Raw genomic sequence first — 68,191 nt, forward strand, 5'->3', positions numbered from 1 at the left:
CAATTCCATCTTGCACCTCTTTTTTCTTTCATTTTTCTTTGCGTCATGTGCTGTTTGGGGAGTATTTTTTTGAAGGGCCATCCTGCGTGACACTGCAGTGACACTCCTAGATGGGCCAGGTGTTTGTGTCGGCCACTAGGGTCGCTTATCTTACTCACACAGCTACCTCATTGCGCCTCTTTTTTTCTTTGCGTCATGTGCTGTTTGGGTAATGTTTTTTGGAAGGGCCATCCTGCGTGACACTGCAGTGCCACTCCTAGATGGGCCAGGTGTTTGTGTCGGCCACTAGGGTCGCTTATCTTACTCACACAGCTACCTCATTGCGCCTCTTTTTTTCTTTGCGTCATGTGCTGTTTGGGGAGTGTTTTTTGGAAGGGCCATCCTGCGTGACACTGCAGTGACACTCCTAGATGGGCCAGGTGTTTGTGTCGGCCGCTAGGGTCGCTTAGCTTACTCACACAGCTACCTCATTGCGCCTCTTTTTTTCTTTGCGTCATGTGCTGTTTGGGGAGTGTTTTTTGGAAGGGCCATCCTGTGTGACACTGCAGTGCCACTCCTAGATGGGCCAGGTGTTTGTGTCGGCCACTAGGGTCGCTTAGCTTAGTCATCCAGCGACCTCGGTGCAAATTTTAGGACTAAAAATAATATTGTGAGGTGTGAGGCGTTCAGAATAGACTGAAAATGAGTGGAAATTATGGTTTTTGAGGTTAATAATACTTTGGGATCAAAATGACCCCCAAATTCTATGATTTAAGCTGTTTTTTAGTGTTTTTTGAAAAAAACACCCGAATCCAAAACACACCCGAATCCGACAAAAAAAATTCAGTGAGGTTTTGCCAAAACGCGGTCGAACCCAAAACACGGCCGCGGAACCGAACCCAAAACACAAAACCCGAAAAATGTCAAGTGCACATCTCTAAAGAGGGGTCAGTAATGCAGTGATGGTTATAGAAAGGTCAGTGATGTAGTGTAGGGTATAGAGGGGTCAGTTATGTAGTGTGGGGTAAAGAGGGGTCAGTAAAGATACTAAGCTGAAGTACTTAGAACACTTCTTGAATTAAGACACAACCTGCAAGACAAAAGTATGCAATATGGGTGAAAAGGCAAATGTCAGAGGTCTGATACAAGTGACCAGCTCCACACCTTGCACCACATAGCGTTATGTTAAACTGGGATATGTTCTTTTTTGGTGTGTGTGTGTGTGTGTGTGTGTGTGTGTGTGTGTGTGTATGTGTGTGTGTGTGTGTGTGTGTGGGGGGGGGGGGTGCCAAAGGAAATTTTTGCCATTGGCTCCTTTGGTCTAGAACCAGCCCTGATCACAAAATATTTTTGTCTGAGCAGACTGGACACTGATCAGCGTTGGCTCATTCTCAGCCCCCCGCCCAGCCTCTGCTGCCAACAGACTGCTATTAGCTAGTTAACCTTCTGCCTTCCCTATCTATGACACAGACTGCTGCTAATGCTACCAGAATGTTCCCAGTGGCTTCACACCAACAGTGAATCCCAGCCGATGATGTAGGGCAGCGTGTGGGGGAGGGGGTCAGTTGCTGTGGCTCCAACATGGTAACCGCCAATGGACTGCAATGCTTTATCGAAAGGGGGGACGCCAGTCCCTTACTTTGCCAGGGGCGCTTGGACCCCTAGCTACACCTCTGTTGACCCTAACCGATACCCCTAAACTAACCATAATTCCTGCAGTAAAAATCCATGTTTCTATGTATATAGGGGGTCATTCCGAGTTGATCGCTTGCTGCCGTTGTTCGCTGCGTAGCAATCAGTTGAAAAAAAATGGCTAATCTGTGCATGCGCATGCTCCGTAATGTGCATGCGCATCGTACGGGTACAAAGTCCATTGTGGTTTTGCACTAGTTCTAGCGATTATTCCAATCACAGAACAGGCCACAAGGAGATTGACAGAAAGAGGGCGTTTCTGGGTGTCAACTGACCGTTTTCAGGGAGTGCTTGGAAAAATGCAGGCGTGGCAGAAGAAATGCAGACGTGGCTGGGCATTCGCTGGATGGGTGTGTGACATCAAAAGCCGTCCCTCGGTTGTTAGAATCAACGCACACGAAGTGTAACTACAGTGCTGGTCTTATTTTGAAACGATTTTGCAGGCGCTCTGCTACTCAAGTATTCGCACTTCTCCAAAGTGAATATACACTCTCCAGTGGGCAGCGACAATGCGTTTGCATGGCTGCTAAAAACTGCTAGCGAGCAATCAACTCAGAATGACCCCCATAGTGTATTGCAAGAAAATATCTGTAAATCCAATGGTACCGTAAGTGCGGTATATACTCGCACTTCTTTGCGGGGTGAGAACATCTCCCCTAAGTGAAGTCAGCCCTATGAATAGAGTTTGTGTGATCCCTGTGCAGCAGTCACAGAAAGGGTTCATCTCTGCAGTTTGTCACTCAAATTACATTGCTGCATTTTTTCTAGAAGTGGATCTGAGAGCTGTTACCCGCAGACCAGCTACAATAATTATCCTGGGTACTCACTAGACCAGTGGTTCTCAAACTGCACCCTGGGGTGCCTCAGGACACTTGCAGGGGTGCCTTGGATTGGTGGTCCAGGACCAATTCAAAATATTTATAGTTAGTGTTATAGGCAAAACCAGTGCTGTTGGCTGGCAATCATAACATATGTGCACAAGCAGAAGCAAATCCTGTCCCCTACCAAAGGGCCAGTGCTAGGGTGTTTGGCGCCTCCCTGCAAACTATTAATTTGGGCCCTCTCTCCAATACTTAATAAAGGGACAGTGCGCTCCTTAAAAAAAGAAGGTGTGGTATCACAAGGAAGGGGCATGGCCACACAATAGCACCCCAAATCAAAATACGCCACACAGTAGCACTATCTTATTGTCATTACACCGCATGTAATAATAATAATAATAATACCCACAGTCGCAGTGCCCTTTATACACATAACCACCATATCAGTGCAGCTTACACACATAATGCCAACAGTAGCAGTGCCCCTTCTACACATGCCCACGGTGGCAATCCTTTACATGGCAAATATCAACCCGGTTTTGCCATGTAAAGGATTGCCACTTTAAAAACAAACAATCAAAAAAAAAAAAAAACAACAGGAAAAAACACAAAATCTCTCACTTTCTGATTCTCACACCCTATTACATTCCTCCCTATATATTTAAATGTTTCTATTACTGTATGTTCCCTCTTCCCTTCTCCAAACTATACACATCAACATTTTTTAGTATTTCCAGGTAAGTTTTGTGATGTAGGCCATGCACAATTTTAGTTGCCCTAATGTATTTACAGCCTTCTGGAGATATGGCTTCTGGAACTGAACACAGGATTCTAAATGTGGCTGTACCAAGGACCTATACAGTGGCATTACAGGTTGAGTATCCCTTATCCAAAATGCTTGGGACCAGAGGAATTTTGGATATCAAATTTTTCTGTATTTTGGAATAATTGCATACCATAACGAGATATTATGGTGATGGGACCTAAATCTAAGCACAGAAGGCATTTATGTTTCATATACACCTTATACACACAGCCTGAAGGTCATTTTAGCCAATATTTTTTATAACTTTGTGCATTAAACAAAGTGTGTGTACATTCACAGAATTCATTTATGTTTCATATACACCTTATACACACAGTCTGAAGTTCATTTAATACAATATTTTTAATAACTTTGAGTATTAAACAAAGTTTGTGTACACTGAGCCATCAAAACACAAAGGTTTCACTATCTCAGTCTCACTCAAAAAAGTCCGTATTTCGGAATATTCCGTATTTCTGAATATTTGGATATGGGATACTCAACCTGTATTACTTTTTTCTGCTACTGGTTCTTTAACCTATGCAAACAAGCATCTGACTTGCCTTTCCTATTGCTTTGTTACATTGCTCACCTGAAATAGTAATACTTAGATAGCTTTCCTCTTGCCATTATAATGCCCTTAATATTATAGTTAGCCTTTGCATTTTTGAGACGTGTATGATTTTGCATTTTTTGGCATTAAATGTTGCCATGTTCTTGACCATTCCTCTAGTCCAGGGGCGGAACTGCCAGAGACAACGGAGTCAGTTGCCGCCGGGCTCCAGCCCTAAAGGGGCTTCCTCCATTGCCCCCCGGCTGTTACGTGCCCTTCCTACTAAATAGACAAAGGCGCTACCAGCAGGGTCTCGCAGTTTGTACATTCCATGCCGTAACACCCTTCTTTCCACCTTCACAATGAAGCTATTGGTACTTTGCAAAAAAAAAATTATTAGCATTGCAACTCAGCAGATCAATGCAGTGTGCAGCCACACACTCCATATATCTGCTCAGCCACAAAGCTGATTATTTCTTCACAAAGTACAAGGTGAGCTCCAAATAGAATTCTCTAGCTTAGATTATACCTTTCTATGCAAGGGTAAATAGCTCAATTGTTTGACTGCAATGCCACAGGAAATGGTTTGGATCCAAGACAGTGTGACTGAATAATAAAGAAACCTTAAGATGAGTTCATGAATGTTGTATAAGTATTAGTGAGAGAATGGGTCAGGAGCATGCTAGGCTGCAAAAAATAAGGTAGGCTGCAAGTGAAAGTAATGATCTCCTATATATTTTCCCAGATCTGTCACTCTGTGTGGCTAACTCTGGGGGAAGTCACAGCAATGGGCGGAGACGGCATCTGCAGGACGATACACCAGTGCCAGCAGCAGACCGTAACAAAGTGACAGATCAGGGAGAATATATAGGAGGTAGGGAGGTGGCCATGGTACATGGCTGGCCAAGGGACACTAGCTCATGTACCCCTTTACCACTGAGGCTGGCCACCAAGGATGGACCTGTCACCAGTGCACATGCAATAACCTCTTCTGCTGCCCTCTTTGCAACTCAGATTGCCCAGTGCTCCCCTTCGCTAACAGTCCACAAAGTTTCCCCATCTCACGATCTGCCTCCTCACCCCCACTTTCATCTCTACAGCACACGCGCATATCATACAAGATCCCATCATGCGTACGTAGGTCTGAAATGCAAGAGGGAGGTTGGGGGGAGATTGGCATGCGCCAGCAACACCACACAGCTCACTGTGACCACAGTGGAGAGGCGCTGCAACAGGACAATACACCAACCTCGGAGCAAGGAACTGCGTCGGTCAGGAGGAGAACTATTTCAATAGCATAAAAAGGTTAATGCGTCCCACCCTATGGACACCAGACTCATCAAGTCACTGTTGCCAGAGTCTCATACAATGACTCTGAACCTCTAAGCACACTATTTGACTGTCCACACCCTGCTGTGCCTAATACCCATCTCCTCCACCACCCTCAACACTGACCCACACATCATTCACCCACAAAGATACAATAAAGGTAGTTTGGATAAATTAGCTAAATGAAATGGATTTAACCAATTTATCTAAATGACCATTTTTGGATGTTTTCCAGTGTTTGTGAGCAAATGGTCAATTGTCATTTGCTGCCACATATTAGCATAATTTTGTTTCAACTAGAAAAAATTTAATTGGACAGATAATCTAAGTGTGGATCCAGTTTAAAGGTCCGTATTCACGGCCCGATTTTGGGGAGAGATGTGTGCTGAGCGAACTGCTCAGCACACATCTCTGCCCCCGCTCAGCACAGCGTGATGTGTGCTGAGCGTACGGGAGGTGGGGGGGGGGGCGCTCATTTCACCCCCTGTGTAGGGCATTCTGTGTGTATCCAGTTTTCCAGGTGTGAGCATCATACAACTACTGACTTGCGAGTAACTATACAGCAGCTCCATACCTTGTGACTTGAAGAAACACCAGTTAACCCCGGGAATGCTGCAGTCAAAGCAACAATTCCTCTTCTTACATTCCGCTGCACTTATTGTGGGGTAGCCGCAATCCCTTCTGCTGTACGGTTCCACATTACATTGTTTCTTGTCACTTCCTGTTGATGCAGTAAGGAAACATCCAGGAATTACAGCAGCTTAGTTTTTTTTTTTTTTAACTGGGGCAATTTAGCTAGATCACAGGGCAATTTAGCTCCTTTGGTCCTTTTTTAGGACAAGTTAATCAGACAGTTGAGCAAACTGAAAAACAGCTAACAGGAAATTTCCACTTAAATGGTATTTTCTAATCTTATCTGACCATGACTAAGAATAAAGGATACACAAGATAAACTCTTAGAGCCATGGACCTTATCCATGTTTAAGCTCCATCAAATCTGTAATCAATAGCACTACATGCTCCCACTTTACCACTGTACTATATACTCTACCTGTGTTTTTAAGGTAAAAACACCATTTAACCCCAGTGACACTTGAATTAAAGCAGCAGCCTCTGGAATAGCATTCCTTAGCATTAATCCCAGGAAATCTGCAATCTTCACGCTCTTTAATAGCCATGCTACATTGCTGTTTACTTGGATGGAGCAGAGAGCACAACATCAGGACATAGGAAATATTACAATGCATGATAAGAAAGGTGTGAGCTCTACAGCAAGGCCTCTAACCCTTTGCCAGTGCCAAATACATAGGGCTTAACTCAGATCTGATCACAGCAGCAAATTTATTAGCTAAAACCATGTACACTGCAGGGGGGGGGGGGTGTATAATATGTGCAGAGAGAGTTAGATTTTGGTGCGGTGTGTTCAAACTGAAATCTAAATTGCAGTGTAAAAACAAAACAGCCAGTATTTACTAGAGATGAGCGGGTTCGGTTTCTCTGAAACCGAACCCGCACGAACTTCATGTTTTTTTCACGGGTCCGAGCAGACTCGGATCCTCCCGCCTTGCTCGGTTAACCCGAGCGCGCCCGAACGTCATCATGACGCTGTCGGATTCTCGCGAGACTCGGATTCTATATAAGGAGCCGCGCGTCGCCGCCATTTTCACACGTGCATTGAGATTGATAGGGAGAGGACGTGGCTGGCGTCCTCTCCATTAGAAATTAGATTAGAAGAGAGAGAGAGATTGTGCAGAGTCAGACAGAGTTTACCACAGTGACCAGTGCAGTTGTTGTTAGTTAACTTTTATTTATTTTAATATAATATATCCGTTCTCTGCTATATCCGTTCTCTGCCTGAAAAAAAACGATACACAGCAGCAGCCAGTCACACAGTGTGACTCAGTCTGTGTGCACTCAGCTCAGCCCAGTGTGCTGCACATCAATGTATAAAAGGCAAAGCTTATAATAATTGTGGGGGAGACTGGGGAGCACTGCAGGTTGTTATAGCAGGAGCCCCCAGGAGTACATAATATTATATTAATTTAAAATTAAACAGTGCACACTTTTGCTGCAGGAGTGCCACTGCCAGTGTGACTAGTGGTGACCAGTGCCTGACCACCAGTATAGTAGTATATTGTTGTATGTATTGTATACTATCTCTTTATCAACCAGTCTATATTAGCAGCAGACACAGTACAGTGCGGTAGTTCACGGCTGTGGCTACCTCTGTGTCGGCAGTCGGAACTCGGCAGGCAGTCCGTCCATCCATAATTGTATTACAATATATACCACCTAACCGTGGTATTTTTTTTTCTTTCTTTATACCGTCGTCATAGTGTCATACTAGTTGTTACGAGTATACTACTATCTCTTTATCAACCAGTGTACAGTGCGGTAGTTCACGGCTGTGGCTACCTCTGTGTCGGCAGTCGGCAGGCAGTCCGTCCATCCATAATTGTATTATTATTATAATATATACCACCTAACCGTGGTTTTTTTTTCATTCTTTATACCGTCATAGTGTCATACTAGTTGTTACGAGTATACTACTATCTCTTTATCAACCAGTGTACAGTGCGGTAGTTCACGGCTGTGGCTACCTCTGTGTCGGCAGTCGGCAGGCAGTCCGTCCATCCATAATTGTATTATTATTATAATATATACCACCTAACCGTGGTTTTTTTTTCATTCTTTATACCGTCGTCATAGTGTCATACTAGTTGTTACGAGTATACTACTATCTCTTTATCAACCAGTGTACAGTGCGGTAGTTCACGGCTGTGGCTACCTCTGTGTCGGCAGTCGGCAGGCAGTCCGTCCATCCATAATTGTATTATTATTATAATATATACCACCTAACCGTGGTTTTTTTTTCATTCTTTATACCGTCGTCATAGTGTCATACTAGTTGTTACGAGTATACTACTATCTCTTTATCAACCAGTGTACAGTGCGGTAGTTCACGGCTGTGGCTACCTCTGTGTCGGCAGTCGGCAGGCAGTCCGTCCATCCATAATTGTATTATTATTATAATATATACCACCTAACCGTGGTTTTTTTTCCATTCTTTATACCGTCGTCATAGTGTCATACTAGTTGTTACGAGTATACTACTATCTCTTTATCAACCAGTGTACAGTGCGGTAGTTCACGGCTGTGGCTACCTCTGTGTCGGCAGTCGGCAGGCAGTCCGTCCATCCATAATTGTATTATTATTATAATATATACCACCTAACCGTGGTTTTTTTTTTCATTCTTTATACCGTCGTCATAGTGTCATACTAGTTGTTACGAGTATACTACTATCTCTTTATCAACCAGTGTACAGTGCGGTAGTTCACGGCTGTGGCTACCTCTGTGTCGGCAGTCGGCAGGCAGTCCGTCCATCCATAATTGTATTATTATTATAATATATACCACCTAACCGTGGTTTTTTTTTCATTCTTTATACCGTCGTCATAGTGTCATACTAGTTGTTACGAGTATACTACTATCTCTTTATCAACCAGTGTACAGTGCGGTAGTTCACGGCTGTGGCTACCTCTGTGTCGGCAGTCGGCAGGCAGTCCGTCCATCCATAATTGTATTATTATTATAATATATACCACCTAACCGTGGTTTTTTTTTCATTCTTTATACCGTCGTCATAGTGTCATACTAGTTGTTACGAGTATACTACTATCTCTTTATCAACCAGTGTACAGTGCGGTAGTTCACGGCTGTGGCTACCTCTGTGTCGGCAGTCGGCAGGCAGTCCGTCCATCCATAATTGTATTATTATTATAATATATACCACCTAACCGTGGTTTTTTTATACCACCTAACCGTGGCAGTCCGTCCATAATTGTATACTAGTATCCAATCCATCCATCTCCATTGTTTACCTGAGGTGCCTTTTAGTTCTGCCTATAAAATATGGAGAACAAAAAAGTTGAGGTTCCAAAATTAGGGAAAGATCAAGATCCACTTCCACCTCGTGCTGAAGCTGCTGCCACTAGTCATGGCCGAGACGATGAAATGCCAGCAACGTCGTCTGCCAAGGCCGATGCCCAATGTCATAGTACAGAGCATGTCAAATCCAAAACACCAAATATCAGAAAAAAAAGGACTCCAAAACCTAAAATAAAATTGTCGGAGGAGAAGCGTAAACTTGCCAATATGCCATTTACCACACGGAGTGGCAAGGAACGGCTGAGGCCCTGGCCTATGTTCATGGCTAGTGGTTCAGCTTCACATGAGGATGGAAGCACTCAGCCTCTCGCTAGAAAACTGAAAAGACTCAAGCTGGCAAAAGCACCGCAAAGAACTGTGCGTTCTTTGAAATCCCAAATCCACAAGGAGAGTCCAATTGTGTCGTTTGCGATGCCTGACCTTCCCAACACTGGACGTGAAGAGCATGCGCCTTCCACTATTTGCATGCCCCCTGCAAGTGCTGGAAGGAGCACCCGCAGTCCAGTTCCTGATAGTCAGATTGAAGATGTCAGTGTTGAAGTACACCAGGATGAGGAGGATATGGGTGTTGCTGGCGCTGGGGAGGAAATTGACCAGGAGGATTCTGATGGTGAGGTGGTTTGTTTAAGTCAGGCACCCGGGGAGACACCTGTTGTCCGTGGGAGGAATATGGCCGTTGACATGCCAGGTGAAAATACCAAAAAAATCAGCTCTTCGGTGTGGAGGTATTTCACCAGAAATGCGGACAACAGGTGTCAAGCCGTGTGTTCCCTTTGTCAAGCTGTAATAAGTAGGGGTAAGGACGTTAACCACCTCGGAACATCCTCCCTTATACGTCACCTGCAGCGCATTCATAATAAGTCAGTGACAAGTTCAAAAACTTTGGGTGACAGCGGAAGCAGTCCACTGACCAGTAAATCCCTTCCTCTTGTAACCAAGCTCACGCAAACCACCCCACCAACTCCCTCAGTGTCAATTTCCTCCTTCCCCAGGAATGCCAATAGTCCTGCAGGCCATGTCACTGGCAAGTCTGACGAGTCCTCTCCTGCCTGGGATTCCTCCGATGCATCCTTGCGTGTAACGCCTACTGCTGCTGGTGCTGCTGTTGTTGCCGCTGGGAGTCGATGGTCATCCCAGAGGGGAAGTCGTAAGCCCACTTGTACTACTTCCAGTAAGCAATTGACTGTTCAACAGTCCTTTGCGAGGAAGATGAAATATCACAGCAGTCATCCTACTGCAAAGCGGATAACTGAGGCCTTGGCATCCTGGGTGGTGAGAAACGTGGTTCCGGTATCCATCATTACTGCAGAGCCAACTAGAGACTTGTTGGAGGTACTGTGTCCCCGGTACCAAATACCATCTAGGTTCCATTTCTCTAGGCAGGCGATACCGAAAATGTACACAGACCTCAGAAAAAGAGTCACCAGTGTCCTAAAAAATGCAGCTGTACCCAATGTCCACTTAACCACGGACATGTGGACAAGTGGAGCAGGGCAGGGTCAGGACTATATGACTGTGACAGCCCACTGGGTAGATGTATGGACTCCCGCCGCAAGAACAGCAGCGGCGGCACCAGTAGCAGCATCTCGCAAACGCCAACTCTTTCCTAGGCAGGCTACGCTTTGTATCACCGCTTTCCAGAATACGCACACAGCTGAAAACCTCTTACGGCAACTGAGGAAGATCATCGCGGAATGGCTTACCCCAATTGGACTCTCCTGTGGATTTGTGGCATCGGACAACGCCAGCAATATTGTGTGTGCATTAAATCTGGGCCAATTCCAGCACGTCCCATGTTTTGCACATACCTTGAATTTGGTGGTGCAGAATTTTTTAAAAAACGACAGGGGCGTGCAAGAGATGCTGTCGGTGGCCAGAAGAATTGCGGGACACTTTCGGCGTACAGGCACCACGTACAGAAAACTGGAGCACCACCAAAAACTACTGAACCTGCCCTGCCATCATCTGAAGCAAGAAGTGGTAACGAGGTGGAATTCAACCCTCTATATGCTTCAGAGGTTGGAGGAGCAGCAAAAGGCCATTCAAGCCTATACAATTGAGCACGATATAGTAGGTGGAATGCACCTGTCTCAAGTGCAGTGGAGAATGATTTCAACGTTGTGCAAGGTTCTGATGCCCTTTGAACTTGCCACACGTGAAGTCAGTTCAGACACTGCCAGCCTGAGTCAGGTCATTCCCCTCATCAGGCTTTTGCAGAAGAAGCTGGAGGCATTGAAGAAGGAGCTAACACGGAGCGATTCCGCTAGGCATGTGGGACTTGTGGATGCAGCCCTTAATTCGCTTAACAAGGATTCACGGGTGGTCAATCTGTTGAAATCAGAGCACTACATTTTGGCCACCGTGCTCGATCCTAGATTTAAAGCCTACCTTGGATCTCTCTTTCCGGCAGACACAGGTCTGCTGGGGTTGAAAGACCTGCTGGTGACAAAATTGTCAAGTCAAGCGGAACGCGACCTGTCAACATCTCCTCCTTCACATTCTCCCGCAACTGGGGGTGCGAGGAAAAGGCTCAGAATTCCGAGCCCACCCGCTGGCGGTGATGCAGGGCAGTCTGGAGCGACTGCTGATGCTGACATCTGGTCCGGACTGAAGGACCTGACAACTATTACGGACATGTCGTCTACTGTCACTGCATATGATTCTCTCAACATTGATAGAATGGTGGAGGATTATATGAGTGACCGCATCCAAGTAGGCACGTCACACAGTCCGTACTTATACTGGCAGGAAAAAGAGGCAATTTGGAGGCCCTTGCACAAACTGGCTTTATTCTACCTAAGTTGCCCTCCCACAAGTGTGTACTCCGAAAGAGTGTTTAGTGCCGCCGCTCACCTTGTCAGCAATCGGCGTACGAGGTTACATCCAGAAAATGTGGAGAAGATGATGTTCATTAAAATGAATTATAATCAATTCCTCCGCGGAGACATTGACCAGCAGCAATTGCCTCCACAAAGTACACAGGGAGCTGAGATGGTGGATTCCAGTGGGGACGAATTGATAATCTGTGAGGAGGGGGATGTACACGGTGATATATCGGAGGGTGAAGATGAGGTGGACATCTTGCCTCTGTAGAGCCAGTTTGTGCAAGGAGAGATTAATTGCTTCTTTTTTGGGGGGGGTCCAAACCAACCCGTCATATCAGTCACAGTCGTGTGGCAGACCCTGTCACTGAAATGATGGGTTGGTTAAAGTGTGCATGTCCTGTTTTGTTTATACAACATAAGGGTGGGTGGGAGGGCCCAAGGATAATTCCATCTTGCACCTCTTTTTTCTTTTCTTTTTCTTTGCATCATGTGCTGATTGGGGAGGGTTTTTTGGAAGGGACATCCTGCGTGACACTGCAGTGCCACTCCTAGATGGGCCCGGTGTTTGTGTCGGCCACTAGGGTCGCTAATCTTACTCACACAGCTACCTCATTGCGCCTCTTTTTTTCTTTGCGTCATGTGCTGTTTGGGGAGGGTTTTTTGGAAGGGACATCCTGCGTGACACTGCAGTGCCACTCCTAGATGGGCCCGGTGTTTGTGTCGGCCACTAGGGTCGCTTATCTTTCTCACACAGTCAGCTACCTCATTGCGCCTCTTTTTTTCTTTGCGTCATGTGCTGTTTGGGGAGGGTTTTTTGGAAGGGACATCCTGCGTGACACTGCAGTGCCACTCCTAGATGGGCCCGGTGTTTGTGTCGGCCACTAGGGTCGCTTATCTTTCTCACACAGTCAGCTACCTCATTGCGCCTCTTTTTTTCTTTGCGTCATGTGCTGTTTGGGGAGGGTTTTTTGGAAGGGACATCCTGCGTGACACTGCAGTGCCACTCCTAGATGGGCCCGGTGTTTGTGTCGGCCACTAGGGTCGCTAATCTTACTCACACAGCTACCTCATTGCGCCTCTTTTTTTCTTTGCGTCATGTGCTGTTTGGGGAGGGTTTTTTGGAAGGGACATCCTGCGTGACACTGCAGTGCCACTCCTAGATGGGCCCGGTGTTTGTGTCGGCCACTAGGGTCGCTTATCTTACTCACACAGCGACCTCGGTGCAAATTTTAGGACTAAAAATAATATTGTGAGGTGTGATGTGTTCAGAATAGGCTGAAAATGAGTGTAAATTATGTTTTTTGAGGTTAATAATACTTTGGGATCAAAATTACCCCCAAATTCTATGATTTAAGCTGTTTTTTAGGGTTTTTTGAAAAAAACACCCGAATCCAAAACACACCCGAATCCGACAAAAAAAATTCGGTGAGGTTTTGCCAAAACGCGGTCGAACCCAAAACACGGCCGCGGAACCGAACCCAAAACCAAAACACAAAACCCGAAAAATTTCCGGCGCTCATCTCTAGTATTTACCCTGCACACAAACAATATAACCCACCTAAATCTCTCTGCAAATGTTATATCTGCCCCCCCCCCAACCCTGCAATGCACATGGTTTTGCCCACTAGCTAACAAATTTGCTGCATCTGGGAATTACAGCAGCTTAATATTTCTTTTTACAGAAGGTTCAGCAAATTAAATTATTTAGTGAAATACTGTAATCATAACAGTTACAGGGATATTGTAGGTAGATTTATTGTCAGTGGATAAATGTAAAAATTAAACCCTTAGGCATAGTTCCAAAATGCTGTCATTGCAATCCAGATTTTAAGGATATCATGCTTGAGCACAGGTGACTTAATTAGAACTTCGGTCAATGTGAATTAACCATTGGACTCAACCATGGTTATCCTTAAAACCCAGGGGTCTATTTAAGATCGATCTTAATCGATGTTGGGCTTCCAGGTTGAAAAAAAAACACACATTTACTAACATTTTAAAATTTATATAAAAAATCATCTGTTCGTAAATGCAGTGCACATGGTTTTGCCCAACTGCTAACAAAAATCCTGCTGCGATCAACTCAGAATTACCCCCCATGGCCCTCATTCCGAGTTGTTCGCTCGCAAGCTGCTTTTAGCAGCATTGCACACGCTAAGCTGCCGCCTACTGGGAGTGAATCTTAGCATCTTAAAATTGCGAACGAAAGATTTGCAATATTGCGATAAGACATCTCTGTGCAGTTTCTGAGTAGCTCGAGACTTACTCTGCCAGTGCGATCAGTTCAGTGCTTGTCGTTCCTGGTTTGACGTCACAAACACACCCAGCGTTCGCCCAGACACTCCTCCGTTTCTCGAGCCACTCCCGCGTTTTTCCCAGAAACGGTAGCATTTTTTCCCACATGCCCCTAAAACGGCCTGTTTCCGCCCAGAAACACCCACTTCCTGTCAATCACATTACGATCACCAGAACGATGAAAAAACCGTGAGTAATATTCCTAACTGCATAGCAAATTTACTTGGCGCAGTCGCAGTGTGAACATTGCGCATGCGCATTAAGCGGAAAATCGCTGCGATGCGAAGAAAATTACCGAGCGAACAACTCGGAATGACCACCTATGTGCACTGCAGGGAAGGCAGATTTAACATGTGCAGAGAGAGTTAGATTTGGGTGTGGTGTGTTCAATCTGCAATCTAATTTGCAGTGTAAAAATAAAGCAGTTAGTATTTACCCTGCACAGAAACAAAATAACTCACCCAAATCTAACTCTTTCTGCACATGTTATATCTGCCTCCCCTGCAGTACACATGGTTTTGCCCAACTGCTAACAAAATTCCTGCTGCGATCAACTTGGAATTACCCCCATCGATTGATGTTTTCACACTGCTCGTGTATATAAGACATAGGGCCTAATTCAGTTTGGATCGTAATACGCGTTCCAACCGCAAAAACTATGAAGAGGATGGGGGCATATACGCAGGGTCCATCCTGTGCGTGTGCCTACATTTTCTCCGGGTGCCCCGCAGAAAATGCGAATGCCTCTGCCTGTCAATCAGTAGAGGGCGTACCTTCGCAGGTATATCGCGATCATGAGCCATGTCTCCCATTTTTGTAATTATAGGTGCTCTGTGAGCTGCTGGCCATGCCCCAGCCCCTCTGTCTCCCGTGAATAGAGATTGAGGCTTATTCAGACCAGATCGCTTCAATTTATTTTCACCCAGCGGGCAATCTGGTTTGCACTGCACATGCGTATGCGCCACAATGCGTAAGTGCGACGGTCCGGAGATCACAAGAAGATTGACAAGAAGAGGGTGTTTGTGTGGGTGGCAACTGAATGTTTCTAGGGAGTGTCCGGAAAAACACTGGAGGGACCCGGCGTTTTGTGGGAGGATTTGTGACGTCACCTCAATGGCTGAGTAAGTGCTGAGCTGTGCAGCTCTTGTGCACATGTGATCACACACCTGCACAGCAAATTTTCCCTTCCGCTGTAGGCGACAACTACCTGATTACAGGGAGGCAAAAAACACACCCTAGCGATCAGGTCTGAATTACCCACAATGTGCATATTTGCAGAGCAACAAGCTACAGGGAGCCTTCCACCCCCCCCCCCCCTTTCCCATGGGAAGGGGGGGGGGGTTGTTTGGGTTAGCTGGACATTCCCCAAAAAAGTGACTGTCCTGCAAAAATTGGGATAGTTGGGAGGTATGTTCAAATACATTTATTGTTTTGCATGCAGGGTAAATACTGGCTTCTTTGACATTTAGCCACAAATGCTGCACAGCTGAATTACAGTATTACACTGCAATTAACAGTTATGCTAGGACATTCCCCCTCCCAAATCTACCTCTCTCTGCATGTTACATCTGTCCCACAGTGGCGTGCGGTGAGGTCAGTGGCTAGTGAGGCACTACAGCCATAATGTCCGCCGAATCCTGCCCATGACCCTTAGCCAATGCCCGCTACTGCCTCTGAGCCGATACCCGCTGCCACCGCCAATGGCTTACAAACTCGCCCACAATCAACTGACCCAGCCCTCCACCACTAATTTCTATCTCAGTCCGATGCCGCCAATGCCCGCTGCCTGCCTGCTCATTGTTCTCGTTATATATTATAAATTTTTAAAGAAAAAAAAAATGAGTGTTTGGGACTGGGAAGGGTGAGGGAGGAGGACATGAATGCAATTTTGTTGTCCAGGGCTTCCATTAACTTAAAGGAGAAGGGTCTGAATGGGTTAAAAAAATGCGTGAGGTCCCCCCTCCTTAGTATAACCAGCCTCGGGCTCTTTGAGCCGGTCCTGGTTATTTAAATACTGGGGGAAAAATTGGACAGGGGTTCCCCGTATTTAGACAACCAGCACCGGGCTCTTAGACCGGTCCAGGTTCCAAAAACACGTGGGACAATAGATGTAGGGGTCCCCCATATTTTTAAAACCAGCACCGGGCTCCACTAGCCAGAGAGATAATGCCACAGCCGGGGGACACTTTTATGTAGGTCCCTGCAGCCCTGGCATTACCCCTCCAACTAGTCACCCCTGGCCGGGGTTCCCTGGAGGAGTGGGGACCCCTTAAATCAAGAGGTTCCTCCCCTCGAGGCACCCAAGGGCCAGGGGTGAAGCCCGAGGCTGTCCCCAGCACCCCTGGGTGGTGGGTGCCGGGCTGATAGCCATGTGTGTAAAAAAAGAATATTGTTTTTTCGTTGTGGAACTACAAGGCCCAGCAAGCCTCCCCCGCTTGCTGGTACTTGGAGAACCTCAAGTACCAGCAGGCGGGGAAATAACGGGCTTGCTGGTACCTGTAGTTCTACAACAACAAAAAATACCCAAATAAAAACACAAACACACACAGCGTGACAGTAAAATTATTGAGACAGGCTGTAGCATGTGGGTGCATGTAACCCTATAAAAGTGATGGATTGGGTGACTATTACAATACCCACTGTTGCTGTCTGAAAAATGATGGATTTATAGATTGCTCTGCCGAGACATGTTTTTTTCTAAAATGCACCACAGGTATGGATGGATAGTATACTTGACGACACAGAGGTAGGTAGAGCAGTGGCCTACTGTACCGTACTGCTATATATTATATTATTTATTATTATTATTATCCTTTATTTATATGGCGCCACAAGGGTTCCGCAGTGCCCAATTACAGAGTACATAAACAAATAATCAAACAGGAAAACAGCAACTTACAGTTGACGACAATATAGGACAAGTACAGGGTAAATAAACATAGCTACATCAGCAGATGACACTGGAATAAGTATCAGGTGGCAGAAGACTGCTGGATTTGGTGCAGCTGAAGATTATTAAAGTAAGAAAAGAGTAAGCACATGAGGGAAGAGGGCCCTGCTCGTGAGAGCTTACATTCTAAAAGGGAGGGGTAGACAGACAGGGGTGAGACAGATGGGGTACATAGAGAGCATGGAACAGAGGTTTAGGATGAGATTTGGCTGGGTTTGGTGAAGAAGTGGGTCTTGAGAGCCCGTTTGAAGTTTTGTAGAGAGGTGGAGAGTCTGAGGGGGAGAGGTAGGGAATTCCAGAAAAGTGGTGCAGCACGTGAAAAATCTTGGAGGTAGGAGTGGGAGGAAGTAATCCGTAGGCAGGAGAGTCGGTGTGCATTAGCAGAGCGAAGAGGACGGGTGGGAGTGTAAAGCGAGATAAGATCAGAGATGTAGATGGGAGAGGAGTGGGTGAGGGCTTTGTAAGCAAGTGTGAGAAGCTTGAAATGGATTCTGAAAGGGAAGGGGAGCCAGTGAAGGACTAGTAAGAGAGGAGAGGTGGACGTAGTGCGTTTGGTGAGGAAAATGAGCCGGGCAGCAGCATTGAGGATAGATTGGAGTGGAGAGAGGTATTTGTCAGGAATGCCAGTCAGGAAGAGATTACAGCAGTCCAGTCTGGAGATGACCAGTGAGTGGATAAGAGTCTTAGTAGCATCCTGGGTCAGAAAGGGTCTGATCCTGGAAATATTTTTTAGATGAAAACGGCAGGTTTGTGAGAGGTGCTGAATGTGTGGTTTGAAGGAGAGGGAGGAGTCAAGGATTACTCCAAGACAGCGCGCTTGGGGGGTAGAGGAGATAGTAGTGCCATCAATAGATAATGAGATTGTAGGAGGTGAGATTATGCGGGAGGGAGGGAAGATGATCAGCTCGGTCTTAGACATGTTAAGTTTAAGAAAGCGCTGGGACATCCAGGAAGAGATAGCAGAGAGACAGTTGGAGATACGAGTGAGGAGAGTAGGGGAGAGGTCTGGAGAGGAAAGATAAATTTGAGTGTCATCAGCATAGAGATGATATTGGAAACCAAAAGAACTTATGAGCTTACCTAGTGAGGACGTATAGAGAGAGAAGAGAAGAGGACCAAGGACAGAACCTTGGGGTACCCCTACAGTTAGTGGAAGTGAGGGGGAGGTGGAGTCATGAGAGGAGACAGAGAATGAACGGTCAGAAAGGTAGGACGACAACCAAGAGAGGGCAGTGTTACGCAAAACAATGGAGTGAAGGATTTGCAGTAGGAGAGGATGGTCCACAGTGTCAAAAGCAGCAGAGAGATCAAGTAGAATAAGTAGAGAGTAGTGTCCCTTAGATTTAGCAGCATGGAGGTCATTGCATACTTTTGTAAGGGCAGTTTCAGTGGAGTGGAGAGGACGGAAGCCAGACTGGAATGGGTCAAGCAGTGAGTGTGAGGAAAGAAAGGAAGTAAGGCGGTTGTAGACAATACGCTCAAGGAGTTTGGAGGCAAAAGGGAGGAGAGAGATGGGTCGGTAGTTGGAGATAGTGTTTGGATCAAGGGTAGGTTTTTTAAGAATAGGAGAGATGAGAGCGTGCTTGAAGGCAGAGGGGACAGTGCCTGATGAGAGGGAGAGATTGAGAAGGTGGGAAAGATGGGAACAAGCAGAAGAAGAGAGGTGGCAAAGGAGGCGGGAGGGGATAGGGTCAAGTGGGGAGGTGGTGAGGGGACAGGAACGAATGAGGGCCATGACTTCCTCTCCAGATGCATGGGAGAAAGATGACAGAGTTGGTGCGAGGGATGGGGAGGGTTGGTAAGGGATGGGAGAAGGCTGGTTACTGATAGTCTGGTGTGATGTGATGTCCTGACGTATGGAGTCAATTTTGGATGTGAAGTAAGTGGCAAAGTCAAGAGCAGAGAGTGAGGAAGGGAGACGAGGTGGAGGTGGGCAGAGGAGTGAGTTGAGAGTGGCAAAGAGGCGCCGGGGGTTGGAAGACTGGGAGGAGATGAGGTTCTTGAAGTATGACTGTTTAGCAAGAGAAAGGGCAGCACTGAAGGATGAGAGCATAAGTTTGAAATGGAGGAAGTCTGCCTTAGAGCGTGATTTCCTCCAGTGTCGCTCAGCAGTACATGAGCATTTTTGCAGATATCTGGTGCATTTGGTGTGCCAGGGTTGAGGTGTTAATTTGCAAGGGTGAATAGTGGTTGGTGGAGCAACAGAGTCAAGAGCAGAAGTAAGGGAAGCATTGTATGTGGAAGTGGCTTGTTCAGGGCATGAGAGAGAGAGAATAGGAGAGAGAAGTGAGTCAAACAGGGAGGAAAGGAATGTGGTGTCAATAGCTTCAATGTTACGCTTAGTGATGGTAGCCTTAGGAGGTAGAGATGGGGAAGTCGAGAGAGATAGGTTGAAGGAGAGCAGGTGGTGGTCAGAGAGGGGAAATGGGGAGTTGGAAAAATCAGAAATATCACAGCGGTGAGTGAAGACCAGATCCAGTGAGCTCCCATTCACATGGGAGGGTGAGGAGGTCCACTGGGAGAGACCAAGTGAAGAGGTGAGGTTAAGGAGTTTAGAGGCAGGGGATTGTGTGGGGATGTCAATAGGGATGTTGAAATCGCCTAGGATAATGGTGGGAATGTCAGAAGAGAGGAAGTGAGGAAGCCAGGAAGCAAAGTTGTCGATGAATTTGGAAGCAGTGCCAGGGGGCCGGTAAATGACAGCTACTCTAAGATGGACTGGTTGGAAGAGGCATATGGTGTGGACCTCAAATGTAGAGAATATAAGGGAAGGTTCTGGTGGTATGAGTTGGTAGGAGTAACTAGAAGGTAAAAGGACCCCAACACCACCCCCATGGCGACCCCCAGGTCGGGGTGTGTGTGTGAATGTAAGGCCCCCAGCAGAGAGAGCAGCAGCAGAAGTAGTGTCAGAGGGCATAATCCAAGTTTCAGTAATGGCTAGTAGGTGTAGGGAGTTGGAAATGAAAAGGTCATGAGTGGGGACCAGTTTGTTACAAACAGATCTGGCATTCCAGAGGGCACAGGATAGGGGGTATGAGTTTGTGGGAGAGATGTGAATTAGATTTTCAGGGTTGCTGTAGCGATGAGGTGGGATTAACTTTGAGGGCAGGGATGATGAGAGAGTAGTGATGGTACGGGTGCCTGAGCTAGGAGGGGAAACTGCAGGAGGTGGGCAGGGAGGGAGGTCAGTGTGATGTGGATGGGGGTGTGGGGAGGTGACAGGGAAGGGAGAGAGGGAGCAGGGCTGAGTTGTGGGGTAGCAGGACCATGGGGCAGAGGTGAATGAAAGTGGGGTAACAGGAAAGGTGGGGGAAGGAAACAGAGGGATGGAGGGGAGACAGAGGAGGGGAGAGAGGAGGAGGTGGAGGAGACTAGTGGGGAAGGATAAAGATACATTATTAGGTAGACACTGAGTGATGTGGGGAGTATAAGAAAACCTTGACATAGTGTTAAGTAGGTAAATAGGTTGAAGTAGTGGAAGTAGGAGAGGAGACTGTAAGGCAATCCGAGCAGAAGAATTGCAGAAATGCAGGTGAGAAAAGCAGTGTAGGCTCAAGGGGTGTAGATTTAGTATGAAATGAGTCAAAAGCGTAGATAAAGTGGGTGCAGAAATGTATTTGGAGTGTAAGAAATGAAGGGATTGTGAGAGGTTTAAGAAGCAATGGTAATTATGTTAGATGTTTTAAGTGTTTGCAGGTAAAATTGCATTGGTGCAGCTGTGCTTAAAAAACAAAATTACAATAATACAGATACAGGCATTTGTAGGTGAAATGGATGGTTTATGAAATGTCCAAGTAAGGTAGTTCTGTGCTATGTAATCAGATGCAACAATCAGGAGGTGAGTGATCTGAGGAGTAAGTGACTCACATTTGTTATTAGTTCTTCAGTTTTCTTTGTTTTGTTAGATTGGTGTGCTTCTGTTTTCCTTCTTTTTCACTTCGATTGAACGCTGATTGAACGCTGATTGAACATTGCTGTTATGTGTCAATTTTATCACGCTTTGATAAAAATGCACGCTTAGATCAATAAATGCACAGCCAAATGGCTTTGCACAGCCTAAACCATTGGACTTAAGTAGAAGACTATTACAAGTGAAACCAATAATTGAAATCTGTAACCACACCCCACCCCCTCAAATGCCAGGCAATAAATTACCTTAAAAACAACAACCAGGCATTCCACAAAGATTAAACTGGGTCTCTATCATTCAAAACTTTAAAAAAGTACTTAAAAATCACATACTATGCGATAATGTTTCAATTTGCATTACCCAGCAGAATTAGCTTTGCATATATAGATATAGTGCAGCAGAATATATTGGTGGTTGTAGTCAATTGTAATTACCTGTAGGTGACAAGAAGAGAAGAAACGTCAATTCACAATCGATATCAGCTGAAGATAAATTAACGCTGATTGAACGCTGCTGTTATGTGTCAATTTTATCACGCTTTGATAAAAATGCACGCTTGGATCAATAAATGCACAGCCAAACGGCTTTGCACAGCCTACACCATTGGACTTAAGTAGAAGACTATTACAAGTGAAACCAATAATTGAAATCTGTAACCACACCCCACCCCCTCAAATGCCAGGCAATAAATTACCTTAAAAACAACAACCAGGCATTCCACAAAGATTAAACTGGGTCTATATCATTCAAAACTTTAAAAAAGTACTTAAAAATCACATACTATGCAATAATGTTTCAATTTGCATTACCCAGCAGAATTAGCTTTGCATATATAGATATAGTGCAGCAGAATATATTGGTGGTTGTAGTCAATTGTAATTACTCAGCAGAATTAGCTTTTCATATATAGATATAGTGCAGCAGAATATATTGGTGGTTGTAGTCAATTGTAATTACCCAGCAGAATTAGCTTTGCAAATATAGATATAGTGCAGCAGAATATATTGGTGGTTGTAGTCAATTGTAATTACCCAGCAGAATTAGCTTTGCATATATATAGTGCAGCAGAATATATTGGTGGTTGTAGTAAATTGTAATTACCCAGCAGCAGCTCTACTGCACTCAACATCACCAGTGCTCACAATATATATAATGCTATATACTATGCCATAGTGGTGCTTACTATATAACACCCCCTACTGCGTTCCCCCTGGCAATGAGCATGACACCCAGAGAGTGAAACCCCTGGCAATGAGCATGACACCCAGCACGTGAAACTCTTGGCATTGAGCAGTTTTTGTAAAAGTAATTAGAAGCTTTACTGTAGGGCATAGTGTATCACAGATATTGTGGTGAGTGACATAATATGTTCCAAAGGGCATTAATGTGTGGGGCTTACCCTGCACAGAAACAAAATAACTCACCCAAATCTAACTCTTTCTGCACATGTTATATCTGCCTCCCCTGCAGTACACATGGTTTTGCCCAACTGCTAACAAAATTCCTGCTGCGATCAACTTGGAATTACCCCCATCGATTGATGTTTTCACACTGCTCGTGTATATAAGACATAGGGCCTAATTCAGTTTGGATCGTAATACGCGTTCCAACCGCAAAAACTATGAAGAGGATGGGGGCATATACGCAGGGTCCATCCTGTGCATGTGCCTACATTTTCTCCGGGTGCCCCGCAGAAAATACGAATGCCTCTGCCTGTCAATCAGTAGAGGGCGTACCTTCGCAGGTATATCGCGATCATGAGCCATGTCTCCCATTTTTGTCATTATAGGTGCTCTGTGAGCTGCTGGCCATGCCCCAGCCCCTCTGTCTCCCGTGAATAGAGATTGAGGCTTATTCAGACCAGATCGCTTCAATTTATTTTCACCCAGCGGGCAATCTGGTTTGCATTGCACATGCGTATGCGCCACAATGCGTAAGTGCGACGGCCCGGAGATCACAAGAAGATTGACAAGAAGAGGGTGTTTGTGTGGGTGGCAACTGAATGTGTCTAGGGAGTGTCCGGAAAAACACTGGAGGGACCCGGCGTTTTGTGGGAGGATTTGTGACGTCACCTCAATGGCTGAGTAAGTGCTGAGCTGTGCAGCTCTTGTGCACATGTGATCACACACCTGCACAGCAAATTTTCCCTTCCGCTGTAGGCGACAACTACCTGATTACAGGGATGCAAAAAACACACCCTAGCGATCAGGTCTGAATTACCCACAATGTGCATATTTGCAGAGCAACAAGCTACAGGGAGCCTTCCACCCCCCATCCCCCCCCCTTCCCCATGGGAAGGGGGGGGGGGGGGTGTTTGGGTTAGCTGGACATTCCCCAAAAAAGTGACTGTCCTGCAAAAATTGGGATAGTTGGGAGGTATGTTCAAATACATTTATTGTTTTGCATGCAGGGTAAATACTGGCTTCTTTGACATTTAGCCACAAATGCTGCACAGCTGAATTACAGTATTACACTGCAATTAACAGTTATGCTAGGACATTCCCCCTCCCAAATCTACCTCTCTCTGCATGTTACATCTGTCCCACAGTGGCGTGCGGTGAGGTCAGTGGCTAGTGAGGCACTACAGCCATAATGTCCGCCGAATCCTGCCCATGACCCTTAGCCAATGCCCGCTACTGCCTCTGAGCCGATACCCGCTGCCACCGCCAATGGCTTACAAACTCGCCCACAATCAACTGACCCAGCCCTCCGCACTATCCTGACTTCTCCCGTCTGCTTACTTTGTGCTTTCCAATGCACAATGCAAACTACAGGTAGTACTGCAGGGCCCACACCCTTTTACTTGCCTTACAGAGCAGCTCTGGGGCTGTTACAGTGCCCAGCTGCTGCAAGAAATCAGCTTGAATGCTTCAGGGGCTGGGGCATAGCCAACATGAGCCCCACACCGAAGGAGGGTGGAGGTGTTTAATGCGAACTAGGGGTCATCCAAGCGCCGCAAAAGGCCGCCATGCCCTGCACGCCCCTTTTCTCTTTTCATATGCAGACGAGAGTTGAAGCCAACTTTGACCCACTGCTTGGATGGCATTACCATATGCAAATCAATCTGCTGCAGGCCTTCCCCCAGGAATGCTTGCACTAGTTGTTGCATTTGGTTTGTTGTTTGGGGGTGCTTCAGTATTAGGCAGCCTTCTGCCCTCCCATGTTCATCTGAAAATATGTGTTCTCCCTGCAGTTGTTGTCCCCAGATGAGAGTTCCCTTGTGCTGCCTCAGTTGAATCTCCTTTACTTGACAGAGATGTGCCTGAGCAGCGGCCCTCCCCAGCCCTATCTCAAATCATACTTATTTTGCATAGGAGATACCATGGTCATGAAGATTGTTTTCCCAGGGTGAGGTTCATTCATTGCATTCTGGGTATGCTGACCCCTGTGATTTCCCCAAATGTGGGAAACTCAACTGCATTATTTGTGGTAGTGGGGGACTGTGTTTGTGCTTTCCTCTGGTCAGCTCTGGTAAAAGTCAGATTTCTTTGTCTCAGATCTTCCTCTAGCCTTGTTCTTCTTTCGAGAGTTCCCTTGTGCTGCCTCAGTTGGATCTCCTTCACTTGACAGGGGGGTGCCCGAGCAGCGACCCTCCCCAGCTCTAGCCCAACTCCTATTTACCTGCCAGGTGAGATACTATGATCAGGAAGGTGCTTCTCCCAGGGCAAGGCTCACCCATTGCACTCTGGGTGTGCTGCTCCTGCGATTTCCCCAAATGTGGGACACTTGACTGCATAATTTGTGTTTCCTCTGGTCGGCTCTCATATAATTCAGATCTCTTTGTCTCAGGTCTTTCTCCAGCCTAGTTTGCTGTCTGTTTCCACTTCTCTTTTCTTGAGCCGCTCCCTTCTATGCAGTTGCGCACTATCCTGACCTCTCCCGTCTGCTTACTTTGTGCCTTCCAACGCACAATGCATACTACAGGTAGTGCTGCAGGGCCCACACCCTTTTACATGCTTTACAGAGCAACTCTGGAGCTGTTACAGTGCCCAGCTGCTGCAAGAAATCATCTTGAATGCTTCAGGGGCTGGGGCATAGCCAACATGAGCCCCACACCGAAGGAGGGGTCATCCAAGCGCCACAAAAGGACACCATGCCCTGCACATCCCTTTTTTCTTTTCATATGCAGACGAGGGTTGAAGCCAACTTTGACCCACTGCTTGGATGACATCACCATATGCAAATCCATCTGCTGCAGGCCTTCCCCCAGGAATGCTTGCACTAGTTGTTGCATTTGGTTTGTTGTTTGGGGGTGCTTCAGTATTAGGCAGCCTTCTGCCCTCCCATGTTCATCTGAAAATATGTGTTCTCCCTGCAGTTGTTGTCCCCAGATGAGAGTTCCCTTGTGCTGCCTCAGTTGAATCTCCTTTACTTGACAGAGATGTGCCTGAGCAGCGGCCCTCCCCAGCCCTATCCCAAATCATACTTATTTTGCATAGGAGATACCATGGTCATGAAGATTGTTCTCCCAGGGTGAGGTTCATTCATTGCATTCTGGGTATGCTGACCCCTGTGATTTCCCCAAATGTGGGAAACTCGACTGCATTATTTGTGGTAGTGGGGGACTGTGTTTGTGCTTTCTTCTGGTCAACTCTGGTAAAAATCAGATTTCTTTGTCTCAGATCTTCCTCTAGCCTTGTTCCTCTTTCGAGAGTTCCCTTGTGCTGCCTCAGTTGGATCTCCTTCACTTGACAGGGGGGTACCCGAGCAGCGACCCTCCCCAGCTCTAGCCCAACTCCTACTTACCTGCCAGGTGAGATACTATGATCATGTAGGTGCTTCTCCCAGGGCAAGGCTCACCCATTGCACTCTGGGTGTGCTGCCCCTGTGATTTCCCCAAATGTGGGAAACTTGACTGCATAATTTGTGTTTCCCCTGGTCGTCTCTCGTATAATTCAGATCTCTTTGTCTCAGGTCTCTCTCCAGCCTAGTTTGCTGTCTGTTTCCACTTCTCTTTTCTTGAGCCGCTCCCTTCTATGCCCTTGCGCACTATCCTGACTTCTCCCGTCTGTTTACTTTGTGCCTTCCAACACACAATGCAAACTACAGGTAGTGCTGCAGGGCCCACACCCTTTTACTTGCCTCACAGAGCAGCTCTGGAGCTGTTACAGTACCCAGCTGCTGCAAGAAATCAGCTTGAATGCTTCAGGGGCTGGGTCATTGCCAACATGAGCCCCACACCGAAGGAGGGTGGGGGTGTTTAATGCGAACTAAGGGTCACCCAAGCGCCGCAAAAGGCCGCCATGCCCTGCACGCCCCTTTTCTCTTTTCATATGCAGACGAGGGTTGAAGCCAACTTTGACCCACTGCTTGGATGGCATTACCATATGCAAATCAATCTGCTGCAGGCCTTCCCCCAGGAATGCTTGCACTAGTTGTTGCATTTGGTTTGTTGTTTGGGGGTGCTTCAGTATTAGGCAGCCTTCTGCCCTCCCATGTTCATCTGAAAATATGTGTTCTCCCTGCAGTTGTTGTCCCCAGATGAGAGTTCCCTTGTGCTGCCTCAGTTGAATCTCCTTTACTTGACAGAGATGTGCCTGAGCAGCGGCCCTCCCCAGCCCTATCCCAAATCATACTTATTTTGCATAGGAGATACCATGGTCATGAAGATTGTTCTCCCAGGGTGAGGTTCATTCATTGCATTCTGGGTATGCTGACCCCTGTGATTTCCCCAAATGTGGGAAACTCGACTGCATTATTTGTGGTAGTGGGGGACTGTGTTTGTGCTTTCCTCTGGTCAGCTCTGGTAAAAGTCAGATTTCTTTGTCTCAGATCTTCCTCTAGCCTTGTTCTTCTTTCGAGAGTTCCCTTGTGCTGCCTCAGTTGGATCTCCTTCACTTGACAGGGGGGTGCCCGAGCAGCGACCCTCCCCAGCTCTAGCCCAACTCCTACTTACCTGCCAGGTGAGATACTATGATCAGGAAGGTGCTTCTCCCAGGGCAAGGCTCACCCATTGCACTCTGGGTGTGCTGCTCCTGCGATTTCCCCAAATGTGGGAAACTTGACTGCATAATTTGTGTTTCCTCTGGTCGGCTCTCGTATAATTCAGATCTCTTTGTCTCAGGTCTTTCTCCAGCCTAGTTTGCTGTCTGTTTCCACTTCTCTTTTCTTGAGCCGCTCCCTTCTATGCCCTTGCGCACTATCCTGACCTCTCCCGTCTGCTTACTTTGTGCCTTCCAACGCACAATGCATACTACAGGTAGTGCTGCAGGGCCCACACCCTTTTACATGCTTTACAGAACAGCTCTGGAGCTGTTACAGTGCCCAGCTGCTGCAAGAAATCATCTTGAATGCTTCACGGGCTGGGGCATAGCCAACATGAGCCCCACACCGAAGGAGGGTGGAGATGTTTAATGCGAATTAAGGGTCATCCAAGCGCCACAAAAGGACGCCATGCCCTGCACATCCCTTTTTTCTTTTCATATGCAGATGAGGGTTGAAGCCAACTTTGACCCACTGCTTGGATGACATCACCATATGCAAATCCATCTGCTGCAGGCCTTCCCCCAGGAATGCTTGTACTAGTTGTTGCATTTGGTTTGTTGTTTGGGGGTGCTTCAGTATTAGGCAGCCTTCTGCCCTCCCATGTTCATCTGAAAATATGTGTTCTCCCTGCAGTTGTTGTCCCCAGATGAGAGTTCCCTTGTGCTGCCTCAGTTGAATCGCCTTTACTTGACAGAGATGTGCCTGAGCAGCGGCCCTCCCCAGCCCTATCCCAAATCATACTTATTTTGCATAGGAGATATCATGGTCATGAAGATTGTTCTCCCAGGGTGAGGTTCATTCATTGCATTCTGGGTATGATGACCCCTGTGATTTCCCCAAATGTGGAAAACTCGACTGCATTATTTGTGGTAGAGGGGGACTGTGTTTGTGCTTTCCTCTGGTCAGCTCTGGTAAAAGTCAGATTTCTTTGTCTCAGATCTTCCTCTAGCCTTGTTCTTCTTTCGAGAGTTCCCTTGTGCTGCCTCAGTTGGATCTCCTTCACTTGACAGGGGGGTGCCCGAGCAGCGACCCTCCCCAGCTCTACTTACCTGCCAGGTGAGATACTATGATCAGGAAGGTGCTTCTCCCAGGGCAAGGCTCACCCATTGCACTCTGGGTGTGCTGCTCCTGCGATTTCCCCAAATGTGGGATACTTGACGGCATAATTTGTGTTTCCTCTGGTCGGCTCTCGTATAATTCAGATCTCTTTGTCTCAGGTCTCTCTCCAGCCTAGTTTGCTGTCTGTTTCCACTTCTCTTTTCTTGAGCCGCTCCCTTCTATGCCCTTGCGCACTATCCTGACTTCTCCCGTCTGCTTACTTTGTGCCTTCCAACGCACAATGCGAACTACAGGTAGTGCTGCAGGGCCCACACCCTTTTAGTTGCCTTACAGAGCAGCTCTGGAGCTGTTACAGTGCCCAGCTGCTGCAAGAAATCAGCTTGAATGCTTCAGGTGCTGGGGCATAGCCAACATGAGCCCCACACCGAAGGAGGGTGGAGGTGTTTAATGCGAATTAGGGGTCATGCAAGCGCCGCAAAAGGCCGCCATGCCCTGCACATCCCTTTTTTCTTTTCATATGCAGACGAGGGTTGAAGCCAACTTTGACCCACTGCTTGGATGACATCACCATATGCAAATCCATCTGCTGCAGGCCTTCCCCCAGGAATGCTTGCACTAGTTGTTGCATTTGGTTTGTTGTTTGGGGGTGCTTCAGTATTAGGCAGCCTTCTGCCCTCCCATGTTCATCTGAAAATATGTGTTCTCCCTGCAGTTGTTGTCCCCAGATGAGAGTTCCCTTGTGCTGCCTCAGTTGAATCGCCTTTACTTGACAGAGATGTGCCTGAGCAGCGGCCCTCCCCAGCCCTATCCCAAATCATACTTATTTTGCATAGGAGATATCATGGTCATGAAGATTGTTCTCCCAGGGTGAGGTTCATTCATTGCATTCTGGGTATGATGACCCCTGTGATTTCCCCAAATGTGGGAAACTCGACTGCATTATTTGTGGTAGTGGGGGACTGTGTTTGTGCTTTCCTCTGGTCAGCTCTGGTAAAAGTCAGATTTCTTTGTCTCAGATCTTCCTCTAGCCTTGTTCTTCTTTCGAGAGTTCCCTTGTGCTGCCTCAGTTGGATCTCCTTCACTTGACAGGGGGGTGCCCGAGCAGCGACCCTCCCCAGCTCTAGCCCAACTCCTACTTACCTGCCAGGTGAGATACTATGATCAGGAAGGTGCTTCTCCCAGGGCAAGGCTCACCCATTGCACTCTGGGTGTGCTGCTCCTGCGATTTCCCCAAATGTGGGAAACTTGACTGCATAATTTGTGTTTCCTCTGGTCGGCTCTCGTATAATTCAGATCTCTTTGTCTCAGGTCTTTCTCCAGCCTAGTTTGCTGTCTGTTTCCACTTCTCTTTTCTTGAGCCGCTCCCTTCTATGCCCTTGCGCACTATCCTGACCTCTCCCGTCTGCTTACTTTGTGCCTTCCAACGCACAATGCATACTACAGGTAGTGCTGCAGGGCCCACACCCTTTTACATGCTTTACAGAACAGCTCTGGAGCTGTTACAGTGCCCAGCTGCTGCAAGAAATCATCTTGAATGCTTCACGGGCTGGGGCATAGCCAACATGAGCCCCACACCGAAGGAGGGTGGAGATGTTTAATGCGAATTAAGGGTCATCCAAGCGCCACAAAAGGACGCCATGCCCTGCACATCCCTTTTTTCTTTTCATATGCAGATGAGGGTTGAAGCCAACTTTGACCCACTGCTTGGATGACATCACCATATGCAAATCCATCTGCTGCAGGCCTTCCCCCAGGAATGCTTGTACTAGTTGTTGCATTTGGTTTGTTGTTTGGGGGTGCTTCAGTATTAGGCAGCCTTCTGCCCTCCCATGTTCATCTGAAAATATGTGTTCTCCCTGCAGTTGTTGTCCCCAGATGAGAGTTCCCTTGTGCTGCCTCAGTTGAATCGCCTTTACTTGACAGAGATGTGCCTGAGCAGCGGCCCTCCCCAGCCCTATCCCAAATCATACTTATTTTGCATAGGAGATATCATGGTCATGAAGATTGTTCTCCCAGGGTGAGGTTCATTCATTGCATTCTGGGTATGATGACCCCTGTGATTTCCCCAAATGTGGAAAACTCGACTGCATTATTTGTGGTAGAGGGGGACTGTGTTTGTGCTTTCCTCTGGTCAGCTCTGGTAAAAGTCAGATTTCTTTGTCTCAGATCTTCCTCTAGCCTTGTTCTTCTTTCGAGAGTTCCCTTGTGCTGCCTCAGTTGGATCTCCTTCACTTGACAGGGGGGTGCCCGAGCAGCGACCCTCCCCAGCTCTAGCCCAACTCCTACTTACCTGCCAGGTGAGATACTATGATCAGGAAGGTGCTTCTCCCAGGGCAAGGCTCACCCATTGCACTCTGGGTGTGCTGCTCCTGCGATTTCCCCAAATGTGGGATACTTGACGGCATAATTTGTGTTTCCTCTGGTCGGCTCTCGTATAATTCAGATCTCTTTGTCTCAGGTCTCTCTCCAGCCTAGTTTGCTGTCTGTTTCCACTTCTCTTTTCTTGAACCGCTCCCTTCTATGCCCTTGCGCACTATCCTGACTTCTCCCGTCTGCTTACTTTGTGCCTTCCAACGCACAATGCGAACTACAGGTAGTGCTGCAGGGCCCACACCCTTTTAGTTGCCTTACAGAGCAGCTCTGGAGCTGTTACAGTGCCCAGCTGCTGCAAGAAATCATCTTGAATGCTTCACGGGCTGGGGCATAGCCAACATGAGCCCCACACCGAAGGAGGGTGGAGGTGTTTAATGCGAACTAGAGGTCATCCAAGCGCCGCAAAAGGCCGCCATGCCCTGCACGCCCCTTTTCTCTTTTTTGATATGCAGACGAGGGTTGAAGCCAACTTTGACCCACTGCTTGGATGGCATTACCATATGCAAATCAATCTGCTGCAGGCCTTCCCCCAGGAATGCTTGCACTAGTTGTTGCATTTGGTTTGTTGTTTGGGGGTGCTTCAGTATTAGGCAGCCTTCTGCCCTCCCATGTTCATCTGAAAATATGTGTTCTCCCTGCAGTTGTTGTCCCCAGATGAGAGTTCCCTTGTGCTGCCTCAGTTGAATCTCCTTTACTTGACAGAGATGTGCCTGAGCAGCGGCCCTCCCCAGCCCTATCCCAAATCATACTTATTTTGCATAGGAGATACCATGGTCATGAAGATTGTTCTCCCAGGGTGAGGTTCATTCATTGCATTCTGGGTATGCTGACCCCTGTGATTTCCCCAAATGTGGGAAACTCAACTGCATTATTTGTGGTAGTGGGGGACTGTGTTTGTGCTTTCCTCTGGTCAGCTCTGGTAAAAGTCAGATTTCTTTGTCTCAGATCTTCCTCTAGCCTTGTTCTTCTTTCGAGAGTTCCCTTGTGCTGCCTCAGTTGGATCTCCTTCACTTGACAGGGGGGTGCACGAGCAGCGACCCTCCCCAGCTCTAGCCCAACTCCTATTTACCTGCCAGGTGAGATACTATGATCAGGAAGGTGCTTCTCCCAGGGCAAGGCTCACCCATTGCACTCTGGGTGTGCTGCTCCTGCGATTTCCCCAAATGTGGGACACTTGACGGCATAATTTGTGTTTCCTCTGGTCGGCTCTCATATAATTCAGATCTCTTTGTCTCAGGTCTTTCTCCAGCCTAGTTTGCTGTCTGTTTCCACTTCTCTTTTCTTGAGCCGCTCCCTTCTATGCCCTTGCGCACTATCCTGACCTCTCCCGTCTGCTTACTCTGTGCCTTCCAACGCACAATGCATACTACAGGTAGTGCTGCAGGGCCCACACCCTTTTACATGCTTTACAGAGCAGCTCTGGAGCTGTTACAGTGCCCAGCTGCTGCAAGAAATCATCTTGAATGCTTCAGGGGCTGGGGCATAGCCAACATGAGCCCCACACCGAAGGAGGGTGGAGATGTTTAATGCGAATTAGGGGTCATCCAAGCGCCACAAAAGGACGCCATACCCTGCACATCCCTTTTTTCTTTTCATATGCAGACGAGGGTTGAAGCCAACTTTGACCCACTGCTTGGATGACATCACCATATGCAAAACCATCTGCTGCAGGCCTTCCCCCAGGAATGCTTGCACTAGTTGTTGCATTTGGTTTGTTGTTTGGGGGTGCTTCAGTATTAGGCAGCCTTCTGCCCTCCCATGTTCATCTGAAAATATGTGTTCTCCCTGCAGTTGTTGTCCCCAGATGAGAGTTCCCTTGTGCTGCCTCAGTTGAATCTCCTTTACTTGACAGAGATGTGCCTGAGCAGCGGCCCTCCCCAGCCCTATCCCAAATCATACTTATTTTGCATAGGAGATACCATGGTCATGAAGATTGTTCTCCCAGGGTGAGGTTCATTCATTGCATTCTGGGTATGCTGACCCCTGTGATTTCCCCAAATGTGGGAAACTCAACTGCATTATTTGTGGTAGTGGGGGACTGTGTTTGTGCTTTCTTCTGGTCAACTCTGGTAAAAATCAGATTTCTTTGTCTCAGATCTTCCTCTAGCCTTGTTCCTCTTTCGAGAGTTCCCTTGTGCTGCCTCAGTTGGATCTCCTTCACTTGACAGGGGGGTACCCGAGCAGCGACCCTTCGCAGCTCTAGCCCAACTCCTACTTACCTGCCAGGTGAGATACTATGATCATGTAGGTGCTTCTCCCAGGGCAAGGCTCACCCATTGCACTCTGGGTGTGCTGCCCCTGTGATTTCCCCAAATGTGGGAAACTTGACTGCATAATTTGTGTTTCCCCTGGTCGGCTCTCGTATAATTCAGATCTCTTTGTCTCAGGTCTCTCTCCAGCCTAGTTTGCTGTCTGTTTCCACTTCTCTTTTCTTGAGCCGCTCCCTTCTATGCCCTTGCGCACTATCCTGACTTCTCCCGTCTGCTTACTTTGTGCCTTCCAACACACAATGCAAACTACAGGTAGTGCTGCAGGGCCCACACCCTTTTACTTGCCTCACAGAGCAGCTCTGGAGCTGTTACAGTGCCCAGCTGCTGCAAGAAATCAGCTTGAATGCTTCAGGGGCTGGGGCATTGCCAACATGAGCCCCACACCGAAGGAGGGTGGGGGTGTTTAATGCGAACTAAGGGTCACCCAAGCGCCGCAAAAGGCCGCCATGCCCTGCACGCCCCTTTTCTCTTTTCATATGCAGACGAGGGTTGAAGCCAACTTTGACCCACTGCTTGGATGGCATTACCATATGCAAATCAATCTGCTGCAGGCCTTCCCCCAGGAATGCTTGCACTAGTTGTTGCATTTGGTTTGTTGTTTGGGGGTGCTTCAGTATTAGGCAGCCTTCTGCCCTCCCATGTTCATCTGAAAATATGTGTTCTCCCTGCAGTTGTTGTCCCCAGATGAGAGTTCCCTTGTGCTGCCTCAGTTGAATCTCCTTTACTTGACAGAGATGTGCCTGAGCAGCGGCCCTCCCCAGCCCTATCCCAAATCATACTTATTTTGCATAGGAGATACCATGGTCATGAAGATTGTTCTCCCAGGGTGAGGTTCATTCATTGCATTCTGGGTATGCTGACCCCTGTGATTTCCCCAAATGTGGGAAACTTGACTGCATTATTTGTGGTAGTGGGGGACTGTGTTTGTGCTTTCCTCTGCTCAGCTCTGGTAAAAGTCAGATTTCTTTGTCTCAGATCTTCCTCTAGCCTTGTTCTTCTTTCGAGAGTTCCCTTGTGCTGCCTCAGTTGGATCTCCTTCACTTGACAGGGGGGTGCCCGAGCAGCGACCCTCCCCAGCTCTAGCCCAACTCCTACTTACCTGCCAGGTGAGATACTATGATCAGGAAGGTGCTTCTCCCAGGGCAAGGCTCACCCATTGCACTCTGGGTGTGCCGCTCCTGCGATTTCCCCAAATGTGGGAAACTTGACTGCATAATTTGTGTTTCCTCTGGTCGGCTCTCGTATAATTCAGATCTCTTTGTCTCAGGTCTTTCTCCAGCCTAGTTTGCTGTCTGTTTCCACTTCTCTTTTCTTGAGCCGCTCCCTTCTATGCCCTTGCGCACTATCCTGACCTCTCCCGTCTGCTTACTTTGTGCCTTCCAACGGACAATGCATACTACAGGTAGTGCTGCAGGGCCCACACCCTTTTACATGCTTTACAGAACAGCTCTGGAGCTGTTACAGTGCCCAGCTGCTGCAAGAAATCATCTTGAATGCTTCAGGGGCTGGGGCATAGCCAACATGAGCCCCACACCGAAGGAGGGTGGAGATGTTTAATGTGAATTAGGGGTCATCCAAGCGCCACAAAAGGACGCCATGCCCTGCACATCCCTTTTTTCTTTTCATATGCAGACGAGGGTTGAAGCCAACTTTGACCCACTGCTTGGATGACATCACCATATGCAAATCCATCTGCTGTAGGCCTTCCCCCAGGAATGCTTGTACTAGTTGTTGCATTTGGTTTGTTGTTTGGGGGTGCTTCAGTATTAGGCAGCCTTCTGCCCTCCCATGTTCATCTGAAAATATGTGTTCTCCCAGCAGTTGTTGTCCCCAGATGAGAGTTCCCTTGTGCTGCCTCAGTTGAATCTCCTTTACTTGACAGAGATGTGCCTGAGCAGCGGCCCTCCCCAGCTCTATCCCAAATCATACTTATTTTGCATAGGAGATACCATGGTCATGAAGATTGTTCTCCCAGGGTGAGGTTCATTCATTGCATTCTGGGTATGCTGACTCCTATGATTTCCCCAAATGTGGGAAACTCAACTGCATTATTTGTGGTAGTGGGGGACTGTGTTTGTGCTTTCCTCTGGTCAGCTCTGGTAAAAGTCAGATTTATTTGTCTCAGATCTTCCTCTAGCCTTGTTCTTCTTTCGAGAGTTCCCTTGTGCTGCCTCAGTTGGATCTCCTTCACTTGACAGGGGGGTGCCCTAGCATCAACCCTCCCCAGCTCAAGCCCAACTCCTACTTACCTGCCAAGTGAGATACAATGATCATGAAGGTGCTTCTCCCAGGGCAAGGCTCACCCATTGCACTCTGGGTGTGCTGCTCCTGCGATTTCCCCAAATGTGGGAAACTTGACTGCATAATTTGTGTTTCCCCTGGTCAGCTCTCGTATAATTCAGATCTGTTTGTCTCAGGTCTCTCTCCAGCCTAGTTTGCTGTCTGTTTCAACTTCTCTTTTCTTGAGCCGCTCCCTTCTATGCCCTTGCGCATTATCTTGACTTCTCCCATCTGCTTACTTTGTGCCTTCCAATGCACAATGCGAACTACAGGTAGTGCTGCAGGGCCCACACCCTTTTACTTGCCTTACAGAGCAGCTCTGGAGCTATTACAGTGCCCAGCTGCTGCAAGTAATCAGCTTGAATGCTTCATGGGCTGGGGCATAGCCAACATGAGCCCCACACCGAAGTAGGGTGGAGGTGTTTAATGCGAACTAGGGGTCATCCAAGCGCCGCAAAAGGCCGCCATGCCCTGCACGCCCCTTTTCTCTTTTCATATGCAGACGAGGGTTGAAGCCAACTTTGACCCACTGCTTGGATGACATCACCATATGCAAAACCATCTGCTGCAGGCCTTCCCCCAGGAATGCTTGTACTATTTGTTGCATTTGGTTTGTTGTTTGGGGGTGCTTCAGTATTCGGCAGCCTTCTGCCCTCCCATGTTCATCTGAAAATATGTGTTCTCCCTGCAGTTGTTGTCCCCAGATGAGAGTTCCCTTGTGCTGCCTCAGTTGAATCTCCTTTACTTGACAGAGATGTGCCTGAGCAGCGGCCCTCACCAGCCCTATCCCAAATCATACTTATTTTGCATAGGAGATACCATGGTCATGAAGATTGTTCTCCCAGGGTGAGGTTCATTCATTGCATTCTGGGTATGCTGACCCCTGTGATTTCCCCAAATGTGGGAAACTCGACTGCATTATTTGTGGTAGTGGGGGACTGTGTTTGTGCTTTCCTCTGGTCAGCTCTGGTAAAAGTCAGATTTCTTTGTCTCAGATCTTCCTCTAGCCTTGTTCCTCTTTCAAGAGTTCCCTTGTGCTGCCTCAGTTGGATCTCCTTCACTTGACAGGGGGGTGCCCGAGCAGCGACCCTCCCCAGCTCTAGCCCAACTCCTACTTACCTGCCAGGTGAGATACTATGATCATGAAGGTGCTACTCCCAGGGCAAGGCTCACCCATTGCACTCTGGGTGTGCTGCTCCTGCAATTTCCCCAAATGTGGGACACTTGACTGCATAATTTGTGTTTCCCCTGGTCGGCTCTCGTATAATTCAGATCTCTTTGTCTCAGGTCTCTCTCCAGTATAGTTTGCTGTCTGTTTCCAATTCTCTTTTCTTGAGCCGCTCCCTTCTATGCCCTTGCGCACTATCCTGACTTCTCCCGTCTGCTTACTTTGTGCCTTCCAATGCACAATGCAAACTACAGGTAGTGCTGCAGGGCCCACACCCTTTTACTTGCCTTACAGAGCAGCTCTGGAGCTGTTACAGTGCCCAGCTGCTGCAAGAAATCAACTTGAATGCTTCAGGGGCTGGGGCATAGCCAACATGAGCCCCACACCGAAGGAGGGTGGAGGTGTTTAATGCGAACTAGAGGTCATCCAAGCGCCGCAAAAGGCCGCCATGCCCTGCACGCCCCTTTTCTCTTTTTTGATATGCAGACGAGGGTTGAAGCCAACTTTGACCCACTGCTTGGATGGCATTACCATATGCAAATCAATCTGCTGCAGGCCTTCCCCCAGGAATGCTTGCACTAGTTGTTGCATTTGGTTTGTTGTTTGGGGGTGCTTCAGTATTAGGCAGCCTTCTGCCCTCCCATGTTCATCTGAAAATATGTGTTCTCCCTGCAGTTGTTGTCCCCAGATGAGAGTTCCCTTGTGCTGCCTCAGTTGAATCTCCTTTACTTGACAGAGATGTGCCTGAGCAGCGGCCCTCCCCAGCCCTATCCCAAATCATACTTATTTTGCATAGGAGATACCATGGTCATGAAGATTGTTCTCCCAGGGTGAGGTTCATTCATTGCATTCTGGGTATGCTGACCCCTGTGATTTCCCCAAATGTGGGAAACTCAACTGCATTATTTGTGGTAGTGGGGGACTGTGTTTGTGCTTTCCTCTGGTCAGCTCTGGTAAAAGTCAGATTTCTTTGTCTCAGATCTTCCTCTAGCCTTGTTCTTCTTTCGAGAGTTCCCTTGTGCTGCCTCAGTTGGATCTCCTTCACTTGACAGGGGGGTGCACGAGCAGCGACCCTCCCCAGCTCTAGCCCAACTCCTATTTACCTGCCAGGTGAGATACTATGATCAGGAAGGTGCTTCTCCCAGGGCAAGGCTCACCCATTGCACTCTGGGTGTGCTGCTCCTGCGATTTCCCCAAATGTGGGACACTTGACGGCATAATTTGTGTTTCCTCTGGTCGGCTCTCATATAATTCAGATCTCTTTGTCTCAGGTCTTTCTCCAGCCTAGTTTGCTGTCTGTTTCCACTTCTCTTTTCTTGAGCCGCTCCCTTCTATGCCCTTGCGCACTATCCTGACCTCTCCCGTCTGCTTACTTTGTGCCTTCCAACGCACAATGCATACTACAGGTAGTGCTGCAGGGCCCACACCCTTTTACATGCTTTACAGAGCAGCTCTGGAGCTGTTACAGTGCCCAGCTGCTGCAAGAAATCATCTTGAATGCTTCAGGGGCTGGGGCATAGCCAACATGAGCCCCACACCGAAGGAGGGTGGAGATGTTTAATGCGAATTAGGGGTCATCCAAGCGCCACAAAAGGACGCCATGCCCTGCACATCCCTTTTTTCTTTTCATATGCAGACGAGGGTTGAAGCCAACTTTGACCCACTGCTTGGATGACATCACCATATGCAAAACCATCTGCTGCAGGCCTTCCCCCAGGAATGCTTGCACTAGTTGTTGCATTTGGTTTGTTGTTTGGGGGTGCTTCAGTATTAGGCAGCCTTCTGCCCTCCCATGTTCATCTGAAAATATGTGTTCTCCCTGCAGTTGTTGTCCCCAGATGAGAGTTCCCTTGTGCTGCCTCAGTTGAATCTCCTTTACTTGACAGAGATGTGCCTGAGCAGCGGCCCTCCCCAGCCCTATCCCAAATCATACTTATTTTGCATAGGAGATACCATGGTCATGAAGATTGTTCTCCCAGGGTGAGGTTCATTCATTGCATTCTGGGTATGCTGACCCCTGTGATTTCCCCAAATGTGGGAAACTCAACTGCATTATTTGTGGTAGTGGGGGACTGTGTTTGTGCTTTCTTCTGGTCAACTCTGGTAAAAATCAGATTTCTTTGTCTCAGATCTTCCTCTAGCCTTGTTCCTCTTTCGAGAGTTCCCTTGTGCTGCCTCAGTTGGATCTCCTTCACTTGACAGGGGGGTACCCGAGCAGCGACCCTTCGCAGCTCTAGCCCAACTCCTACTTACCTGCCAGGTGAGATACTATGATCATGTAGGTGCTTCTCCCTGGGCAAGGCTCACCCATTGCACTCTGGGTGTGCTGCCCCTGTGATTTCCCCAAATGTGGGAAACTTGACTGCATAATTTGTGTTTCCCCTGGTCGGCTCTCGTATAATTCAGATCTCTTTGTCTCAGGTCTCTCTCCAGCCTAGTTTGCTGTCTGTTTCCACTTCTCTTTTCTTGAGCCGCTCCCTTCTATGCCCTTGCGCACTATCCTGACTTCTCCCGTCTGCTTACTTTGTGCCTTCCAACACACAATGCAAACTACAGGTAGTGCTGCAGGGCCCACACCCTTTTACTTGCCTCACAGAGCAGCTCTGGAGCTGTTACAGTGCCCAGCTGCTGCAAGAAATCAGCTTGAATGCTTCAGGGGCTGGGGCATTGCCAACATGAGCCCCACACCGAAGGAGGGTGGGGGTGTTTAATGCGAACTAAGGGTCACCCAAGCGCCGCAAAAGGCCGCCATGCCCTGCACGCCCCTTTTCTCTTTTCATATGCAGACGAGGGTTGAAGCCAACTTTGACCCACTGCTTGGATGGCATTACCATATGCAAATCAATCTGCTGCAGGCCTTCCCCCAGGAATGCTTGCACTAGTTGTTGCATTTGGTTTGTTGTTTGGGGGTGCTTCAGTATTAGGCAGCCTTCTGCCCTCCCATGTTCATCTGAAAATATGTGTTCTCCCTGCAGTTGTTGTCCCCAGATGAGAGTTCCCTTGTGCTGCCTCAGTTGAATCTCCTTTACTTGACAGAGATGTGCCTGAGCAGCGGCCCTCCCCAGCCCTATCCCAAATCATACTTATTTTGCATAGTAGATACCATGGTCATGAAGATTGTTCTCCCAGGGTGAGGTTCATTCATTGCATTCTGGGTATGCTGACCCCTGTGATTTCCCCAAATGTGGGAAACTCGACTGCATTATTTGTGGTAGTGGGGGACTGTGTTTGTGCTTTCCTCTGCTCAGCTCTGGTAAAAGTCAGATTTCTTTGTCTCAGATCTTCCTCTAGCCTTGTTCTTCTTTCGAGAGTTCCCTTGTGCTGCCTCAGTTGGATCTCCTTCACTTGACAGGGGGGTGCCCGAGCAGCGACCCTCCCCAGCTCTAGCCCAACTCCTACTTACCTGCCAGGTGAGATACTATGATCAGGAAGGTGCTTCTCCCAGGGCAAGGCTCACCCATTGCACTCTGGGTGTGCCGCTCCTGCGATTTCCCCAAATGTGGGAAACTTGACTGCATAATTTGTGTTTCCCCTGGTCGGCTCTCGTATAATTCAGATCTCTTTGTCTCAGGTCTTTCTCCAGCCTAGTTTGCTGTCTGTTTCCACTTCTCTTTTCTTGAGCCGCTCCCTTCTATGCCCTTGCGCACTATCCTGACCTCTCCCGTCTGCTTACTTTGTGCCTTCCAACGCACAATGCATACTACAGGTAGTGCTGCAGGGCCCACACCCTTTTACATGCTTTACAGAACAGCTCTGGAGCTGTTACAGTGCCCAGCTGCTGCAAGAAATCATCTTGAATGCTTCAGGGGCTGGGGCATAGCCAACATGAGCCCCACACCGAAGGAGGGTGGAGATGTTTAATGTGAATTAGGGGTCATCCAAGCGCCACAAAAGGACGCCATGCCCTGCACATCCCTTTTTTCTTTTCATATGCAGACGAGGGTTGAAGCCAACTTTGACCCACTGCTTGGATGACATCACCATATGCAAATCCATCTGCTGTAGGCCTTCCCCCAGGAATGCTTGTACTAGTTGTTGCATTTGGTTTGTTGTTTGGGGGTGCTTCAGTATTAGGCAGCCTTCTGCCCTCCCATGTTCATCTGAAAATATGTGTTCTCCCAGCAGTTGTTGTCCCCAGATGAGAGTTCCCTTGTGCTGCCTCAGTTGAATCTCCTTTACTTGACAGAGATGTGCCTGAGCAGCGGCCCTCCCCAGCTCTATCCCAAATCATACTTATTTTGCATAGGAGATACCATGGTCATGAAGATTGTTCTCCCAGGGTGAGGTTCATTCATTGCATTCTGGGTATGCTGACTCCTATGATTTCCCCAAATGTGGGAAACTCGACTGCATTATTTGTGGTAGTGGGGGACTGTGTTTGTGCTTTCCTCTGGTCAGCTCTGGTAAAAGTCAGATTTATTTGTCTCAGATCTTCCTCTAGCCTTGTTCTTCTTTCGAGAGTTCCCTTGTGCTGCCTCAGTTGGATCTCCTTCACTTGACAGGGGGGTGCCCTAGCATCAACCCTCCCCAGCTCAAGCCCAACTCCTACTTACCTGCCAAGTGAGATACTATGATCATGAAGGTGCTTCTCCCAGGGCAAGGCTCACCCATTGCACTCTGGGTGTGCTGCTCCTGCGATTTCCCCAAATGTGGGAAACTTGACTGCATAATTTGTGTTTCCCCTGGTCAGCTCTCGTATAATTCAGATCTGTTTGTCTCAGGTCTCTCTCCAGCCTAGTTTGCTGTCTGTTTCAACTTCTCTTTTCTTGAGCCGCTCCCTTCTATGCCCTTGCGCATTATCTTGACTTCTCCCATCTGCTTACTTTGTGCCTTCCAATGCACAATGCGAACTACAGGTAGTGCTGCAGGGCCCACACCCTTTTACTTGCCTTACAGAGCAGCTCTGTAGCTATTACAGTGCCCAGCTGCTGCAAGTAATCAGCTTGAATGCTTCATGGGCTGGGGCATAGCCAACATGAGCCCCACACCGAAGTAGGGTGGAGGTGTTTAATGCGAACTAGGGGTCATCCAAGCGCCGCAAAAGGCCGAGATGCCCTGCACGCCCCTTTTCTCTTTTCATATGCAGACGAGGGTTGAAGCCAACTTTGACCCACTGCTTGGATGACATCACCATATGCAAATCCATCTGCTGCAGGCCTTCCCCCAGGAATGCTTGTACTAGTTGTTGCATTTGGTTTGTTGTTTGGGGGTGCTTCAGTATTAGGCAGCCTTCTGCCCTCCCATGTTCATCTGAAAATATGTGTTCTCCCTGCAGTTGTTGTCCCCAGATGAGAGTTCCCTTGTGCTGCCTCAGTTGAATCTCCTTTACTTGACAGAGATGTGCCTGAGCAGCGGCCCTCCCCAGCCCTATCCCAAATCATACTTATTTTGCATAGGAGATACCATGGTCATGAAGATTGGTCTCCCAGGGTGAGGTTCATTCATTGCATTCTGGGTATGCTGACCCCTGTGATTTCCCCAAATGTGGGAAACTCGACTGCATTATTTGTGGTAGTGGGGGACTGTGTTTGTGCTTTCCTCTGGTCAGCTCTGGTAAAAGCCAGATTTCTGTGTCTCAGATCTTCCTCTAGCCTTGTTCTTCTTTCGAGAGTTCTCTTGTGCTGCCTCAGTTGGATCTCCTTCACTTGACAGGGGGGTGCCCGAGCAGCGACCCTCCTCAGCTCTTGCCCAACTCCTACTTACCTGCCAGGTGAGATACTATGATCATGAAGGTGCTTCTCCCAGGGCAAGGCTCACCCATTGCACTCTGTGTGTGCTGCTCCAGCGATTTCCCCAAATGTGGGAAACTCGACTGCATAATTTGTGTTTCCCCTGGTCGGCTCTCGTATAATTCAGATCTCTTTGTCTCAGGTCTCTCTCCAGCCTAGTTTGCTGTCTGTTTCCACTTCTCTTTTCTTGAGCCGCTCCTTTCTATGCCCTTGCGCACTATCCTGACTTCTCCCGTCTGCTTACTTTGTGCCTTCCAACGCACAATGCGAACTACAGGTAGTGCTGCAGGGCCCACACCCTTTTAGTTGCCTTACAGAGCAGCTCTGGAGCTGTTACAGTGCCCAGCTGCTGCAAGAAATCAGCTTGAATGTTCTTCGTTGATTGATGGAAGAAACATCTAACAAAAACTCTCCAGATTATTGACTTTTTAAAGTTTTTCTAGGAAACGTTCTAGATGAATGCTTATTAGCGTTTGTCAGAATATACGTTTGCAAAGTGTCACTGTGGCGCAATCAGTTAGAGTGTTCGGTTATTATCCAAAAGGTTGGTGGTTCAATCCCACCCAGGGACGTAATTTACCTTGTTATCAGATTTTGGTGATCTTTAAGTAGACAAGTCAAAATTTCAAACCCCCTCTTGTGGTGTAGGGTACCTGGCCTTCTCTGATGTAATCAGAGTTAGATTTGATTAAGTGATTTTATAAAAAAAAACAGCTAGGAAGCACAATTTAGCAGTGGGTTGCAGAGAAAAAGAAATATGCTGGCAAAAAAATCCAATTGAGTGATTAAACAGCTCTTCATTTTCTGGCTTTATTTTTATGCTAACAAATTTGTTCTCTGAAAAGTGTCCACAAAGCCAAGTATCTGATTAACACCTTTGTAGGGATGGTTTTTCACCTATTACTAAATTAAACTTGCTTCATTGGAAAGGCAGCAAGATGCATCGTCATTTCAATATCTACTGAAATAATACAGGTTGACACCAGGAAACATTAACGCCACTGCATCCTTGCTGCTTTCTCATGTGGAAGTCTGTTTAATGTGAAAACAAGGTGATATCTAATTAGCATACAGGTAAGGAATTAAGAAAATCTTTATTTAAGGGTGAAGATGTTTCTCACAAAATCGTTGCCCCAATGCATCATTGAAATTCAAGCTGGAAAGATGATTTTAATATATCACTTGTACATTTTGTATTGCTCTTCTGGTGACAATGTAGTTTGTTTTTGTCAATTACCATTTTAATAATAGGGTAAAGAAAATTAAGTGGATTTTTGAAAGAAAACAATACTGTCAATATACTATTAAACAAATTAAAATGGTAAAAGTTATTGTACTTTAAGTAAAAATAAAAGAGCTAAAATATCAATCCCAATTTTGGATTACTTTAATTAAAAAAAAATGCATATAGCAGAGGGTAGTTTCAATCTGCCTACCTCTGGGTTATCGGCCCAGCATGCTTCCATTGCAGTACTCTGCTGCACATGTAAGTGCAAGAGATCCTGAAGCACTCACTCATCATGGGAAAGTACCAATGTGTTTCTTCGTTGGTTGATGGAAGAAACATCTTACAAAAACTCTCCAGATTATTGACTTTTTAAAGTTTTTCTAGGAAACGTTCTAGATGAATGCTTATTAGCCTTTGTCAGTATGAACTTTTTGCAAAGTGTCTCTGTGGCGCAATTGGTTAGTGTGTACGGCTATTAACCAAAAGGTTGGTGGTTAAATCCTACCCAGGGACGTAATTGACCTTGTGATCAGATTTTGGTGATATTTAAGTAGACAAGTCAAAATTTCAAACCCCCTCTTATTGTGTAGGGTACCTAGCCTTCTCTGATGTAATCAGAGTTAGATTTGATTCAGTGATTTTATAAAAACAGCTAGGAAGCACAATTTATCAGTGGGTTGCAGAGAAAAAGAAATATGCTGGCAAAAAAATCCAATTGAGTGATTAAACAGCTCTTCATTTTCTGGCTTTATTTTTATGCTAACAAATTTGTTCTCTGAAAAGTGTCCACAAAGCCAAGTCTCTGATTAACACCTTTGTAGGGATGGTTTTTCACCTATTACTAAATTAAACTTGCTTCATTGGAAAGGCAGCAAGATGCATCCTCATTTCAATGTCTACTGAAATAATACAGGTTGACACCAGGAAACATTAACGCCACTGCATCCTTGCTGCTTTCTCATGTGGAAGTCTGTTTAATGTGAAAACAAGGTGATATCTAATTAGCACACAGGTCAGGAATTAAGAAAATCTTTATTTAAGGGTGAAGATGTTTCTCACAAAATCGTTGCCCCAATGCATCATTGAAATTCAAGCTGGAAAGATGATTTTAATATATCACTTGTACATTTTGTATTGCTCTTCTGGTGACAATGTAGTTTGTTTTTGTCAATTACCATTTTAATAATAGGGTAAAGAAAATTTAGTGGATTTTTGAAAGAAAACAATACTGTCAATATACTATTAAAACAAATTAAAATGGTAAAAGTTATTGTACTTTAAGTAAAAATAAAAGAGCAAAAATATCAATCCCAGTTTTGGATTACTTTAATTAACAAAAAAAAATGCATATAGCAAAGGATAGTTTCAATCTGCCTACCTCTGGGTTATGGGCCCAGCATGCTTCCATTGCAGTACTCTGCTGCACATGTAAGTGCAAGAGATCCTGAAGCACTCACTCATCATGGGAAAGTACCAATGTGTTTCTTCGTTGGTTGATGGAAGAAACATCTTACAAAAACTCTCCAGATTATTGACTTTTTAAAGTTTTTCTAGGAAACGTTCTAGATGAATGCTTATTAGCCTTTGTCAGTATGTACTTTTGCAAAGTGTCTCTGTGGTGCAATTGGTTAGTGTGTAAGGCTGTTAACCAAAAGGTTGGTGGTTCAATCCCACCCAGGAATGTAATTGACCTTGTGATCAGATTTTGGTGATATCTAAGTAGACGAGTCAAAATTTCAAACCCCCTCTTATTGTGTAGGGTACCTGGCCTTCTCTGATGTAATCAGAGTTAGATTTGATTCAGTGATTTTATAAAAAACAGCTAGGAAGCACAATTTAGCAGTGGGTTGCAGATAAAAAAAATATGCTGGCAAAAAAATACAATTGAGTGATTAAACAGCTCTTCATTTTCTGGCTTTATTTTTATGCTAACAAATTTGTTCTCTGAAATGTGTCCACAAAGCCAAGTCTCTGATTAACACCTTTGTAGGGATGGTTTTTCACCTATTACTAAATTAAACTTGCTTCATTGGAAAGGCAACAAGATGCATCCTCATTTCAATGTCTACTGAAATAATACAGGTTGACACCAGGAAACATTAACGCCACTGCATCCTTGCTGCTTTCTCATGTGGAAGTCTGTTTAATGTGAAAACAAGGTGATATCTAATTATCACACTGGTAAGGAATTAAGAAAATCTTTATTTAAGGGTGAAGATGTTTCTCACAAAATCGTTGCCCCAATGCATCATTGAAATTCAAGCTGGAAAGATGATTTTAATATATCACTTGTACATTTTGTATTGCTCTTCTGGTGACAATGTAGTTTGTTTTTGTCAATTACCATTTTAATAATAGGGTAAAGAAAATTAAGTGGATTTTTGAAAGAAAACAATACTGTCAATATACTATCAAAACAAATTAAAATGGTAAAAGTTATTGTACTTTAAGTAAAAATAAAAGAGCCAAAATATCAATCCCAGTTTTGGATTACTTTAATTAACAAAAAAAAAATGCATATAGCAAAGGATAGTTTCAATCTGCCTACCTCTGGGTTATGGGCCCAGCATGCTTCCATTGCAGTACTCTGCTGCACATGTAAGTGCAAGAGATCCTGAAGCACTCACTCATCATGGGAAAGTACCAATGTGTTTCTTCATTGGTTGATGGAAGAAACATCTTACAAAAACTCTCCAGATTATTGACTTTTTAAAGTTTTTCTAGGAAACGTTCTTGATTAATGCTTATTAGCCTTTGTCAGTATGTACTTTTTCTCTGTGGTGCAATTGGTTAGTGTGTAAGGCTATTAACCAAAAGGTTGGTGGTTCAATCCCACCCAGGAACGTAATTGACCTTGTGATCAGATTTTGGTGATATTTAAGTAGACAAGTCAAAATTTCAAACCCCCTCTTATTGTGTAGGGTACCTGGCCTTCTCTGATGTAATCAGAGTTAGATTTGATTCAGTGATTTTATAAAAAACAGCTAGGAAGCACAATTTAGCAGTGGGTTGCAGAGAAAAAAAATATGCTGGCAAAAAAAAATCCAATTGAGTGATTAAACAGCTCTTCATTTTCTGGCTTTATTTTTATGCTAACAAATTTGTTCTCTGAAAAGTGTCCACAAAGCCAAGTCTCTGATTAACACCTTTGTAGGGATGGTTTTTCACCTATTACTAAATTAAACTTGCTTCATTGGAAAGGCAGCAAGATGCATCCTCATTTCAATGTCTACTGAAATAATACAAGTTGACACCAGGAAACATTAACGCCACTGCATCCTTGCTGCTTTCTCATGTGGAAGTCTGTTTAATGCGAAAACAAGGTGATATCTAATTAGCACACAGGTAAGGAATTAAGAAAATCTTTATTTAAGGGTGAAGATGTTTCTCACAAAATCGTTGCCCCAATGCATCATTGAAATTCAAGCTGGAAAGATGATTTTAATATATCACTTGTACATTTTGTATTGCTCTTCTGGTGACAATGTAGTTTGTTTTTGTCAATTACCATTTTAATAATAGGGTAAAGAAAATTAAGTGGATTTTTGAAAGAAAACAATACTGTCAATATACTATTAAAACAAATTAAAATGGTAAAAGTTATTGTACTTTAAGTAAAAATAAAAGAGCCAAAATATCAATCCCAGTTTTGGATTACTTTAATAAATAAAAAAAAAGCATACAGCAGAGGATAGTTTCAATCTGCCTACCTCTGGGTTATGAGCCCAGCATGCTTCCATTGCTGTACTCTGCTGCACATGTAAGTGCAAGAGATCCTGAAGCACTCACTCATCATGGGAAAGTACCAATGTGTTTCTTCGTTGGTTGATGGTAGAAACATCTTACAAAAACTCTCCAGATTATTGACTTTTTAAAGTTTTTCTAGGAAACGTTTTAGATGAATGCTTATTAGCCTTTGTCAGTATGCCCTTTCGCAAAGTGTCTCTGTGGCGCAATCAGTTAGTGTGTACGGCTATTAACTAAAAGGTTGGTGGTTCAATCCCACCCAGGGATGTAATTGATCTTGTTATCAGATTTTGGTGATCTTTAAGTAGACAAGTCAAAATTTCAAACCCCCTCTTATGGTGTAGGGTACCTGGCCTTCTCTGATGTAATCAGAGTTAGATTTGATTCATTGATTTTATAAAAACAGCTAGGAAGCACAATTTAGCAGTGGTTTGCAGATAAAAAAAATATGCTGGCAGAAAAATCCAATTGAGTGATTAAACAGCTCTTCATTTTCTGGCTTTATTTTTATGCTAACAAATTTGTTCTCTGAAAAGTGTCCACAAAGCAAAGTCTCTGATTAACACCTTTGTAAGGATGGTTTTTCACCTATTACTAAATTAAACTTGCTTCATTGGAAAGGCAGCAAGATGCATCCTCATTTCAATGTCTACTGAAATAATACAAGTTGACACCAGGAAACATTAACGCCACTGCATCCTTGCTGCTTTCTCATGTGGAAGTCTGTTTAATGCGAAAACAAGGTGATATCTAATTATCACACAGGTAAGGAATTAAGAAAATCTTTATTTAAGGGTGAAGATGTTTCTCACAAAATCGTTGCCCCAATGCATCATTGAAATTCAAGCTGGAAAGATGATTTTAATATATCACTTGTACATTTTGTATTGCTCTTCTGGTGACAATGTAGTTTGTTTTTGTCAATTACCATTTTAATAATAGGGTAAAGAAAATTAAGTGGATTTTTGAAAGAAAACAATACTGTCAATATACTATTAAAACAAATTAAAATGGTAAAAGTTATTGTACTTTAAGTAAAAATAAAAGAGCCAAAATATCAATCCCAGTTTTGGATTACTTTAATTAACAAAAAAAAAGCATATAGCAAAGGATAGTTTCAATCTGCCTACCTCTGGGTTATGGGCCCAGCATGCTTCCATTGCAGTACTCTGCTGCACATGTAAGTGCAAGAGATCCTGAAGCACTCACTCATCATGGGAAAGTACCAATGTGTTTCTTCATTGGTTGATGGAAGAAACATCTTACAAAAACTCTCCAGATTATTGACTTTTTAAAGTTTTTCTAGGAAACGTTCTTGATGAATGCTTATTAGCCTTTGTCAGTATGTACTTTTTCTCTGTGGTGCAATTGGTTAGTGTGAAAGGCTATTAACCAAAAGGTTGGTGGTTCAATCCCACCCAGGAACGTAATTGACCTTGTGATCAGATTTTGGTGATATTTAAGTAGACAAGTCAAAATTTCAAACCCCCTCTTATTGTGTAGGGTACCTGGCCTTCTCTGATGTAATCAGAGTTAGATTTGATTCAGTGATTTTATAAAAAACAGCTAGGAAGCACAATTTAGCAGTGGGTTGCAGAGAAAAAAAATATGCTGGCAAAAAAAAATCCAATTGAGTGATTAAACAGCTCTTCATTTTCTGGCTTTATTTTTATGCTAACAAATTTGTTCTCTGAAAAGTGTCCACAAAGCCAAGTCTCTGATTAACACCTGTGTAGGGATGGTTTTTCACCTATTACTAAATTAAACTTGCTTCATTGGAAAGGCAGCAAGATGCATCCTCATTTCAATGTCTACTGAAATAATACAAGTTGACACCAGGAAACATTAACGCCACTGCATCCTTGCTGCTTTCTCATGTGGAAGTCTGTTTAATGCGAAAACAAGGTGATATCTAATTAGCACACAGGTAAGGAATTAAGAAAATCTTTATTTAAGGGTGAAGATGTTTCTCACAAAATCGTTGCCCCAATGCATCATTGAAATTCAAGCTGGAAAGATGATTTTAATATATCACTTGTACATTTTGTATTGCTCTTCTGGTGACAATGTAGTTTGTTTTTGTCAATTACCATTTTAATAATAGGGTAAAGAAAATTAAGTGGATTTTTGAAAGAAAACAATACTGTCAATATACTATTAAAACAAATTAAAATGGTAAAAGTTATTGTACTTTAAGTAAAAATAAAAGAGCCAAAATATCAATCCCAGTTTTGGATTACTTTAATAAAAAAAAAAAAGCATACAGCAGAGGATAGTTTCAATCTGCCTACCTCTGGGTTATGAGCCCAGCATGCTTCCATTGCTGTACTCTGCTGCACATGTAAGTGCAAGAGATCCTGAAGCACTCACTCATCATGGGAAAGTACCAATGTGTTTCTTCGTTGGTTGATGGTAGAAACATCTTACAAAAACTCTCCAGATTATTGACTTTTTAAAGTTTTTCTAGGAAACGTTTTAGATGAATGCTTATTAGCCTTTGTCAGTATGCCCTTTCGCAAAGTGTCTCTGTGGCGCAATCAGTTAGTGTGTACGGCTACCAACCAAAAGGTTGGTGGTTCAATCACACCCAGGGACGTAATTGACCTTGTGATCAGATTTTGGTGATCTTTAAGTAGACAAGTCAAAATTTCAAACCCCCTGTTATGGTGTAGGGTACCTGGCCTTCTCTGATGTAATCAGAGTTAGATTTGATTCAGTGATTTTATTAAAACAGCTAGGAAGCACAATTTAGCAGTGGGTTGCAGAGAAAAAGAAATATGCTGGCAAAAAAATCCAATTGAGTGATTAAACAGCTCTTCATTTTCTGGCTTTATTTTTATGCTAACAAATTTGTTCTCTGAAAAGTGTCCACAAAGCCAAGTCTCTGATTAACACCTTTGTAGGGATGGTTTTTCACCTATTACTAAATTAAACTTGCTTCATTGGAAAGGCAGCAAGATGCATCCTCATTTCAATGTCTACTGAAATAATACAGGTTGACACCAGGAAACATTAACGCCACTGCATCCTTGCTGCTTTCTCATGTGGAAGTCTGTTTAATGCGAAAACAAGGTGATATCTAATTATCACACAGGTAAGGAATTAAGAAAATCTTTATTTAAGGGTGAAGATGTTTCTCACAAAATCGTTGCCCCAATGCATCATTGAAATTCAAGCTGGAAAGATGATTTTAATATATCACTTGTACATTTTGTATTGCTCTTCTGGTGACAATGTAGTTTGTTTTTGTCAATTACCATTTTAATAATAGGGTAAAGAAAATTAAGTGGATTTTTGAAAGAAAACAATACTGTCAATATACTATTAAAACAAATTAAAATGGTAAAAGTTATTGTACTTTAAGTAAAAATAAAAGAGCAAAAATATCAATCCCAGTTTTGGATTACTTTAATTAACAAAAAAAAATGCATATAGCAAAGGATAGTTTCAATCTGCCTACCTCTGGGTTATGGGCCCAGCATGCTTCCATTGCAGTACTCTGCTGCACATGTAAGTGCAAGAGATCCTGAAGCACTCACTCATAATGGGAAAGTACCAATGTGTTTCTTCGTTGGTTGATGGAAGAAACATCTTACAAAAACTCTCCAGATTATTGACTTTTTAAAGTTTTTCTAGGAAACGTTTTAGATGAATGCTTATTAGCCCTTGTCAGTATATAATTTTGCAATGTGTCTCTGTGGCGCAATTAGTTAGTGTGTACGGCTATTAACCAAAAGGTTGGTGGTTCAATCCCACCCAGGTACGTAATTGACCTTGTTATCAGATTTTGGTGATCTTTAAGTAGACATGTCAAATTTCATACCCCCTGTTATTGTGTAGGGTACCTGGCCTTCTCTGATGTAATCAGAGTTAGATTTGATTCAATGATTTTATAAAAACATCTAGGAACCACAATTTAGCAGTGGGTTGCAGAGAAAAAAAAATATGCTGGCAAAAAAATCAAATTGCGTGATTAAACAGCTCTTCATTTTCTGGCTTTATTTTTATGCTAACAAATTTGTTCTCTGAAAAGTGTCCACAAAGCCAAGTCTCTGATTAACACCTTTGTAGGGATGGTTTTTCACCTATTACTAAATTAAACTTGCTTCATTGGAAAGGCAGCAAGATGCATCCTCATTTCAATGTCTACTGAAATAATACAGGTTGAAACCAGGAAACATTAACGCCACTGCATCCTTGCTGCTTTCTCATGTGGAAGTCTGTTTAATGTGAAAACAAGGTGATATCTAATTAGCACACAGGTAAGGAATTACGAAAATCTTTATTTAAGGGTGAAGATGTTTCTCACAAAATTGTTGCCCCAATGCATCATTGAAATTCAAGCTGGAAAGATGATTTTAATATATCACTTGTACATTTTGTATTGCTCTTCTGGTGACAATGTAGTTTGTTTTTGTCAATTACCATTTTAATAATAGGGTAAAGAAAATTAAGTGGATTTTTGAAAGAAAACTATACTGTCAATAAACTATTAAAACAAATTAAAATGGTAAAAGTTATTGTACTTTAAGTAAAAATAAAAGAGCAAAAATATCAATCCCAGTTTTGATTACTTAAATTAACAAAAAAAATGCATATAGCAAAGGATAGTTTCAATCTGCCTACCTCTGGGTTATGGGTCCAGCATGCTTCCATTGCAGTACTCTGCTGCACATGTAAGTGCAAGAGATCCAGAAGCACTCACTCATCATGGGAAAGTACCAATGTGTTTATTCGTTGGTTGATGGAAGAAACATCTTACAAAAACTCTCCAGATTATTTATTTTTTAATGTTTTTCTAGGAAACGTTCTAGATGTATGCTTATTAGCCTTTGTCAGTATGTACTTTTTGCAAAGTGTCTCTGTGGCGCGATCGGTTAGTGTGTTCGACTATTAACCAAAAGGTTGGTGGTTCAATCCCACCCAGGGACGTAATTGACCTTGTGATCAGATTTTGGTGATATTTAAGTAGACAAGTCAAAATTTCAAACCCCCTCTTATTGTGTAGGGTACCTGGCCTTCTCTGATGTAATCAGAGTTAGATTTGATTCAGTGATTTTATAAAAAACAGCTAGGAAGCACAATTTAGCAGTGGGTTGCAGAGAAAAAAAATATGCTGGCAGAAAAATCCAATTGAGTGATTAAACAGCTCTTCATTTTCTGGCTTTATTTTTATGCTAACAAATTTGTTCTCTGAAAAGTGTCCACAAAGCCAAGTCTCTGATTAACACCTTTGTAGGGATGGTTTTTCACCTATTACTAAATTAAACTTGCTTCATTGGAAAGGCAGCAAGATGCATCCTCATTTCAATGTCTACTGAAATAATACAAGTTGACACCAGGAAACATTAACGCCACTGCATCCTTGCTGCTTTCTCATGTGGAAGTCTGTTTAATGTGAAAACAAGGTGATATCTAATTATCACACAGGTAAGGAATTAAGAAAATCTTTATTTAAGGGTGAAGATGTTTCTCACAAAATTGTTGACCCAATGCATCATTGAAATTCAAGCTGGAAAGATGAATTTAATATATCACTTGTACATTTTGTATTGCTCTTCTGGTGACAATGTAGTTTGTTTTTGTCAATTACCATTTTAATAATAGGGTAAAGAAAATGAAGTGGATTTTTGAAAGAAAACAATACTGTCAATATACTATTAAAACAAATTAAAATGGTAAAAGTTATTGTACTTTAAGTAAAAATAAAAGAGACAAAATATCAATCCCAGTTTTGGATTACTTTAATTAACAAAAAAAAATGCATATAGCAGAGGATAGTTTCAATCTGCCTACCTCTGGGTTATGGGCCCAGCATGCTTCCATTGCTGTACTCTGCTGCACATGTAAGTGCAAGAGATCCTGAAGCACTCACTCATCATGGGAAAGTACCAATGTGTTTCTTCGTTGGTTGATGGAAGAAACATCTTACAAAAACTCTCCAGATTATTGACTTTTTAAAGTTTTTCTAGGAAACGTTTTAGATGAATGCTTATTAGCCCTTGTCAGTATATACTTTTGCAATGTGTCTCTGTGGCGCAATTAGTTAGTGTGTACGGCTATTAACCAAAAGGTTGGTGGTTCAATCCCACCCAGGTACGTAATTGACCTTGTTATCAGATTTTGGTGATCTTTAAGTAGACAAGTCAAAATTTCAAACCCCCTGTTATGGTGTAGGGTACCTGGCCTTCTCTGATGTAATCAGAGTTAGATTTGATTCAGTGATTTTATAAAAACAGCTAGGAAGCACAATTTAGCAGTGGGTTGCAGAGAAAAAGAAATATGCTGGCAGAAAAATCCAATTGAGTGATTAAACAGCTCTTCATTTTCTGGCTTTATTTTTATGCTAACAAATTTGTTCTCTGAAAAGTGTCCACAAAGCAAAGTCTCTGATTAACACCTTTGTAGGGATGGTTTTTCACCTATTACTAAATTAAACTTGCTTCATTGGAAAGGCAGCAAGATGCATCCTCATTTCAATGTCTACTGAAATAATACAGGTTGACACCAGGAAACATTAACGCCACTGCATCCTTGCTGCTTTCTCATGTGGAAGTCTGTTTAATGTGAAAACAAGGTGATATCTAATTAGCACACAGGTAAGGAATTAAGAAAATCTTTATTTAAGGGTGAAGATGTTTCTCACAAAATCGTTGCCCCAATGCATCATTGAAATTCAAGCTGGAAAGATGATTTTAATATATCACTTGTACATTTTGTATTGCTCTTCTGGTGACAATGTAGTTTGTTTTTGTCAATTACCATTTTAATAATAGGGTAAAGAAAATGAAGTGGATTTTTGAAAGAAAACAATACTGTCAATATACTATTAAAACAAATTAAAATGGTAAAAGTTATTGTACTTTAAGTAAAAATAAAAGAGCCAAAATATCAATCCCAGTTTTGGATTACTTTAATTAACAAAAAAAAATGCATATAGCAGAGGATAGTTTCAATCTGCCTACCTCTGGGTTATGGGCCCAGCATGCTTCCATTGCTGTACTCTGCTGCACAGGTTAGTGCAAGAGATCCTGAAGCACTCACTCATCATGGGAAAGTACCAATGTGTTTCTTCATTGGTTGATAGAAGAAACATCTTACAAAACTCTCCAGATTATTGACTTTTTTAAGTTTTTCTAGGAAACGTTTTAGATGAATGCTTATTAGCATTTGTCAGTATGTACTTTTGCAAAGTGTCTCTGTGGCGCAATCAGTTAGTGTGTACGGCTATTAACCAAAAGGTTGGTGGTTCAATCCCACCCAGGGACGTAATTGACCTTGTTATCAGATTTTGGTGATCTTTAAGTAGACAAGTCAAATTTCATATCCCCTGTTATTGTGTAGGGTACCTGGCCTTCTCTGATGTAATCAGAGTTAGATTTGATTCAATGATTTTATAAAAACATCTAGGAAGCACAATTTAGCAGTGGGTTGCAGAGAAAAAGAAATATGCTGGCAAAAAAATCAAATTGCGTGATTAAACAGCTCTTCATTTTCTGGCTTTATTTTTATGCTAACAAATTTGTTCTCTGAAAAGTGTCCACAAAGCCAAGTCTCTGATTAACACCTTTGTAGGGATGGTTTTTCACCTATTACTAAATTAAACTTGCTTCATTGGAAAAGCAGCAAGATGCATCCTCATTTCAATGTCTACTGAAATAATACAGGTTGAAACCAGGAAACATTAACGCCACTGCATCCTTGCTGCTTTCTCATGTGGAAGTCTGTTTAATGTGAAAACAAGGTGATATCTAATTAGCACACAGGTAAGGAATTACGAAAATCTTTATTTAAGGGTGAAGATGTTTCTCACAAAATTGTTGCCCCAATGCATCATTGAAATTCAAGCTGGAAAGATGATTTTAATATATCACTTGTACATTTTGTATTGCTCTTCTGGTGACAATGTAGTTTTTTTTGTCAATTACCATTTTAATAATAGGGTAAAGAAAATTAAGTGGATTTTTGAAAGAAAACTATACTGTCAATATACTATTAAAACAAATTAAAATGGTAAAAGTTATTGTACTTTAAGTAAAAATAAAAGAGCAAAAAAATCAATCCCAGTTTTGATTACTTAAATTAACAAAAAAAAATGCATATAGCAAAGGATAGTTTCAATCTGCCTACCTCTGGGTTATGGGTCCAGCATGCTTCCATTGCAGTACTCTGCTGCACATGTAAGTGCAAGAGATCCTGAAGCACTCACTCATCATGGGAAAGTACCAATTTGTTTATTCGTTGGTTGATGGAAGAAACATCTTACAAAAACTCTCCAGATTATTGATTTTTTAATGTTTTTCTAGGAAACGTTCTAGATGTATGCTTATTAGCCTTTGTCAGTATGTACATTTTGCAAAGTGTCTCTGTGGCGCAATCGGTTAGTGTGCTCGACTATTAACCAAAAGGTTGGTGGTTCAATCCCACCCAGGGACGTAATTGACCTTGTGATCAGATTTTGGTGATATTTAAGTAGACAAGTCAAAATTTCAAACCCCCTCTTATTGTGTAGGGTACCTGGCCTTCTCTGATGTAATCAGAGTTAGATTTGATTCAGTGATTTTATAAAAAACAGCTAGGAAGCACAATTTAGCAGTGGGTTGCAGAGAAAAAAAATATGCTGGCAGAAAAATCCAATTGAGTGATTAAACAGCTCTTCATTTTCTGGCTTTATTTTTATGCTAACAAATTTGTTCTCTGAAAAGTGTCCACAAAGCCAAGTCTCTGATTAACACCTTTGTAAGGATGGTTTTTCACCTATTACTAAATTAAACTTGCTTCATTGGAAAGGCAGCAAGATGCATCCTCATTTCAATGTCTACTGAAATAATACAAGTTGACACCAGGAAACATTAACGCCACTGCATCCTTGCTGCTTTCTCATGTGGAAGTCTGTTTAATGTGAAAACAAGGTGATATCTAATTAGCACACAGGTAAGGAATTAAGAAAATCTTTATTTAAGGGTGAAGATGTTTCTCACAAAATTGTTGACCCAATGCATCATTGAAATTCAAGCTGGAAAGATGAATTTAATATATCACTTGTACATTTTGTATTGCTCTTCTGGTGACAATGTAGTTTGTTTTTGTCAATTACCATTTTAATAATAGGGTAAAGAAAATGAAGTGGATTTTTGAAAGAAAACAATACTGTCAATATACTATTAAAACAAATTAAAATGGTAAAAGTTATTGTACTTTAAGTAAAAATAAAAGAGACAAAATATCAATCCCAGTTTTGGATTACTTTAATTAACAAAAAAAAAAAAGCATATAGCAGAGGATAGTTTCAATCTGCCTACCTCTGGGTTATGGGCCCAGCATGCTTCCATTGCAGTACTCTGCTGCACATGTAAGTGCAAGAGATCCTGAAGCACTCACTCATCATGGGAAAGTACCAATGTGTTTCTTCGTTGGTTGATGGAAGAAACATCTTACAAAAACTCTCCAGATTATTGACTTTTTAAAGTTTTGCTAGGAAACGTTTTAGATGAATGCTTAAAAGCCTTTGTCAGTATGGAATTTTGCAAAGTGTCTCTGTGGCGCAATCAGTTAGTATGTACGGCTATTAACCAAAAGGTTGGTGGGTCAATCCCACCCAGGGACCTAATTGACCTTGTTATCAGATTTTGGTGATCTTTAAGTAGACAAGTCAAAATTTCAAACCCCCTGTTATGGTGTTGGGTACCTGGCCTTCTCTGATGTAATCAGAGTTAGATTTGATTCAGTGATTTTATAAAAACAGCTAGGAAGCACAATTTAGCAGTGGGTTGCAGAGAAAAAAAATATGCTGGCAGAAAAATCCAATTGAGTGATTAAACAGCTCTTTATTTTCTTGCTTTATTTTTATGCTAACAAATTTGTTCTCTGAAAAGTGTCCACAAAGCCAAGTCTCTGATTAACACCTTTGTAAGGATGGTTTTTCACCTATTACTAAATTAAACTTGCTTCATTGGAAAGGCAGCAAGATGCATCCTCATTTCAATGTCTACTGAAATAATACAGGTTGACACCAGGAAACATTAACGCCACTGCATCCTTGCTGCTTTCTCATGTGGAAGTCTGTTTAATGTGAAAACAAGGTGATATCTAATTAGCACACAGGTAAGGAATTAAGAAAATCTTTATTTAAGGGTGAAGATGTTTCTCACAAAATCGTTGCCCCAATGCATCATTGAAATTCAAGCTGGAAAGATGATTTTAATATATCACTTGTACATTTTGTATTGCTCTTCTGGTGACAATGTAGTTTGTTTTTGTCAATTACCATTTTAATAATAGGGTAAAGAAAATTAAGTGGATTTTTGAAAGAAAACTATACTGTCAATAAACTATTAAAACAAATTAAAATGGTAAAAGTTATTGTACTTTAAGTAAAAATAAAAGAGCAAAAATATCAATCCCAGTTTTGATTACTTAAATTAACAAAAAAAATGCATATAGCAAAGGATAGTTTCAATCTGCCTACCTCTGGGTTATGGGTCCAGCATGCTTCCATTGCAGTACTCTGCTGCACATGTAAGTGCAAGAGATCCAGAAGCACTCACTCATCATGGGAAAGTACCAATGTGTTTATTCGTTGGTTGATGGAAGAAACATCTTACAAAAACTCTCCAGATTATTTATTTTTTAATGTTTTTCTAGGAAACGTTCTAGATGTATGCTTATTAGCCTTTGTCAGTATGTACTTTTTGCAAAGTGTCTCTGTGGCGCGATCGGTTAGTGTGTTCGACTATTAACCAAAAGGTTGGTGGTTCAATCCCACCCAGGGACGTAATTGACCTTGTGATCAGATTTTGGTGATATTTAAGTAGACAAGTCAAAATTTCAAACCCCCTCTTATTGTGTAGGGTACCTGGCCTTCTCTGATGTAATCAGAGTTAGATTTGATTCAGTGATTTTATAAAAAACAGCTAGGAAGCACAATTTAGCAGTGGGTTGCAGAGAAAAAAAATATGCTGGCAGAAAAATCCAATTGAGTGATTAAACAGCTCTTCATTTTCTGGCTTTATTTTTATGCTAACAAATTTGTTCTCTGAAAAGTGTCCACAAAGCCAAGTCTCTGATTAACACCTTTGTAGGGATGGTTTTTCACCTATTACTAAATTAAACTTGCTTCATTGGAAAGGCAGCAAGATGCATCCTCATTTCAATGTCTACTGAAATAATACAAGTTGACACCAGGAAACATTAACGCCACTGCATCCTTGCTGCTTTCTCATGTGGAAGTCTGTTTAATGTGAAAACAAGGTGATATCTAATTATCACACAGGTAAGGAATTAAGAAAATCTTTATTTAAGGGTGAAGATGTTTCTCACAAAATTGTTGACCCAATGCATCATTGAAATTCAAGCTGGAAAGATGAATTTAATATATCACTTGTACATTTTGTATTGCTCTTCTGGTGACAATGTAGTTTGTTTTTGTCAATTACCATTTTAATAATAGGGTAAAGAAAATGAAGTGGATTTTTGAAAGAAAACAATACTGTCAATATACTATTAAAACAAATTAAAATGGTAAAAGTTATTGTACTTTAAGTAAAAATAAAAGAGACAAAATATCAATCCCAGTTTTGGATTACTTTAATTAACAAAAAAAAATGCATATAGCAGAGGATAGTTTCAATCTGCCTACCTCTGGGTTATGGGCCCAGCATGCTTCCATTGCTGTACTCTGCTGCACATGTAAGTGCAAGAGATCCTGAAGCACTCACTCATCATGGGAAAGTACCAATGTGTTTCTTCGTTGGTTGATGGAAGAAACATCTTACAAAAACTCTCCAGATTATTGACTTTTTAAAGTTTTTCTAGGAAACGTTTTAGATGAATGCTTATTAGCCCTTGTCAGTATATACTTTTGCAATGTGTCTCTGTGGCGCAATTAGTTAGTGTGTACGGCTATTAACCAAAAGGTTGGTGGTTCAATCCCACCCAGGTACGTAATTGACCTTGTTATCAGATTTTGGTGATCTTTAAGTAGACAAGTCAAAATTTCAAACCCCCTGTTATGGTGTAGGGTACCTGGCCTTCTCTGATGTAATCAGAGTTAGATTTGATTCAGTGATTTTATAAAAACAGCTAGGAAGCACAATTTAGCAGTGGGTTGCAGAGAAAAAGAAATATGCTGGCAGAAAAATCCAATTGAGTGATTAAACAGCTCTTCATTTTCTGGCTTTATTTTTAAGCTAACAAATTTGTTCTCTGAAAAGTGTCCACAAAGCAAAGTCTCTGATTAACACCTTTGTAGGGATGGTTTTTCACCTATTACTAAATTAAACTTGCTTCATTGGAAAGGCAGCAAGATGCATCCTCATTTCAATGTCTACTGAAATAATACAGGTTGACACCAGGAAACATTAACGCCACTGCATCCTTGCTGCTTTCTCATGTGGAAGTCTGTTTAATGTGAAAACAAGGTGATATCTAATTAGCACACAGGTAAGGAATTAAGAAAATCTTTATTTAAGGGTGAAGATGTTTCTCACAAAATCGTTGCCCCAATGCATCATTGAAATTCAAGCTGGAAAGATGATTTTAATATATCACTTGTACATTTTGTATTGCTCTTCTGGTGACAATGTAGTTTGTTTTTGTCAATTACCATTTTAATAATAGGGTAAAGAAAATGAAGTGGATTTTTGAAAGAAAACAATACTGTCAATATACTATTAAAACAAATTAAAATGGTAAAAGTTATTGTACTTTAAGTAAAAATAAAAGAGCCAAAATATCAATCCCAGTTTTGGATTACTTTAATTAACAAAAAAAAATGCATATAGCAGAGGATAGTTTCAATCTGCCTACCTCTGGGTTATGGGCCCAGCATGCTTCCATTGCTGTACTCTGCTGCACAGGTTAGTGCAAGAGATCCTGAAGCACTCACTCATCATGGGAAAGTACCAATGTGTTTCTTCATTGGTTGATAGAAGAAACATCTTACAAAACTCTCCAGATTATTGACTTTTTTAAGTTTTTCTAGGAAACGTTTTAGATGAATGCTTATTAGCATTTGTCAGTATGTACTTTTGCAAAGTGTCTCTGTGGCGCAATCAGTTAGTGTGTACGGCTATTAACCAAAAGGTTGGTGGTTCAATCCCACCCAGGGACGTAATTGACCTTGTTATCAGATTTTGGTGATCTTTAAGTAGACAAGTCAAATTTCATACCCCCTGTTATTGTGTAGGGTACCTGGCCTTCTCTGATGTAATCAGAGTTAGATTTGATTCAATGATTTTATAAAAACATCTAGGAAGCACAATTTAGCAGTGGGTTGCAGAGAAAAAGAAATATGCTGGCAAAAAAATCAAATTGCGTGATTAAACAGCTCTTCATTTTCTGGCTTTATTTTTATGCTAACAAATTTGTTCTCTGAAAAGTGTCCACAAAGCCAAGTCTCTGATTAACACCTTTGTAGGGATGGTTTTTCACCTATTACTAAATTAAACTTGCTTCATTGGAAAGGCAGCAAGATGCATCCTCATTTCAATGTCTACTGAAATAATACAGGTTGACACCAGGAAACATTAACGCCACTGCATCCTTGCTGCTTTCTCATGTGGAAGTCTGTTTAATGTGAAAACAAGGTGATATCTAATTAGCACACAGGTAAGGAATTAAGAAAATCTTTATTTAAGGGTGAAGATGTTTCTCACAAAATCGTTGCCCCAATGCATCATTGAAATTCAAGCTGGAAAGATGATTTTAATATATCACTTGTACATTTTGTATTGCTCTTCTGGTGACAATGTAGTTTGTTTTTGTCAATTACCATTTTAATAATAGGGTAAAGAAAATGAAGTGGATTTTTGAAAGAAAACAATACTGTCAATATACTATTAAAACAAATTAAAATGGTAAAAGTTATTGTACTTTAAGTAAAAATAAAAGAGCCAAAATATCAATCCCAGTTTTGGATTACTTTAATTAACAAAAAAAAATGCATATAGCAGAGGATAGTTTCAATCTGCCTACCTCTGGGTTATGGGTCCAGCATGCTTCCATTGCAGTACTCTGCTGCACATGTAAGTGCAAGAGATCCTGAAGCACTCACTCATCATGGGAAAGTACCAATTTGTTTATTCGTTGGTTGATGGAAGAAACATCTTACAAAAACTCTCCAGATTATTGATTTTTTAATGTTTTTCTAGGAAACGTTCTAGATGTATGCTTATTAGCCTTTGTCAGTATGTACATTTTGCAAAGTGTCTCTGTGGCGCAATCGGTTAGTGTGCTCGACTATTAACCAAAAGGTTGGTGGTTCAATCCCACCCAGGGACGTAATTGACCTTGTGATCAGATTTTGGTGATATTTAAGTAGACAAGTCAAAATTTCAAACCCCCTCTTATTGTGTAGGGTACCTGGCCTTCTCTGATGTAATCAGAGTTAGATTTGATTCAGTGATTTTATAAAAAACAGCTAGGAAGCACAATTTAGCAGTGGGTTGCAGAGAAAAAAAATATGCTGGCAGAAAAATCCAATTGAGTGATTAAACAGCTCTTCATTTTCTGGCTTTATTTTTATGCTAACAAATTTGTTCTCTGAAAAGTGTCCACAAAGCCAAGTCTCTGATTAACACCTTTGTAAGGATGGTTTTTCACCTATTACTAAATTAAACTTGCTTCATTGGAAAGGCAGCAAGATGCATCCTCATTTCAATGTCTACTGAAATAATACAAGTTGACACCAGGAAACATTAACGCCACTGCATCCTTGCTGCTTTCTCATGTGGAAGTCTGTTTAATGTGAAAACAAGGTGATATCTAATTAGCACACAGGTAAGGAATTAAGAAAATCTTTATTTAAGGGTGAAGATGTTTCTCACAAAATTGTTGACCCAATGCATCATTGAAATTCAAGCTGGAAAGATGAATTTAATATATCACTTGTACATTTTGTATTGCTCTTCTGGTGACAATGTAGTTTGTTTTTGTCAATTACCATTTTAATAATAGGGTAAAGAAAATGAAGTGGATTTTTGAAAGAAAACAATACTGTCAATATACTATTAAAACAAATTAAAATGGTAAAAGTTATTGTACTTTAAGTAAAAATAAAAGAGACAAAATATCAATCCCAGTTTTGGATTACTTTAATTAACAAAAAAAAAAAAGCATATAGCAGAGGATAGTTTCAATCTGCCTACCTCTGGGTTATGGGCCCAGCATGCTTCCATTGCAGTACTCTGCTGCACATGTAAGTGCAAGAGATCCTGAAGCACTCACTCATCATGGGAAAGTACCAATGTGTTTCTTCGTTGGTTGATGGAAGAAACATCTTACAAAAACTCTCCAGATTATTGACTTTTTAAAGTTTTGCTAGGAAACGTTTTAGATGAATGCTTAAAAGCCTTTGTCAGTATGGAATTTTGCAAAGTGTCTCTGTGGCGCAATCAGTTAGTATGTACGGCTATTAACCAAAAGGTTGGTGGGTCAATCCCACCCAGGGACCTAATTGACCTTGTTATCAGATTTTGGTGATCTTTAAGTAGACAAGTCAAAATTTCAAACCCCCTGTTATGGTGTTGGGTACCTGGCCTTCTCTGATGTAATCAGAGTTAGATTTGATTCAGTGATTTTATAAAAACAGCTAGGAAGCACAATTTAGCAGTGGGTTGCAGAGAAAAAAAATATGCTGGCAGAAAAATCCAATTGAGTGATTAAACAGCTCTTTATTTTCTTGCTTTATTTTTATGCTAACAAATTTGTTCTCTGAAAAGTGTCCACAAAGCCAAGTCTCTGATTAACACCTTTGTAAGGATGGTTTTTCACCTATTACTAAATTAAACTTGCTTCATTGGAAAGGCAGCAAGATGCATCCTCATTTCAATGTCTACTGAAATAATACAGGTTGACACCAGGAAACATTAACGCCACTGCATCCTTGCTGCTTTCTCATGTGGAAGTCTGTTTAATGTGAAAACAAGGTGATATCTAATTAGCACACAGGTAAGGAATTAAGAAAATCTTTATTTAAGGGTGAAGATGTTTCTCACAAAATCGTTGCCCCAATGCATCATTGAAATTCAAGCTGGAAAGATGATTTTAATATATCACTTGTACATTTTGTATTGCTCTTCTGGTGACAATGTAGTTTGTTTTTGTCAATTACCATTTTAATAAAAGGGTAAAGAAAATTAAGTGGATTTTTGAAAGAAAACTATACTGTCAATATACTATTAAAACAAATTAAAATGGTAAAAGTTATTGTACTTTAAGTAAAAATAAAAGAGCAAAAATATCAATCCCAGTTTTGATTACTTAAATTAACAAAAAAAATGCATATAGCAAAGGATAGTTTCAATCTGCCTACTTCTGGTTTATGGGTCCAGCATGCTTCCATTGCAGTACTCTGCTGCACATGTAAGTGCAAGAGATCCTGAAGCACTTACTCATCATGGGAAAGTACCAATGTGTTTCTTCGTTGGTTGATGGAAGAAAAATCTTACAAAAACTCTCCAGATTATTGACTTTTTAAAGTTTTTCTAGGAAACGTTTTAGATGAATGCTTATTAGCCTTTGTCAGTATAGACTTTAGCAAAGTGTCTCTGTGGCACAATCAGTAAGTATGTACGGCTATTAACCAAAAGGTTGGTGGTTCAATCCCACCCAGGGACCTAATTGACCTTGTTATCAGATTTTGGTGATCTTTACATAGACAAGTCAAAATTTCAAACCCCCTGTTATAGTGTAGGGTACCTGGCCTTCTCTGATGTAATCAGAGTTAGATTTGATTCAGTGATTTTATAAAAACAGCTAGGAAGCACAATTTAGCAGTGGGTTGCAGAGAAAAATAAAAATGCTGGCAAAAAAATCCAATTGAGTGATTAAACAGCTCTTCATTTTCTGGCTTTATTTTTATGCTAACAAATTTGTTCTCTGAAAAGTGTCCACAAAGCCAAGTCTCTGATTAACACCTTTGTAGGGATGGTTTTTCACCTATTACTAAATTAAACTTGCTTCATTGGAAAGGCAGCAAGATGCATCCTCATTTCAATGTCTACTGAAATAATACAAGTTGACACCAGGAAACATTAACGCCACTGCATCCTTGCTGCTTTCTCATGTGGAAGTCTGTTTAATGCGAAAACAAGGTGATATCTAATTAGCACACAGGTAAGGAATTAAGAAAATCTTTATTTAAGGGTGAAGATGTTTCTCACAAAATCGTTGCCCCAATGCATCATTGAAATTCAAGCTGGAAAGATGATTTTAATATATCACTTGTACATTTTGTATTGCTCTTCTGGTGACAATGTAGTTTGTTTTTGTCAATTACCATTTTAATAATAGGGTAAAGAAAATTAAGTGGATTTTTGAAAGAAAACTATACTGTCAATATACTATTAAAACAAATTAAAATGGTAAAAGTTATTGTACTTTAAGTAAAAATAAAAGAGCAAAAATATCAATCCCAGTTTTGATTACTTAAATTAACAAAAAAAAATGCATATAGCAAAGGATAGTTTCAATCTGCCTACCTCTGGGTTATGGGTCCAGCATGCTTCCATTGCAGTACTCTGCTGCACATGTAAGTGCAAGAGATCCTGAAGCACTCACTCATCATGAGAAAGTACCAATGTGTTAATTCGTTGGTTGATGGAAGAAACATCTTACAAAAACTCTCCAGATTATTGATTTTTTAATGTTTTTCTAGGAAACGTTCTAGATGTATGCTTATTAGCCTTTGTCAGTATGTACATTTTGCAAAGTGTTTCTGTGGCGCAATCGGTAAGTGTGCTCGACTATTAACCAAAAGGTTGGTGGTTCAATCCCACCCAGGGACGTAATTGACCTTGTGATCAGATTTTGGTGATATTTAAGTAGACAAGTCAAAATTTCAAACCCCCTCTTATTGTGTAGGGTACCTGGCCTTCTCTTATGTAATCAGAGTTAGATTTGATTCAGTGATTTTATAAAAAACAGCTAGGAAGCACAATTTAGCAGTGGGTTGCAGAGAAAAAAAATATGCTGGCAGAAAAATCCAATTGAGTGATTAAACAGCTCTTCATTTTCTGGCTTTATTTTTATGCTAACAAATTTGTTCTCTGAAAAGTGTCCACAAAGCAAAGTCTCTGATTAACACCTTTGTAGGGATGGTTTTTCACCTATTACTAAATTAAACTTGCTTCATTGGAAAGGCAGCAAGATGCATCCTCATTTCAATGTCTACTGAAATAATACAAGTTGACACCAGGAAACATTAACGCCACTGCATCCTTGCTGCTTTCTCATGTGGAAGTCTGTTTAATGTGAAAACAAGGTGATATCTAATTATCACACAGGTAAGGAATTAAGAAAATCTTTATTTAAGGGTGAAGATGTTTCTCACAAAATTGTTGACCCAATGCATCATTGAAATTCAAGCTGGAAAGATGAATTTAATATATCACTTGTACATTTTGTATTGCTCTTCTGGTGACAATGTAGTTTGTTTTTGTCAATTACCATTTTAATAATAGGGTAAAGAAAATGAAGTGGATTTTTGAAAGAAAACAATACTGTCAATATACTATTAAAACAAATTAAAATGGTAAAAGTTATTGTACTTTAAGTAAAAATAAAAGAGACAAAATATCAATCCCAGTTTTGGATTACTTTAATTAACAAAAAAAAATGCATATAGCAGAGGATAGTTTCAATCTGCCTACCTCTGGGTTATGGGCCCAGCATGCTTCCATTGCTGTACTCTGCTGCACATGTAAGTGCAAGAGATCCTGAAGCACTCACTCATCATGGGAAAGTACCAATGTGTTTCTTCGTTGGTTGATGGAAGAAACATCTTACAAAAACTCTCCAGATTATTGACTTTTTAAAGTTTTTCTAGGAAACGTTTTAGATGAATGCTTATTAGCCCTTGTCAGTATATACTTTTGCAATGTGTCTCTGTGGCGCAATTAGTTAGTGTGTACGGCTATTAACCAAAAGGTTGGTGGTTCAATCCCACCCAGGTACGTAATTGACCTTGTTATCAGATTTTGGTGATCTTTAAGTAGACAAGTCAAAATTTCAAACCCCCTGTTATGGTGTAGGGTACCTGGCCTTCTCTGATGTAATCAGAGTTAGATTTGATTCAGTGATTTTATAAAAACAGCTAGGAAGCACAATTTAGCAGTGGGTTGCAGAGAAAAAGAAATATGCTGGCAGAAAAATCCAATTGAGTGATTAAACAGCTCTTCATTTTCTGGCTTTATTTTTAAGCTAACAAATTTGTTCTCTGAAAAGTGTCCACAAAGCAAAGTCTCTGATTAACACCTTTGTAGGGATGGTTTTTCACCTATTACTAAATTAAACTTGCTTCATTGGAAAGGCAGCAAGATGCATCCTCATTTCAATGTCTACTGAAATAATACAGGTTGACACCAGGAAACATTAACGCCACTGCATCCTTGCTGCTTTCTCATGTGGAAGTCTGTTTAATGTGAAAACAAGGTGATATCTAATTAGCACACAGGTAAGGAATTAAGAAAATCTTTATTTAAGGGTGAAGATGTTTCTCACAAAATCGTTGCCCCAATGCATCATTGAAATTCAAGCTGGAAAGATGATTTTAATATATCACTTGTACATTTTGTATTGCTCTTCTGGTGACAATGTAGTTTGTTTTTGTCAATTACCATTTTAATAATAGGGTAAAGAAAATGAAGTGGATTTTTGAAAGAAAACAATACTGTCAATATACTATTAAAACAAATTAAAATGGTAAAAGTTATTGTACTTTAAGTAAAAATAAAAGAGCCAAAATATCAATCCCAGTTTTGGATTACTTTAATTAACAAAAAAAAATGCATATAGCAGAGGATAGTTTCAATCTGCCTACCTCTGGGTTATGGGCCCAGCATGCTTCCATTGCTGTACTCTGCTGCACAGGTTAGTGCAAGAGATCCTGAAGCACTCACTCATCATGGGAAAGTACCAATGTGTTTCTTCATTGGTTGATAGAAGAAACATCTTACAAAAACTCTCCAGATTATTGACTTTTTTAAGTTTTTCTAGGAAACGTTTTAGATGAATGCTTATTAGCATTTGTCAGTATGTACTTTTGCAAAGTGTCTCTGTGGCGCAATCAGTTAGTGTGTACGGCTATTAACCAAAAGGTTGGTGGTTCAATCCCACCCAGGGACGTAATTGACCTTGTTATCAGATTTTGGTGATCTTTAAGTAGACAAGTCAAATTTCATACCCCCTGTTATTGTGTAGGGTACCTGGCCTTCTCTGATGTAATCAGAGTTAGATTTGATTCAATGATTTTATAAAAACATCTAGGAAGCACAATTTAGCAGTGGGTTGCAGAGAAAAAGAAATATGCTGGCAAAAAAATCAAATTGCGTGATTAAACAGCTCTTCATTTTCTGGCTTTATTTTTATGCTAACAAATTTGTTCTCTGAAAAGTGTCCACAAAGCCAAGTCTCTGATTAACACCTTTGTAGGGATGGTTTTTCACCTATTACTAAATTAAACTTGCTTCATTGGAAAAGCAGCAAGATGCATCCTCATTTCAATGTCTACTGAAATAATACAGGTTGAAACCAGGAAACATTAACGCCACTGCATCCTTGCTGCTTTCTCATGTGGAAGTCTGTTTAATGTGAAAACAAGGTGATATCTAATTAGCACACAGGTAAGGAATTACGAAAATCTTTATTTAAGGGTGAAGATGTTTCTCACAAAATTGTTGCCCCAATGCATCATTGAAATTCAAGCTGGAAAGATGATTTTAATATATCACTTGTACATTTTGTATTGCTCTTCTGGTGACAATGTAGTTTTTTTTGTCAATTACCATTTTAATAATAGGGTAAAGAAAATTAAGTGGATTTTTGAAAGAAAACTATACTGTCAATATACTATTAAAACAAATTAAAATGGTAAAAGTTATTGTACTTTAAGTAAAAATAAAAGAGCAAAAAAATCAATCCCAGTTTTGATTACTTAAATTAACAAAAAAAAATGCATATAGCAAAGGATAGTTTCAATCTGCCTACCTCTGGGTTATGGGTCCAGCATGCTTCCATTGCAGTACTCTGCTGCACATGTAAGTGCAAGAGATCCTGAAGCACTCACTCATCATGGGAAAGTACCAATGTGTTTATTCGTTGGTTGATGGAAGAAACATCTTACAAAAACTCTCCAGATTATTGATTTTTTAATGTTTTTCTAGGAAACGTTCTAGATGTATGCTTATTAGCCTTTGTCAGTATGTACATTTTGCAAAGTGTCTCTGTGGCGCAATCGGTTAGTG

General features: G+C 42.8%; 32 non-coding genes across 32 annotated transcripts; all 32 read left to right on the plus strand.

Annotated features, from left to right (window-relative positions):
• The first annotated feature begins 24,407 nt into the window (after positions 1 to 24,407).
• LOC135018183 (U1 spliceosomal RNA) lies at positions 24,408 to 24,571 on the plus strand. The gene has a single exon (XR_010215933.1). It is a non-coding gene; the product is annotated as a U1 spliceosomal RNA (small nuclear RNA).
• Positions 24,572 to 24,723: 152 nt separating this feature from the next.
• On the plus strand, positions 24,724 to 24,886 carry LOC135018160 (U1 spliceosomal RNA). The gene has a single exon (XR_010215913.1). It is a non-coding gene; the product is annotated as a U1 spliceosomal RNA (small nuclear RNA).
• A 646-nt stretch (positions 24,887 to 25,532) lies between these two features.
• On the plus strand, positions 25,533 to 25,696 carry LOC135018209 (U1 spliceosomal RNA). The gene has a single exon (XR_010215957.1). It is a non-coding gene; the product is annotated as a U1 spliceosomal RNA (small nuclear RNA).
• A 152-nt stretch (positions 25,697 to 25,848) lies between these two features.
• Positions 25,849 to 26,011, plus strand: LOC135018166 (U1 spliceosomal RNA). Its single transcript, XR_010215918.1, has one exon. It is a non-coding gene; the product is annotated as a U1 spliceosomal RNA (small nuclear RNA).
• Positions 26,012 to 26,682: 671 nt separating this feature from the next.
• On the plus strand, positions 26,683 to 26,846 carry LOC135018184 (U1 spliceosomal RNA). Its single transcript, XR_010215934.1, has one exon. It is a non-coding gene; the product is annotated as a U1 spliceosomal RNA (small nuclear RNA).
• A 152-nt stretch (positions 26,847 to 26,998) lies between these two features.
• On the plus strand, positions 26,999 to 27,161 carry LOC135018125 (U1 spliceosomal RNA). Its single transcript, XR_010215879.1, has one exon. It is a non-coding gene; the product is annotated as a U1 spliceosomal RNA (small nuclear RNA).
• Positions 27,162 to 27,832: 671 nt separating this feature from the next.
• On the plus strand, positions 27,833 to 27,996 carry LOC135018112 (U1 spliceosomal RNA). The gene has a single exon (XR_010215867.1). It is a non-coding gene; the product is annotated as a U1 spliceosomal RNA (small nuclear RNA).
• A 140-nt stretch (positions 27,997 to 28,136) lies between these two features.
• LOC135018157 (U1 spliceosomal RNA) lies at positions 28,137 to 28,299 on the plus strand. The gene has a single exon (XR_010215910.1). It is a non-coding gene; the product is annotated as a U1 spliceosomal RNA (small nuclear RNA).
• Positions 28,300 to 28,970: 671 nt separating this feature from the next.
• Positions 28,971 to 29,134, plus strand: LOC135018107 (U1 spliceosomal RNA). The gene has a single exon (XR_010215861.1). It is a non-coding gene; the product is annotated as a U1 spliceosomal RNA (small nuclear RNA).
• A 152-nt stretch (positions 29,135 to 29,286) lies between these two features.
• Positions 29,287 to 29,449, plus strand: LOC135018126 (U1 spliceosomal RNA). The gene has a single exon (XR_010215880.1). It is a non-coding gene; the product is annotated as a U1 spliceosomal RNA (small nuclear RNA).
• Positions 29,450 to 30,120: 671 nt separating this feature from the next.
• On the plus strand, positions 30,121 to 30,284 carry LOC135018114 (U1 spliceosomal RNA). The gene has a single exon (XR_010215868.1). It is a non-coding gene; the product is annotated as a U1 spliceosomal RNA (small nuclear RNA).
• Positions 30,285 to 30,436: 152 nt separating this feature from the next.
• On the plus strand, positions 30,437 to 30,599 carry LOC135018158 (U1 spliceosomal RNA). The gene has a single exon (XR_010215911.1). It is a non-coding gene; the product is annotated as a U1 spliceosomal RNA (small nuclear RNA).
• Positions 30,600 to 31,272: 673 nt separating this feature from the next.
• On the plus strand, positions 31,273 to 31,436 carry LOC135018181 (U1 spliceosomal RNA). The gene has a single exon (XR_010215931.1). It is a non-coding gene; the product is annotated as a U1 spliceosomal RNA (small nuclear RNA).
• Positions 31,437 to 31,588: 152 nt separating this feature from the next.
• On the plus strand, positions 31,589 to 31,751 carry LOC135018179 (U1 spliceosomal RNA). Its single transcript, XR_010215929.1, has one exon. It is a non-coding gene; the product is annotated as a U1 spliceosomal RNA (small nuclear RNA).
• A 671-nt stretch (positions 31,752 to 32,422) lies between these two features.
• Positions 32,423 to 32,586, plus strand: LOC135018204 (U1 spliceosomal RNA). The gene has a single exon (XR_010215952.1). It is a non-coding gene; the product is annotated as a U1 spliceosomal RNA (small nuclear RNA).
• A 152-nt stretch (positions 32,587 to 32,738) lies between these two features.
• On the plus strand, positions 32,739 to 32,901 carry LOC135018163 (U1 spliceosomal RNA). Its single transcript, XR_010215916.1, has one exon. It is a non-coding gene; the product is annotated as a U1 spliceosomal RNA (small nuclear RNA).
• Positions 32,902 to 33,572: 671 nt separating this feature from the next.
• On the plus strand, positions 33,573 to 33,736 carry LOC135018101 (U1 spliceosomal RNA). Its single transcript, XR_010215856.1, has one exon. It is a non-coding gene; the product is annotated as a U1 spliceosomal RNA (small nuclear RNA).
• Positions 33,737 to 33,888: 152 nt separating this feature from the next.
• Positions 33,889 to 34,051, plus strand: LOC135018124 (U1 spliceosomal RNA). The gene has a single exon (XR_010215878.1). It is a non-coding gene; the product is annotated as a U1 spliceosomal RNA (small nuclear RNA).
• Positions 34,052 to 34,722: 671 nt separating this feature from the next.
• LOC135018208 (U1 spliceosomal RNA) lies at positions 34,723 to 34,886 on the plus strand. Its single transcript, XR_010215956.1, has one exon. It is a non-coding gene; the product is annotated as a U1 spliceosomal RNA (small nuclear RNA).
• Positions 34,887 to 35,038: 152 nt separating this feature from the next.
• On the plus strand, positions 35,039 to 35,201 carry LOC135018176 (U1 spliceosomal RNA). Its single transcript, XR_010215928.1, has one exon. It is a non-coding gene; the product is annotated as a U1 spliceosomal RNA (small nuclear RNA).
• Positions 35,202 to 35,872: 671 nt separating this feature from the next.
• On the plus strand, positions 35,873 to 36,036 carry LOC135018186 (U1 spliceosomal RNA). The gene has a single exon (XR_010215935.1). It is a non-coding gene; the product is annotated as a U1 spliceosomal RNA (small nuclear RNA).
• Positions 36,037 to 36,188: 152 nt separating this feature from the next.
• LOC135018155 (U1 spliceosomal RNA) lies at positions 36,189 to 36,351 on the plus strand. The gene has a single exon (XR_010215908.1). It is a non-coding gene; the product is annotated as a U1 spliceosomal RNA (small nuclear RNA).
• A 673-nt stretch (positions 36,352 to 37,024) lies between these two features.
• On the plus strand, positions 37,025 to 37,188 carry LOC135018182 (U1 spliceosomal RNA). The gene has a single exon (XR_010215932.1). It is a non-coding gene; the product is annotated as a U1 spliceosomal RNA (small nuclear RNA).
• A 152-nt stretch (positions 37,189 to 37,340) lies between these two features.
• LOC135018180 (U1 spliceosomal RNA) lies at positions 37,341 to 37,503 on the plus strand. Its single transcript, XR_010215930.1, has one exon. It is a non-coding gene; the product is annotated as a U1 spliceosomal RNA (small nuclear RNA).
• Positions 37,504 to 38,174: 671 nt separating this feature from the next.
• Positions 38,175 to 38,338, plus strand: LOC135018205 (U1 spliceosomal RNA). The gene has a single exon (XR_010215953.1). It is a non-coding gene; the product is annotated as a U1 spliceosomal RNA (small nuclear RNA).
• A 152-nt stretch (positions 38,339 to 38,490) lies between these two features.
• On the plus strand, positions 38,491 to 38,653 carry LOC135018175 (U1 spliceosomal RNA). Its single transcript, XR_010215927.1, has one exon. It is a non-coding gene; the product is annotated as a U1 spliceosomal RNA (small nuclear RNA).
• Positions 38,654 to 39,324: 671 nt separating this feature from the next.
• LOC135018106 (U1 spliceosomal RNA) lies at positions 39,325 to 39,488 on the plus strand. The gene has a single exon (XR_010215860.1). It is a non-coding gene; the product is annotated as a U1 spliceosomal RNA (small nuclear RNA).
• Positions 39,489 to 39,640: 152 nt separating this feature from the next.
• LOC135018151 (U1 spliceosomal RNA) lies at positions 39,641 to 39,803 on the plus strand. Its single transcript, XR_010215904.1, has one exon. It is a non-coding gene; the product is annotated as a U1 spliceosomal RNA (small nuclear RNA).
• Positions 39,804 to 40,474: 671 nt separating this feature from the next.
• LOC135018105 (U1 spliceosomal RNA) lies at positions 40,475 to 40,638 on the plus strand. The gene has a single exon (XR_010215859.1). It is a non-coding gene; the product is annotated as a U1 spliceosomal RNA (small nuclear RNA).
• A 152-nt stretch (positions 40,639 to 40,790) lies between these two features.
• On the plus strand, positions 40,791 to 40,953 carry LOC135018159 (U1 spliceosomal RNA). The gene has a single exon (XR_010215912.1). It is a non-coding gene; the product is annotated as a U1 spliceosomal RNA (small nuclear RNA).
• A 671-nt stretch (positions 40,954 to 41,624) lies between these two features.
• On the plus strand, positions 41,625 to 41,788 carry LOC135018104 (U1 spliceosomal RNA). Its single transcript, XR_010215858.1, has one exon. It is a non-coding gene; the product is annotated as a U1 spliceosomal RNA (small nuclear RNA).
• A 152-nt stretch (positions 41,789 to 41,940) lies between these two features.
• Positions 41,941 to 42,103, plus strand: LOC135018156 (U1 spliceosomal RNA). Its single transcript, XR_010215909.1, has one exon. It is a non-coding gene; the product is annotated as a U1 spliceosomal RNA (small nuclear RNA).
• Positions 42,104 to 68,191: the final 26,088 nt, after the last annotated feature.

Source organism: Pseudophryne corroboree, unplaced genomic scaffold (genome assembly GCF_028390025.1).
Source record: "Pseudophryne corroboree isolate aPseCor3 unplaced genomic scaffold, aPseCor3.hap2 scaffold_321, whole genome shotgun sequence".
Lineage (NCBI taxonomy): Eukaryota > Metazoa > Chordata > Amphibia > Anura > Myobatrachidae > Pseudophryne > Pseudophryne corroboree.